Source organism: Lepidochelys olivacea, assembly GCF_965140295.1.
Source record: "Lepidochelys olivacea isolate rLepOli2 genome assembly, chromosome: 14".
In the NCBI taxonomy this organism is placed as follows: Eukaryota; Metazoa; Chordata; order Testudines; family Cheloniidae; genus Lepidochelys; species Lepidochelys olivacea.
In genome coordinates, this window is record NC_140424.1 from 38,608,661 (window position 1) to 38,679,116 (window position 70,456).

Consider the following 70,456-nt stretch of genomic DNA (forward strand, 5'->3'; position numbering starts at 1 on the left):
AAGTAGAGTGAACCAAGGGGCGGGGGGTTTCATCAAGGAGAAACAAACAGAACTTTCACACCGTAGCCTGGCCAGTCATGAAACTGGTTTTCAAAGCTTCTCTGATGCGTACCGCGCCCTCCTGTGCTCTTCTAACTGCCCTGGTGTCTGGCTGCGCGTAACCAGCAGCTAGGTGATTTGCCTCAACCTCCCACCCCGCCATAAACGTCTCCCCCTTACTCTCACAGATATTGTGGAGCACACAGCAAGCAGTAATAACAGTGGGAATATTATTATTATTCATATATTCATTATTCCCACATATGTTTTAGCCCCATCAGGCATTGAGATCTCAACCCAGAATTCCAATGGGCAGCGGAGACTGCGGGAACTGTGGGATAGCTACCCACAGTGCAACACTCCGGAAGTCGACTCTAGCCTCGGTACTGTGGAAGCGCTCCGCCGAGTTAATGCACTTAATGCACTTAGAGCATTTTCTGTGGGGACACACACACTCGAATATATAAAACCGATTTCTAAAAAACCGACTTCTATAAATTCGACCTAATTTCGTAGTGTAGACATAGCCTAAGAACCCTGCTATTGGAATATTCCAGGAGCATTGAGATGGGATTGTGATGTTCAGCAATGAGAATCTCAGAGACAGGAACAAACAAAAAACTCGACATCACGGCACTGATATTTAGCTCGTGTAACCTGGCCGAGTTCCATAGCACTCTGCCAATTTACATTGGCTGAGGAACTGGTCTAATTGACTTCAGTGGGGCTGGGGCTGATTTACACAACAGCTGTTTGGGGATCTGGACCCTTTGAGTCCAAGGCAGCTAGAGGTGATTTACAGAAACTGGGGCACTGACCCATTCACTCCAGTGGAGCTACCCTGATTTGAACTTGCTGAGGATCGGAACCATTGATTCCAATAGGTCTCGGGCTGATTTCTACTCTCTGGCTCTTTGCATTTCATCAGTTTCTCTGACATGAATGTCTCGTGTAAATTACACATTTTTAAACATTGCATCTGCAGCCAAAGGAGCCTTTTATTTTAACGTTGTCTGCCGGAAGGAAAACAATGTTACAACTGAGAAAGAAAGAAAGAAAGAAAGAAAGAAAGAAAGAAAGAAAGAAAGAAAGAAAGAAAGAAAGAAAGAAAGAAAGAAAGAAAGACCTGGGCTATTCATCCCAATAAAAGTTGAAGATCAGATGCAGAAAATCTCCACAACACTGTCCCCAGTTCTGTCCCAAGTGGGAATGAATCGCTCTGTCACCCTTACAAGTTATACTTGTAATTCATCCCAGTGAACAAAGAGCTAGGAAAGAGGAGACTGGTTACGAATGTTTGACTCTTCTTTGGTTCAGTTTCACAGGCAAAGGATATGGGTTGGAAACTGCGTCATGGGCCAGATCCCCAGCTGGTGTAAATGGATGTAGCTCCCTGGAAGTCAATGAGTCAGATCCCCAAGTGGTGTAAATAGCCCTCACTACTCTGAAGTCAATGGAAGTGTATCAATTTACACCAGCTCAGGACCTGGTCCTTAGTTTTTAGTGTTTGTCTCTTAGTGAGGAACTTGAAGCAGCCAGGGCAGCCTGAGCTGTGGGTTCCTCTGGTGGCTGCATCCCAAGAGCTGCTGGTGCAATGCAGGAGAAAAACATCTCTGCTCCCCTAGAGGTGACTATGTGGAGTTAATGAAGGAACAGGCTATTCCAGGCCAATGAGACTCTGGTGCCAAGAGGCTCTTAGCTATTGTAGAGCCCATGTCTGTGCTACAAATATCTGTTTTATTTTGCCATCCTGTGGGGACCCCTTTGTGATCCAGCCCTGCCTTGTTTTTTAGCTAAAGGTCCTTCAAGAGATGCTGTCATCATGTGAGATGCAGGGCAGGTGCTGTTCCCCCTCTGGGGGGTTAGGATCAACTAGGGCAGGTTGTCAGGATGGTTTGCTCCTGAGGTGAGAGCAGAGCTGGGCTCACAGCCCTGGAGACCAGATTCAGCTATTTAGCCCCAGAGCAGGGATATCTTGGGCTCTGACCTTGTTTGAAGCCGGCACAAACCAGGATCAGCTCGAGAGCTGGGACTGTCTTTCAGTCCCTGATCCCATTTAGTCCATCACCTTTCACCCAAGCCTGCCCTAGGAGGGAAGCAGGGAGCGCCCATCTGTGCTAGGAACTGCAGAGAGACCCCTGCAACTCAGGACATCCAGCAAAGGGATGCGACAACAGCTGGTGGATACTACAGTGATGGGGGCATGAGAGAGAGAGAGAGAGAGAACCAAAGAATCCTGGCAGCGGGTGAATAGATAGATAGATAGATAGATAGATAGATAGATAATGACCAATGATTCCTAACACAGTCGGATCAAATGCATCACAAATTGGAATAAAGACCAACAAGGTAAGTTTTCTATTACAATTAAATATGTTAGAGTATTCGTATATGGGGCAAATTTAATATCAGAAATATGAAGTGCAATTAGAACTCTTTAAGACATTTACTATCAAATTATGCAGATATATAGAGATGATCAGATTTTTTTTTCCACCAGAAAAAATTGACTTTTCATTGAGGTTGTGAGAACCAAACAGTTTCAGCCGAAAACTGTTGGAACCTGAAAATTTTTAGGCATAATCAAAAAAAGTTTTCATTTTTATGGATATCAGAAACTTTCGAAGAAAATATATTCACTGAAAACTGAATTTTCCTTTGAAATAAAGTAGAAATTGTCTGATTACTCCTACCTGGAAACTTAGCTTTTTGCCAGAGTGGGGAACATGAATATTGTCCAATAACACCATAATTTCCAACCCCATTCCCTCTATTGCAACCGTGTTTGTCTGTTTCAAAGGGATAGCTGCAGGATGGTAAAACTGAGTAGGTAGCAAAGTTGGTCGCCCAGAGAATGTGTTTTAAACATACTAACCTCTCTAAACTAAAGCCCTGAGAGTCGAAGCTCCCAGACAAAGGCTGTCTCTCTTTATCCTACCCAAGGACAGGCAGGAGGTTGATGGAACTAGAACCCAGATTTCCACTTCTACCATCATAGCCTCTGTCCCACACTGCTGCCTGCTAAACAAAAATACTGTCAACATGTGCACAGAACATGCACACAGGAAGACACAATCCATCCCCAAAAGAGTTCACATTCAAAGTACACGAGACAGACAAAGGGAAGGGGAGGAAAGAGAGGCAGCGGTGACTGCTCCATGGTCACAAAGTGACAGAGGCAAGACTAGAACCGAAGTCTCCTGACTCACACAGCACAGAAATAAAGTCACAGAGGGGAACCACACAACCCAGCAGCAACTGAGCGATGCGACCAGCCCACCATCACCCAGCAATGGGAGTGCAGCTGGGATCTGGTGCCATAAATCAACGTGTAAGTAGGCATCAGGCGGTATGTGGGATGTTGGGGTGGAATCATCACAGAAAAGCTGCCATGCGGGAAGCTGAGTGATTCTGTGCTGTGTTTCTCAGTTAAGTGGGAATCAGACTGTGCTGGCATTTTAGTATTTTAGTTGGCCAAGTTGTGAGCCTGCTGTCTATAGCAATAGGGGCATAATTTTGGCTCAGATTGTTGGATTTGGGTTGTACTTTGTTCCATCTTTCATCCTGCATTTGATCAAGCCACATCTTGGGCCAGATCCTCAAATGGTGTAAACTGACCCAGCTCCAGTGACTTTAAGGGAGCAATGCCAATTTACACTCCTGTCATAACGCACCAGAGTAGTGCCCTGGTTGTGAGCGGTGAGGAGCCCTCACTACTCCAGACAATGGAAGTGACAAGTGCTATGCACCTTTGACATTCACATCATGAGATATCATGGAGAGGGGAATCAGAGTCATTCCCTCTCTCGCTATAACCCTGATCATTGCTCTTGTCCTTCCCTCCACAGCCATCACACGATGAACTAAGAAAGAAAATGTCCAACCAAACTACCGTGACCGAGTTCCTTCTCCTGGGATTCTCTGATGTTCGAGAGCTGCAGATTTTGCACTTCATTGTGTTTCTAGTGCTTTACCTGGCAGCCCTGACAGGAAATCTTCTCATCATCATAGCCATAGCTCTTGACTACCACCTTCACACCCCCATGTACTTCTTCCTGATGAGTCTGTCCATCCTAGACCTCGGCTCCATCTCTGTCACCATCCCCAAATCTATGGCCAATTCCCTTATGAACACCAGGTCCATTTCCTATTCTGGATGTGTCACCCAAGTCTTTTTCTTCATCTTCTTTGCTGAAACCGACTTTGTCTTACTCACCATCATGGCATACGATCGATATGTCGCCATCTGCAAACCACTGCACTATGAGACTATAATGAACAGGAGAGCTTGTGTCCAAATGGCAGCCAGTGCCTGGATCAGTGTAATTCTCTATTCTTCATTGTACACCGGGTACACGTTTTCGATAACCTTCTGTGGAGGCAACATGGTGGATCAGTTCTTCTGTGAAATCCCCCAGCTACTGAAGCTCGCCTGCTCTAACTCGTACTTCAGTGAAGTTGGGGTTATTGCATTTGGTGTGTGTTTAACCCTAAGTTGTTTTGTTTTTATAATTGTGACATATGTTCAGATCTTGACCACGGTATTGAGAATCCCCTCTGAGCAGGGCCGACATAAAACCTTCTCCACATGCCTTCCTCACCTCATTGTAATTTCCATGTTTCTTTCCACTGCTGTCTTTGCTCACATGAAACCCATCTCCAGCTCTCCGTCAGCTCTGGATCTCGTGGTGGCTGTTCTCTATTCCGTGCTGCCGCCAGTGATGAATCCAATCATCTACAGCATGAGGAACAAGGAAATCAAAGCTTCCCTGAGGAAACTGACTGGGTGGAGGTTATTCAACAAAAATAAAATGTCTGCATTTCTCTGATGAACATGGTTTTATCTGTTTTTTTTACAAATACAATCAACTGATGACATTATTGTCCCCATAAGAATATGGTGTGTGATTTTTTTTTTGCAAAATGCTGTATGTATAGTGGTAAATCCACACTAACTCCTCTAAGTCAGTGGAGTTCTTCTAGGTTTATAGCAGTATAAGTAAGATGAAAATCTATCTATCTCATGCTTTTATACTGCCACCCCTCACCATGTTATCTGAATACCTTCCACATAAAATCAGTAGCCATTAGAAAGTACCCATTGGACTTCATGGACTCTCTGGTTCTTCTCCTTTTTGGGGGTCAAAACTTTGCTTGGGGTATGATGGCTTTTAGGTTTCTGTTTGCTGATGTGACAGAGTGGGATATGGCAGCATCAGATCATGAACTCTGTGTTTTGCTATCTGGGTAAATATTGACATGGTGACTGCAGAATTCTGGGCTTGCTCAATAGCCGTCTATCGCTCTTTGTTCATGGCAGCTCTCCTCCTACCTGAGAAAGGTGCCTGTTACTTTGCTGAAGGACTATCACTCAGACAAATCAAGACTGAAGTCTGGGGCCTTTGATTTTTGTTGCCTTTCACCTACAGGCCCTGCTGCATGGAACAAGTCTTTTGCTGTATAGGGAGTCTGCAAGTGATGGGGGGGGGAGGGGGGGAGCATGGCTGGTGGGTCTGGAAGTCTTAATTTTAGCACATGACAAAGAGACAGGGGACCTATTTAAGTGCAGAGTCCTACCCTGTGTCAGGTGCCAGCCATAATCCCATGTAAGAAGGACTTGCAGGAGTTCATTCTATCTAATCTAATCTAATCTATCTATCGTAGGATTCCACACTGTCACCCATCACCATGCTATCTGAGCACCTTCCACATAAAATCAGGAGCCATAGCAAAGTCCCTAGTAGACCGTGAGGAGCCAGAGACTCCATTCCTTTTTTTGTTCTTCCCCTCAGGGTAAAAAATATGATTGTGGTATCAGTGCAGTTGTTTGGTTCTTGCTTCTTTCTCAGATTTTTTAAATTTTATTTTAGGGGTTTTTTTGTTTTTTTTTTACTGGTGGATTGATTTGTTTCTTTATGAGGTGGGAGTGCCTGGGGACAGGAGCACTGGAAGCTCCCTAGAAGTGGGGGGGCCACCGACACCTGAACCAAGGCCCCACCCCCATACGGCCTCTTCCCCCGAGGCCCCACCCTCATGCCGCCTCTTCCCCCCAAGGCCCTTCCCCACGCTTGCTCCTCTCTGCCCCCTCCCCACCATCGCTCACCCTTAAGGCCAGTAAAAAGTGGGAGAACATAGCCCTCCCACTTTTAAAAGTGATGGGGCCATGGCCCCCTGCCCCTCCACCCCCATCTCCATTCTGGTTCCTCTGCCTGGGGAGAGGCTGAGTGTTTGGGTAGACAGTGTTGTCAGTGTTTTCTCATTTATTGGGCGTGCCCGTATGTCATCTCCTTGATGGGGTTTTCCAAGCAACGGGTGAAGTAACATCTGTACTGGCCCAATTTCTGTTGTTGGGAGAGACAAATTTCCAAGCTTACACAGAGCTCTTCTTCGGGTCTGGGGAAGGTGTTCAGAATGTCACAGCTAAATACAAGTTTCAGAGCGGTAGCCATGTTAGTCTGTATCAGCACGTTTTAAATTTTCATCCAGATTTGGGATAAAAATCAATTTCAAACTATTGGAATTTCCTCTACAATGAAAATTCCAACCAGCTCCAGTTATGGCTGGGACTTCCAAAGATGCCAAAGGGACATAGGTGCAAAAATTCTATTAAAATTCTCTCAGGTTCCTTTGTTAAACCCAGCCTACGTCTTTACCTCTTTTGAAATCCCCAGCCTTAATAAGTAAAACACTTTCCAAAAGGTAGGGGGATACAAAGGTAAAAGTTAAAGTTTATTTACACTCTGATGATAAGACTGGTCTAGATACAAATATACAAAAATACAAATAAGTCAGGCATCAAGGGCAAGATATGTAAAGGTATTTAGGAACCTAGTGGGATTCTCAAAAGCATCTAGGCGTCTATCACCCATTAAAATGAACAGTTCCTATCAACAGTTATGTTTTGAGAACTAACAGTTAGCCAGTTTTTAATCAATTTACTATTGTTTTTGTGTAGTGTTATTTTTAAATAGTGTGATGTTACCCTGAATCAAACCTTTAGAAAAATGCAAGTCTATCACGTCAACACCATTGCCTTTAACAATCAGAAATGTCACAGTCAAATCAAGTTCATTTGATAAAAAACATTCTGTGAAAACATATTGATCACCATTAATTGAACTTCTTTCTCCCTTGTAATTCCTTTTTGTTGAAAAATGACCATTTTCAAAAATTAAAATTTTTGTAAAGAACTGTTGACTTAGTGATTTTTTGACCACATTTAAACGGAAAACTTTATAAAAAAACTTGATTGAATTGTTTCCATTTACCAACATGTAGGACCCCCAAACTTAGAACCCTTAAAAAGGGAAATAAATTTGATTTTTTGAAATTCTTCACTAATAAAAAAAAAATCCACCATCGTTGTTCATCATTCTTTATTTCCTGCATGTTGTTCTTTAGTCTGCTGTTTAATAATTTTTCAGCTATTGAACCAAGGAACAGACACAATGTCGTGTGAGTTGGCCAACCAGTCATACATCACAGATAATGAAAATTCTGGAGTTGCTACAAATTTAAACTTAGGACAAACTTCTGAGTGTAGATTCAGTGTCACTAAAGTCTTGATCTTGCACACGCTTTATGCACAAGCTTTCTTTCCTAGTGTGAGTAGTCCCATTAGAGTCAAGTGGACGACTCAAAATAATATAATTCAGCACTTGAGTAAGGATCTAAGGATGGGGGCCTAAATGTGAATTGCTAAAAGTAATGTCTACATAGGGCCTGATCGAAAGGCCATTTAATTCAGTTGAAAGATGTTCATTCATGCCAATGGGACCTCTCGAGAGATTTTAAGGGACAGATTTTCAAAAGTATTTGTAGCTACCACTGAAATCAATGGGATTTTGGTGCCTCATCTGCTGAAGTGCTTTGGAAAAGCCCACTAAACAACTATCTGCATCTTTAGACACCAAAATATCTTTGAAAATATGCCCCTTAGGAGCTCACGTCCAGTAGATTTTCAATAAAAATTAGGCTCCTAGAAACCACATCTTTCATGGTGTTTAGGGGCCTATCTGAATCTTTAGGTGCCTAAATTCCTTTGCAAATCTGGCCCTTAGGCACTTCTGAACATTTTACCCAAATACAAAAGTTGTAAATGTAAAACTGGAACCAGGATTAAAAGAACAACAACAAGGACGGTTACTACCAAAAGGAACATGAGCATAGGCTGAGAATCAGACCCAGTAACATCTAAGCCATTCAAAAACAACTTCATGTCCCACTGAATACCTTCCATAAAGTCTCCTTCACCTCTTTGTTTCTCAGACTGTCAATGAAGAGGTTGAACAGCGGAGTTACAATAGTATTCAAAGTGTTGACAGTCTTGTTCATGTCCAAGGCATTCTGTCTGGAAGGCCTGACATACAGGAAGATGGTGGAGCTGTACCATATAATCACAAGAGTGAGAGGGGAAGAGCAAGTGGAAAAGGCCTTTTGCTGGCCTTGGGCTGACGGGATTCTCAGTATGGTGGAGAGGGTGTAAATGTAGGAGACCAGAGTTATTGAACATAATCCCAGGATGACGATGATCGAGATGATAAAAGCTGCCATCTCAATCACATATGTGTCTGGGCAGGAGAGAATGATGAAGGAATCTATGCTGCAGAAGAAACGAGTAATGACGTTAGTGCCACAGAAGGACAATCTAACTCTCAGGGATTCTGGGATAGAAATAGCCAGGAAACTACACACCCAGGAGCCAAGGGCCAGCTGAGCAGAGAAGGTGCTGTTCATGATGGTGCTATAGTGCAATGGGTAGCAAATAGCCAGATAGCAGTCATAGGCCATGGCGGACAAGAGGAAATATTCTGTGCAGCCCAGGGAGAAAATGAAGTATATCTACAGGATGCAGCTACTAAAGGGGATGGTTCTGTTTTTCCCCAGGAAAATTGCAATGGTCTTGGGAACACAGGCTGTGGGGTATCATATCTCCAGCAAGGAGAGGTAGCAAAGGAAGAAGTACATGGGGGTGCGGAGTTGATGGCTGGCCCTCACTAGGACTAGGATGGCAACATTTCCTGCAACTGTCAGGACATACATCATGGTAAACACCACAGACAGAGAGATCTGCAAATATTGACTACGGGGGAAGCCCAGAAGGATAAATTCCTATATCCTGGAGTAGATTTCCTTCTCTATTCCAGTCACAGGCTCCATCTGTCAAGATACAAAAGATCATAATTCAGGAGAAGCTTTGTTACATGGATTGTTAGACATCACAGGTGCAATTTTCAAGGGTGCCTGTCAAGATTCCTTTCCCACTCTGAACTCTAGGGTACAGATGTGGGGACCTGCATGAAAGATCCCCTAAGCTTATTCTTACCTGCTGAGGTTAAAAAAATTCCACAAGGTACAAATTTTGCCTTGTCCTTGAACCCTATGCTGCCACCACCAAGCGTGTTACACAAACTACAGGGAAAGAGCCCACTTGGAGACTTCTTCCCCCAAAGTATCCCCCCAAGCCCTACACCCCCTTTCCTGGGAAAGGCTTGATCAAATCCTCACCAATTTGTACAGGTGAACACAGACCCAAACCCTTGGAACTTAAGAACAATGAAAAAGCAATCAGGTTCTTAAAAGAAGAATTTTAATGAAAGAAAAGGTAAAAGAATCACCTCTGTAAAATCAGGATGGTAAATACCTTACAGGGTAATCAGATTCAAAACATAGAGCATCCCTCTAGGCAAAACCTTAAGTTACAAAAAGACACAAAAACAGGAATATACATTCCATTCAGCACAGTCTATTTTACCAGCCATTAAACAAAAGGAAATCTAATGCATTTCTAGCTAGAGTACTGACTAACTTTTTACAGGAGTTCTGAGTTGTATTCCTGATCTGTTCCCAGCAAAAGCATCACACAGACAGACAGACAGACCCTTTGTTCCTCCCCCTCCAGCTTTGAAAGTATCTTGTCTCCTCATTGGTCATTTTGGTCAGGTGCCAGCGAGGTTATCTTAACTTCTTAGCCCTTTAAAGGTGAAAGGGTTTTGCCTCTGTCCAAGAGGGATTTTATAGCACTGTATGCAGAAAGGTGGTTACCCTTCCCTTTATATTTATGACAGTGCTTAAATGATATAGAAGCCTAAATCCCATTACAAAATCATGTAAGTTGCTTAGGAGCCTAAGAGCTAGAGTTTCAAAAGTGTTTAGATGTCAACGGTGCAGACTGACAAAAATGCTTAAGCAGGTTAGGCACCTAATGTGGTTAGGTGTTTTTGAAAATCCCGCTGAGCATCTATCTGAAGCTTTAGACATCTTCATACTTTCGAAAATCTGGCTCTGAAAGATTAAAGCTCTTTTGAAAATTGGATTTAGGCTCTCTTGTCACCCAGGGCCAGATTTTAAATGGTATTTAGGCATGAAGTGGGATTTTCAAAACACCAAGGCACCTAAAGTCATTGATTTCATTGATTCATAGATTCCAAAGCCAGAAGGGACCATTGTGATCATCTAGTCTGACCTTCTGTATAACACAGGACATAGACCTTCTCCAAAATAATTTATAGAGCAGATCTTTTAGAAAAAACATCCAATCTTGATTGAAAAATTCTCAGTGATGGAGAATCCACCGTGACCGTTAGTAAATTGCTCCAAAAGTTAATTACTCTCACTGTACGCCATATTTCCAGTCTGATTTTGCCTAGCTTAAAGTTCTAGCCATTGTATGGTGTTATCCCTTTCTATGCTAGACTGAAGAGACCATGAAGGAATTTATTAACCTTCTTTTCGTTAAGCTAAATAGATTGAGCTCCTTGGGTCTGTCACTATAAGGCGTGCTTCCTAAACTTTTAATCATTCTCATGGCTCTTCTCTGAACCCTCTCCAATTGATCAACGTCCTTTTTGAACTGTTGACACAAGAACTGGACGTAGTCTTTTTCCTGTTTATGCATCCAAGAGTTGCATTAGTCCTTTTGGCACAGCATCACACTGGGAGCTCATGTTCAGCTGATTATCCACCATGACCGCCAAATCTTTTTCAGAATCACTGTTACCCACAATAGAGTTCCACATCCTGCAAGTATGTCCTACATGCTTTGTTCCTAGATGTAGACATTCACATTTAGCCATAGTAAAATCACATTGTTTGCTTGCGCCCAGCTTACCAAGCGATCCAGATCCCTCTGTAACCCTGTCCTCTTCATTATTAACTACTTCCTCATTTTTGTGTCATTTGCAAACTTTATCAGTGATGAGTTTATGTCATCTTCCATATCATTAAAAAATGTTAAATAGAGTTAGGATATGAACAGAACCCTCTTGGACCCCACTGGAAACATACCTGTTCCAAGACAATTCCCTTTAACAATTACATTTTGAGACCTAACCGTGAGCCAGCTTTTAGTCCATGTATTGTGTGCCATGTTATTTTTGTATCCTTCTAGTGGTTTAGTCAAAATCATAGAATCATAGAATCATAGAATATCAGGGTTGGAAGGGACCCCAGAAGGTCATCTAGTCCAACCCCCTGCTCGAAGCAGGACCAATTCCCAGTTAAATCATCCCAGCCAGGGCTTTGTCAAACCTGACCTTAAAAACTTCTAAGGAAGGGGATTCCACCACCTCCCTAGGTAACCCATTCCAGTGTTTCGCCACCCTCCTAGTGAAAAAGTTTTTCCTAATATCCAACCTAAACCTCCCCCACTGCAACTTGAGACCATTACTCCTCGTTCTGTCATCTGCTACCATTGAGAACAGTCTAGAGCCATCCTCTTTGGAACCCCCTTTCAGGTAGTTGAAAGCAGCTATCAAATCCCCCCTCATTCTTCTCTTCTGCAGGCTAAACAATCCCAGCTCCCTCAGCCTCTCCTCATAAGTCATGTGTTCCAGACCCCTCATCATTTTTGTTGCCCTTCGCTGGACTCTCTCCAATTTATCCACATCCTTCTTGTAGTGTGGGGCCCAAAACTGGACACAGTACTCCAGATGAGGCCTCACCAATGTCGAATAGAGGGGAACGATCACGTCCCTCGTTCTGCTCGCTATGCCCCTACTTATACATCCCAAAATGCCATTGGCCTTCTTGGCAACAAGGGCACACTGCTGACTCATATCCAGCTTCTCGTCCACTGTCACCCCTAGGTCCTTTTCCGCAGAACTGCTGCCTAGCCATTCGGTCCCTAGTCTGTAGCGACGCATTGGATTCTTCAATCCTAAGTGCAGGACCCTGCACTTATCCTTATTGAACCTCATCAGATTTCTTTTGGCCCAATCCTCCAATTTGTCTAGGTCCTTCTGTATCCTATCCCTCCCCTCCAGCATATCTACCACTCCTCCCAGTTTAGTATCATCCGCAAATTTGCTGAGAGTGCAATCCACACCAAAAATCCATCCTGACATCCAAAAATGTCAGGCAGTACTAAGTCAAATGCCATAGAGAAGTCTATTATATCAGCACTATTGCCTTTATCAATCACAATTGTAATGTCATCAAAAATGATACCAAGTTAGTTTGACAGGATCTATTTACCATAAACCCATGTTAAATGACATTAATTATATTACTTTATTTCTTTATTAATTGAGTCCCTTATCAGTGTAACGATGCTGGTTCTGGCGGGACCCAACGGAGAGTGCCCATTCAGATCAAATAGCTTCAAGCAGGGCAGTTACAGCCCAAGGCTGGGGTTTCTGTGCACACCAGGGCAAAGCAAACCAGCCAGACAGAGAAGACTTTGCTTTTACCCCACTGGCTAACCACAAGTCACACAAGCAATTCCCTTAGACATCAATATCTGAAGCAACCACCGAACTTGATCTGAGGTTAGAAAATTATTTTAACTTTGTTAAAAGGGTATTATCTAGACCATCCCTGACAGTGTTTGTCTAACCTGCTCTTAAAAATCTCCAAAGATAGAGATTCCTCAACTTCCCTAGACAATTTATTCCAGTGCTTTACTACCCTGACAATTCAGAAGTTTTTCCTAATGTCCAACCTAAACTGCCCTTGTTGCAATTTAAGCCTGTTACTTCTTGTTCTATCTTCACAGGTTAATGAGAACAATTTACCTCCCTCCTCCTTGTAACAACCTTTCATGTACTTGAAAACTGTTATCACGTCCCCCCTCAGTCTTCTTGTCTCCAGACTAAACAAGCCCTTTCCCTCTCCCCCTCCCCCCCAGTCTTCCCTCATAGGTCATGTTTTCTAGACCTTTCATCATTTTTGTTGTTCTTCTCTGGACTTTCTCCAATTTGTCCACATCTTTCCTGAAATGTGGTGCCCAGAACTGGACACAATACGCCAGTTGAGGCCTAATCAGCGCAGAATAGAGCAGAAGAATGACTTCTTGTGTCTTGCTTACAACACTCCTGTTAATACATCCCAGAATGATATTTGCTCTTTGTTTTGAAACAGTGTTACGCTACTGACTCATGTTTAGCTTGTGACCCACTATGGCCCCAAGATCCCTTTCCACAGTACTCCTCCCTGGGCAGTCATTTCCCATTGTGTATATGTGCAACTGATTGTTTCTTCCTAAGTGAAGTACTTTGCATTTGTCTTCATGGAATTTAATCCTATTTACTTCAGACCATTTCTCCAGTTTGTCCAGATCATTTGAACTTTAATCCTATCCTATCTATCTAATCAATCGTCATCTTAGTGTCCAACTTGGTTCTGAGTGCTTACAGTTCACTGACAAACGAGGTATTTTTTTAAAGGAATTCCATATTTTTAACATAATTTACTGTGAAAGGCATACAGTTCCCTGCAAGCCAATAAGGTCTCGTTGGTACAAGGAAAGTCTTGAAAAGATTAACTCTACCATTCAGCTGAGATGAGTCCTTCTTTTTATGGAGAAAATAGAATATCACGGCTGTTTTCATCATTTTCATCGTGATAAAGGGCAGGCAAGTAGATTTTGTCAATCAGGTGTTTTAACTGTTCCAGAAATTTTGCTAGGTTCAGCTCTTTCCATCAGTGGAGACTGAATACAAAGAGCCAGATCCTCAGTTGGTCTAAATAATCGTAGCTCCATTGAGAGGTCTGCTGAGAGAAATTTGGAGGCCCGGTAAATTATGTTTTCCCCCTCCCCTTTCACCCTATAGTTAGATAGTTTTGCGGGGGCACTGAGCTCAGGACCTCAGTACAATTGTTCCACACCCTTCCCGCTCTCATCAGCCCTGTCTATTGATAATTCACACCAGCTGAAGGTTTGCCCAGTGAGAAGATTTGCTGAATGATGAGTTGCAGTAAGTTCCATTGTTTAAAAATGTTTAAAAATTTTACTTATTTTCCTCACTTTACTCATGTGAGTGGAACCCTTGACTTCAAAGGAATCATTCATGTGAGTAAATTTAGGCATTTTTATTTTATATATGTCTATATATGCAAGTTTATTTATGTATTAACTGTTTGCAGAATCAGGGCATTAGATGTTATTCATAGGATGTTATTCATAACAAAATAAATGGCTTATATTGAAGAGGGAGAAAATATAATTGTTGATTGCCCATGTTGATTAGACTTTGATACAAAATATTTAAGGCTGGGATTTTCAAAGGTGTCTGGGGGAGTTAGGCACCCAACTCCATTACATTTCATAACTCCTTTCGGATCCTTTGCAAATTCAAATCCAAATAGGGAGGGGGACTAAATTTAGGTTATGAAAAATGAAAAATCAGAACACCCAAAACAAGCAATCAAACAAAAATTCAGAACATTCACTGTAAAAGTCATTGATAGATTTCAAGGTAGGGACAACTTTTTCAAAAGTGGCTTCTAATTCTGAATGCCTCAAATTTGAGACCTCAGCATTAATCCATCTGTGAAGGAAACTTTTGGCCAGCAGTGGGAACCTGATATTTTTTTCTGAAGGTGTTTTAGAAACTCGGCATATTACAGTTTTGCTGTATTTGTGGGGCTTGCGGTCTGTTGTGTGGGAGTGAGGATACCTGGATTCTGTGCTGAGCTCTATTAGGGATGCGTAGAATAGCTGTTGTATCAAAGGACCAGGAATCAGTACACTTGGGTTCTATTCCCATTCTTTGAGGGGAGTTAGGATCGTGGTTTGAGCAGAGCAGGGGCTGAGAATCAGGGCTCCTGGGTTCTATTAACGGTTCTGGTCGAGAAGTATGTTCGAATGACTAAACGGGGAGAAGAAGTGCAGACTCCTGGCACAGCTGGTCAAAAATGTTTGAAATTCACAGTTTTGATGAAATTCTTCATCAGTATTTAAAATTCTGATAAAAAAGGGATGCATTTTCTGATTTTTTTTTTTTTTAGGAAAATTGCTTCCTTTTGTTCTTTGGTCCTCTCTGGCCCTGAGCTTTGCTGTAATTGGCACATTGCATGACCTTGCACACCTCAGTCTCAATTGGTCAAAGGAGGTTGCAACTGACTCATTTTCAACCACCCAAAATGAATGCTGGTTTATAGATGTAAATGGTTATTTATGCTCCAAAATTGAGTAGCTGTCCTCTGAACTGCAACTTTGTATAACATCCCCACTCCAACCTGGGACTTCAGCAGGCATAGAACCTGAGACTTTCTGCATAAAAAGAATTAAAGGTCCTCTTGCATTGTAGGAAGGAAATTGACAGGTACAAATCTCATGTGTTCAGTATTGACCTAAGTCTGCTCCCACTGACTCAGTGACAAAAATCCTATTGACTTCCTTCCTCGGGAGCAGAAATAGGCCTATACTGAGAACTTTTGAAAAGCTCACCCTATTTAGCAGGGATTTTCAAAAGAGACGATGGGGTTTTGTTCACTTCTAAAGGAATCACAGATTGTGCTGAATGCCTAACACCCATAGGTCTCATTTGAAAATGATTTGGCTCCTGAATCCTGAAGAATTTACAGGAAAAATGTTGTTTTTTCTGTTGAAATTTTTCAGGGTTTTGTCAAAAGGACAACCCTTGCCCCCCACACACACCCAGAAAACAACTTTGTATTTGAAAATTTTCAATTTAAAACAACAAAAATATCAATTAAAATAAAATCAATCTTGGGCTTTGGATGCTGACCGTGGAAAAAACATGTTTCATTGACAAAAACTAAAAATTGTGTTTTTCAAGGAACACCTGAAAATGGAATTTCTATCCTGAAAGTTTCTTTTTGGTCCAAAAAAAAGCCACTTTCCACTGGAAAAAAAGTTTCCACAGGAAAATTTAGGACAAGCTTAAATTCACCCTGTGAGCAGGAAGGCTCCAGAAATGTAATAGCAATAGGATATTTTCAGCCTTAAACCATTATTTCCTGCCTCTTTTAATTATCTGCTCTTCCTGTGCATCAAAATCATCTGTAACCCACAGAGCCACGGTTGTGTTTAATCAGTTTAATTTCATGTCTTCATTTGTTTTGGCAGGTAAAACAGCTGACCGCACTGGAAAAGGGCTATCACACCAGTGTGAAGGAATTTATTCTCCTGGGATTCCCTGGGACCTAATATTTGCAGATCTCGCTCTTTGTGCTCTTCCTTGTCACAGGAAATGTGGCGATCATAGTCCTAGTGGCAACCAGCCATCACCTTCGCACCCCAATGTACTTCCTTCTCTGCAATTTCTCCTTCCCGGAGGTATGGCAGACCACAGCTTGTATCCCAAAGACGCTTGCCAACCTTGTGTCCCAAAGCAAATCCATCTTCTTCGTCAGCTGTGTCCTACGAATGTATTTTGTTTTCTCCCTAGGATGCACAGAGATTTTCTCTTGGCTGTCATGGCCTACGACTGCTATTTGGCTATATGCTATCCTTTGCTCTACAGCTCCATCCTGAACAGCACCTTGACTGCTCAGCTGGCTGTTGGCTCTTGGTTGTGTGGTTTCCTGGCTATTTCTGTCCCAGCATTTCTGATCACCAGGTTGTCCTTCTGTGCCCTAGTGTCATCCATCACTTTTTTGGGGACATAGCACCGTGGATAGTTCTTTCCTGCACAGATACCTACCTTATTGATCCGGTGGCCTTTATCATCTCCTTCATCTTCATCCTGGGCTCCTGTGTCATAACCCTGCTCTCCTACATTTACATCATTTCCACTGTACTGACAATCCCATCAGATAAGGAATGGAGAAGGGCCTTTTTAATTTGCTCTTCCCATCTCACAGTTGTGATTATCTGGTTCGGTTCGACCATTTTCCTACATGTCAACCCTTCCATGCAGAACTCATTGGAATTGACCAAAATAGTCACCGTCTTGAATACTATTGTCACACCCCTGTTGAACCCTTTCATCTACACACTGAGGAACCCAGAGGTAAAAGAAGCCCTGAGACATGTATTCAGGGAAGCGATGTTTTTCAAAATGTGCTGGAGGTCATTGGCTGTCACAGAAAATGTGGTGAAAGAAAAATGAGTCTGCACATGGAAGATATACCAAAGTTGATAGGGTACTGAAAAAACAACAACAATCCCTGAGGGCCAGAAGTCTAAAGATAATTAGCTGCCCAACTCCAATGGAAATCAGTGTGAGTTAGGTGACTAAATACCTTTAACAATCTGGTCCTTAGTGTCTCACATCCTTGAACATTTACAGCCAGATTGTTAAATGTATTTAGGTGCCTAATGGGATTTTCTATGAGTTTTAAGGGCCTAGATACTTTTTAAAACCCCATTAAGCACCTAAATACCTTTCAAAATCCAGCCCTTATGCATTATTATCCTCTTACTTTGTATTTAATTTAAAATGAAACAAATTGCACATGTGCCAATTATTTATTTCTATTAAGGCCTGGGGAGAGGATAGAGATATCAACAGGCTTGGCAGAATTCAATTTTTATTTTTTATAATTTTGACAGAGAATATCAAGGTTTATTTGTGAGCATTTTTTTAAAAAAATATTGTCTATTTGTATTTTCACACTTGTGGGAAATTACTGTGGCATGTCAGACAACAAGGTGGGTCACAGAATAATTATTTAATGACAACTGGTTTTTTGGACCGTTTTTTGGGGGGCGGGGGGCGGTTGATGTTCTGTGTGGCGAAACTGGCATTTCCTGACATTTACTGATAAAAATTTAACCCTTCCAAACCGAGGTAAGATAAACCCACAGGAACCTCAAATCAAGACCCCAGTGGATTTTGAAGGGGATTCAGAATAAAGTTCCGGTTCCAGTTACAGACTGGGTAAAAACCCAGATGGGTATTTTTGTAGGCTTCTTTTTTTCTTTGTTTTTAGTACACAGGCATTCCAAAATTTTGGAAAGATTGATTTCACACGGATTCTGCCGGTTTGGACTGAAAATATGTGAGAATAGCTTACAAAATTTTGATGATGTGACCCCGAAACGTTTCTGCTCCGTGTCCCCCCCCCCCGATCCAACCTCCCTTCCCGCGCTTCTCCCTGCGTGGGTTTCCCAGGGGCCATCCCCGTGGCGCCGGGCCGGTGTGACGACACAAATCTCAGCTCTCCCCTTTTGCACCGGGGGGCACCGGCCCTGACCTGCTCCCCACAGGCTCCTGGGGTCCGCTGGGTCCCATGAGGGGTCGGAGCTCCCCACCCCCGCCCACCCCGCCCTGCAGCTCCGCCTGCGGTTCCTTCGCACCCCAAGAAGCAGCTGCTGCAGCAGGAGCCGCCGCCTGTGAATCGGCCGAAGTTTCACGCCGACTCCCTTCCGCCGGGCGGGGAATTAGGCATCAGAGTTCAGTGCCGGGAACAACCAACCCGCCCCGTGCCCTGCTGGAGCCCTGCCCTGGCCTCAGCCCTTTCCCAGCCTATGGAGCGCAGCCCAGAGAGGCGGTAAATACCTGCGGGGGGGACGTGGCCTGTCCTGTGGCTGGGAGTTGCAGGCAGATGAATTCAGGCGAGGAGGGAGGCTCACCTGTCGGGGGGGAGGGGGGGGAATTAGCTGCTGGCCCAACTCCCCGGGGGCTTGGGTGGATTCTCCATCCTGGGCCATGTGTGAAGCCGGGCAGGAGGTTTGTCTAGAAATCTGCCTACGTTCCCTCCCCTCCCCCCGGCCCCCCAGGTGATCCCAGTCTCCCCGTCCCACCTTCCAGCTGGGAATTCTCCAGGGGGCTGGAGTGGTGGCCAGCAGAAACGAGGCTCGGAGAGTGGGGTTGGGAGCCCCTCTCGCTCACGGCAGCTCTGGCGTTCCTCGCCCCGATCCAACCCTCAGCTCCCCGCTCCTCCGCAGAGACTCCCTGCGCGCCTCAGAGCCAGATTTCTGCTGCGGGAGAAATCAACCGGCTGCCGCCCTCTTACCCCGTCGTAAGGCAGCAAATCCAAGGCCCAGGCTGAACGGCTCGGGGGCGTGGAGCAAGAACGCCGGGAGCCCCTGGGCACGGCCAAGGGCTGCATTTCACCCCCGTTGGGGTGGGGGGGTCTATGGCGACTGCTCCAGTCTGGGGTGAAAGCTGAGTAAATAGCAGGGCCGTGTCCCTGCCAAGAACGGCCAGGAGCTGGAGCCTGCTCCACAAACCTCTGCTTCTCTGCAGGGCGACAGTGGGGAGAAGGGCCTAGCCGGGTTAACAACCCCCCAGTGACCGAGCCGGCTCCCCTGCAACCCCTGTCACTGTTCCAGGGGCCCCCCCCCAGGGGCTGGGGATAAAACCCAGCAGTCCTGGCTCCCAGCCCCCTCGTTCTAACGCACGAGTCCCCCATCCCGCTTCATTCCATCTGTCCGTCTGACCCCTGCACCTCTCCTTCCTTCCATCTGTCCATCCATCCCCATACATCTCCCTATGTTTCTCTCTCCATCCCCCAACTACCAGCTGTACCCCAGTCCCTGCCTGCCCCTCCCTGCGGGGGCTGGCGCAGTTGGGGCAGAGCCATGACTCTGATCTCAGGAGCTTGGGCCTGTGGGACTCCCTGCCACAGGACCTGGCTGAGCAGAGGGGTGGGGCTGGGGTCTCAGAGCCATCACTAAGTGTGTGTGTGTGGGGGGGGGTGTCAGGGCACCCTGTGGCCATCAGTTTCCATGGGAACCCCGTATCTCACCCCCCGACCTTCCCCTCACACAGATCCCCGACCCCAGAGCCGAGATGATGAGTTGCGGCCTCCTGACCAGCTCCAAGGAGCCGGGTGAGTCAGGGCTGCGGGGGACGGTGCTGTGAGGGGGAGGGTGGCCCCATGGCTGACGTGGCTCCTCCCCCCGGTGCCCGTGGGGGGGCCTGTGGCTGACGTCCCCCTCCCCCCAGTGCCCCTGCACCGCAGCTCGGTGTCGGTGTTGATCCGAGGCTTTGTGGCGGACGTGGGCTGCCAGCTGCTCTGCAGGAACGAGGAGCTGGGGCCCGTGGAGGCCGTGTTCAAATTCCCCGTGGACGCCGAGGCGGCTGTCGACGTCTTCCAGGCCCGGCTGCGGGGGCCCTGGATCCAGGCCCAGCTCCAGGAGAAGAGACAGGTGCTGGGGGAGGGGGTCCCGGGGGGGAGAGAGGAGGGGACCGGGCTGGGGGGATCTCGGGGTGACCCCATCTCTCCCAGCAGGTGCATGAGCTGTATAGGGATGTGCTGGTCGGGGGGGCAGGGGATCTTGGGGGACGGGGATCTCGGGGTGACCCTGTCTCTCCCGGCAGGCACAGGAGCTGTACGGGGACGCGGTGGCCGGGGGCAGAGCTCGTTCCTGCTGCAGCAGGAGGTGGCCGGGGGCGACGTGTTCAGCTGCTCCCTGGGGAATTTGCCCCCGGGGAGGAGGCGATGCTGACCCTGAGCTACTCCTGCAAGCTGCCGCTGGAGCATGACGGGGCCGCCCGCTACGTGCTGCCGACTGTGCTACACCCTCGCTACACGCCCCACGGTGAGACCCACAGATCCCCCTGCGCCTCTGCTACGTGCCCCACTGTGAGACCCACAGATCCCCTGTCCCCACTCTGCGCCCTTCAGTGAGACCTACAGATCCCCTACCACCATCACTGTGACACCAACAGACCCCCCCCCCACGCGCCCCATGGTGAGACCCACAGATCCCCCTGTCCCCGCTATGCACCCCATGGTGAGACCCACAGATTCCCCCTCATACTCCCCTGTACCCCAGCTGTGTGCTTCCAGCCATGCTGTACCCCTTTTACATGCCCCATGTTGAGACCAGACCTTTAGGTGCCCTAGATCCCGCACAGCTCCCTGTACCACATAGCCCCCAGAACCCCAGCTACACACCCCACGGTGAGTGACCCCGCAGCCTGTACCCCCTGAAACCTCCATAGCCCCTTCTACGTACCACAGTGAAAGACCCACATAGCCCCCAAAATGCCCCATAGGCCACTACTGTGTTCCCTGCGGTAAGTGCCCCCCTCCAGGGTCTGCAGTCCCCGCCCCAGGGTATATGACCCACCCCAGCCATCCCGAAATCCCCTGATATCCCAGCCCAATACCCCCCCAATAACTCATACCCCCCATCCTCCCCCCACTCTCCCAGCCCCCGGCCCTTACCCCTGTGTCTCTCTCTGCAGGGTGGGATGGGGAGAACATCACCCAGGAGGTCCCATGGGTCCTCCAGGGGGAGCTGCCCTACACCCTGAGCCTGAGTGCCATGCTGCAGTCGCCCCACGGCATCGACCACGTGCTCTCCAACTGACCCCTCACCCCCCTGAGCTATACAGCCGGGAACCTAACCACTGCCCAGGTAAGGGCTCACCCGGACACCTGGGTCCCAGCCATCCCTGCTGGGAGGAGGGTGCTGGGGGTGGGGCAGGGGGAGGGTTCTGGGCTGAGGGGTGGGTTCCAAGGAACGGGGCTGTGGGTGGGGGGAAGGTCCCAGGGGGTGAGAGATGTGGTGTAGGGCGCGGGGTGGGTCCCGAAAGGGGGAGCCTGGGCCAGACTCTTTGGGTGATTGAGGGGGTGGGGGATCGAGCAGTGGGGGTGGGTCTCTGGGGGCAGTCATGGGGCTCTGAGGGGGCAGCTCACCAGGGCTCGACCCCATGCCCACCCCATTTGCAGGCTTGCCCCCATCTCCCCGCAGGCTCCCTGATGGGCGACCCAGCCGTGATGATGACCCTGCTGCCCAGAGTGCCCGAGGCGGTGCCGGCCCAGAGCCAGCCGGGGAGTTCGTCCTCCTGCTGGGCCGCTCCGGCAGCACGGCCTGCCCCATGGACGCAGAGACCTGTCCCGCCAGCGCATCAACAGCACCAAGGGACAGCCAGGCGGGAGGCTGCGCTAGATGGGCCCGTGGGGCCGTGTCGGGGGAGCAGCCCAGGCTGGCTGGGCCCGTGGGGCTGACTCTCCATCCGTCTGTCTGTCCCCAGGAGACCCTGGTCCTGCTGTTGAAGAGTTTGCCCCTGGGCTGTTATTTCAACATCTGTGGCTTTGGGTCTGAGTTCGAGTCGTTCTACCCGTGAGTCCGAAGGGCAGGGAGGGGGCTGTCTGGGTTAGGGGGCAAGGCTGGTTAGCGGACAGAAAGTGTCTCTTGGTTAGGGGGCAGGGCTGGTTAGGGGACAGGGGTGTCGGTGGGTTAGGGGGCAGGGCTGGTTAGGGGGCAAGGGGTGTGGGTGGTTGGGGGTCAGGGCATGTCTGTTTGTTGGGGGCAGGGCTGGTTAGGGGACAGGGGTGTCGGTGGGTGAGGGGGCAGGGCTGGTTAGGGGACAGGGGTTTCGGTGAGTTAGGGGGCAGGGCTGGTTAGGGGACAGGGGTGTCGGTGGGTTTGGGGGCAGGGCTTTTTAGGGGACAGGGGTGTCGGTGGGTGAGGGGGCAGGGTGTGTCTGTTTGTTGGGGGCAGGGCTGGTTAGGGGACAGGGGTGTCCCTGGGTTAGGGGGCAGGGCTGGTTAGGGGACAGGGGTGTCGGTGGGTGAGGGGGCAGGGCTGGTTGGGGGACAGGGTATGTCTGTGGGTGAGGGGGCAGGGTGTGTCTGTTTGTTGGGGGCAGGGCTGGTTAGGGGACAGGGGTGTCCCTGGGTTAGGGGGCAGGGCTGGTTAGGGAACAGGGGTGTCGGTGGGTGAGGGGGCAGGGCTGGTTGGGGGACGGGTTTCGGTGGGTTAGGGGGCAGGGCTGGTTAGGGGACACGGGTGTCGGTGGGTTTGGGGGCAGGGCTGGTTATGGGACACGGGTGTCGGTGGGTTTGGGGGCAGGGCTGGTTAGGGGACACGGGTGTCGGTGGGTTTGGGGGCAGGGCTGGTTGGGGGACAGGGGTGTCGGTGGGTTGGGGACACGGCTGGCTGGGGGCAGGGTGTCCCTGGCTCCGGCTGTCCCAGCCCCAGACCTGTCGGCGCCCCCCGCAGGCAGAGCGTGGAGAATACCCAGCAGACCAAGGCCGAGTCCCTGCAGCGCCTCCAGCTGCTCCAGGCTCACCTGGGGGGCACCGAGATCTTGGAGCCGCTACGAGCCGTTTACCGCAGCCCCTGCCGGGACGGGCACCCACGCCAGGTGCCGGGGCGCTGGGGCCAGCCGGAGGGGCATCCTGGGGCAGGCCTGGAGAGTGATTGTGGGGCCGAGGGGTGATGTGGGGGGTCTCAGAGAGGGATGCGGGCCTGCGGGGACAGACTCACAGACTTTCAGGACAGAAGGGACCATTGTGATCATCTCATCAGGCCCCAGCTCCTCGCCCGCCCCCCCCCGCCCCCCTTGACACTGCTCAGCCCCTCGCTCCCCCCGGGGACAGCCCCACCCCTCAGGCTGAGTCACCGGCACCCCCAAACCCTGAGTTACAGGCGTCAGGTCACAGCGACTCCCCCCAGTTGCTCCGGTTCAAACCAGTGAGTGCCCCAGGCTGCCGAGGGAGACCAACCCCCTCGGGTCTCTGCCAGTCTGAGCCAGGGGAAAATCCCTTCCCCACCCCACCCGTGGGGGTCAGCTTGCCCGGAGGATGGGGGCGAGACCCCCCCCAGCCAGCCCCCTGGGAAGGATTCTCTGCAGTAACTCTGAGCGCCCCCCCACTCCCAGTGCCCCGCTGCCGCCCATGGGGTGTTTGCTCCCAGCTGTCGCTGTGAGCCATACGCCATTACAGGCCCCTCCTTGCCCTCCCTCCCCCCCGTCCCGCTCCCCTCGGAGGCTGTTCAAGGGGGAGATCCTGGGAGAGGGGATCGGAGAGGGGCTGGGGGCCCTGGGGGGAAGCCTGAGCGGGGCCAAGGGGTTGCTCGGAGTGGGCCTGGGGCTCTGGGCCAGATGGGGGGCTGGTGCCTCTGGGGGTGTGAGCAGGGCGTGGTAGGTAGCAACCGTGGGGGTGGGGGTACCTCTGTATAGAGCTGGGAGGGGCAGCGCTTTGTGCTGTGCCCAGCTCTGGGGGGTGCCCTGCAGCCGGGAGGGGCAGGGAGGTCACTGGTGGGGGGGTCAGGAGGGAGCTCCTGGAAAAGTGCCCACAGCAGTCAGTGGGTTCTTGTCTCCAGGGGCCGGTGAACAGGTGATGGGTTGGGGTCATGCCTCGGGGTTGGGGGTCACAGAGATAGGGGAGGTCAGCAGTCCCCGTCTGTCAGCCCCTCAGGGGAGATCTCTGGGAGGGGAGGGATGGGGCTGGGGGTCTCTGGGAGGGTCAGTGGGGCAGACTCTGCATGGGGCTGCTCCCGTTCCCAACAGGGAGGGGGTGTCTCCAAGGGGGTTGGGGTCCCCGGCTCTGACAGCGTCTCTCCCCCGCTCAGCTGTTCGTGTTTACGGACGGGGAGGTAGAGAACACCCAGGACATCATTGCAGAGGTGCAGCATCACCGGGGAACCCACAAGTAACTGGGGGTGCCTAACCCCATTAGCATTGCCATCATGTGGATCCCCACCACCATAGTGCCCAGCATCTGCCCAACACTTTGCCTCACCCTGCCTCCCAGCCCCGCCAGCATGGGGAGCCCCCCAGTCCAGCCAGCCCTACTGGCCCCCCTCCAACTGCCCTGCCCCCACCCAGCACTAGATGGGCCCCACCAGCTCTGCCCCTCCCCCTCCGGTCTCTGCCCCACCCCTCAGGTGCTTCTCCTTCGGCATCGGGGACGGGCCTCCACGGCTCTGGTCAAAGGCTTTGCCCGGGCAGTGGGGGGCAGCGCCGAGTTCATCACCGGCCAGGACCACGTGCAGCCCAAGGTGAGAACCCAGCAATCCTGGCTCCCAGCTCCCCCATTCTAGCCTACTAGACCCCACTCCCCTCCAGAGCTGGGGACAGGACCCAGGAGTCCTGGCCCACCATGTGTGTGCCGGTCCCCCGCCAGGTGCCTCAGTCTCTGAAGTGGGCCCTGCAGCTGGCGGTGACCGGGATCTCACTGAGCTGGGATCTGCCCTCTGGGATCCAGGCGGAGCTGCTGCATTGGGACCCCGAGGTGATCTTTGCTGGGCAGCGGTGCCTTGTCTACGCCCAGCTCCGCGGGCAGCCCCAGGTGGGAGAGCGAGGTCCCCCAAACTGGGGTGCCCCCAGGGCTCAGGGTCAGTGACTGAGGCAGGAGCCCCACAGTCCCCTCCTGGGCGATAACTTTGGCCCCTAACGATGGCCATTGGCTGGAGCTCCCTGTGCTACCCCAGCCCCATTGTTCTGAATGGGGAGAGTTCACTCCGACCCCTAATGATGGCCATTGGGCTGCAGGTCTCTGTGCTACCCTAGCCTCATTGATTTCAGTTGGGATTGTTAACTCTGACCCCTAACGATGACCATTGGGCTAGGGTTCTCTGTGTTACCCCAGCCCAATTGATCTGTGTTGGAATTGATAAATCTGACCCCTAACAATGGCCACTGGGCTGCGGGTTTCTGTACCAGCCTGGCTGCATTGATCTCAGGGCAGGTCTACACTATAAGTTTTCATCGGTGGAGCTGCACCGCTGTAGCACGTCTGGTGAAGACGCTCTAAGCCGACAGGAGAAGCTCTCCTGCCGATGTAGCACTGTCTGCACGGGGGGCTAAGGTCAGTGTAACTATGCTGCTCATGGGTGTGGATTTTTCATGCCCCTGAGCGATGTAATTCTACCAAAGTATGTAGTGTAAACGAGACCTCAGTGGGGATCGATAATTCTGACGTCTAATGATAGCCACTGGGCTGGAAGTCTCTGTGCTACCCCAGCCCCACTGAGCTCAATGGGGATTGTTATCTCTGGACCCTAATGACGGCCATTGGGCTTACTAAGCCAGCCTCCCAACTGGTGTTCATTGGGTGTATTTGCCCCCTTTGTTCTGTAAGCTGGGTCTGAGGGGTCCCAGGGCATCTTCTCCCCCCTTGCATTCCACCTCTGACCACCTTTCTTTCCCCACAGCCCCCAGACATTCCCATGGGGGGCATCACCCTGCAGTACCGCATCCAGGACCAGACCTAGAAGGAGACGCCGCAGTTCTCCCTGCAGCCACAGGATGGAGACAAGTGACAGCAATGCTCCCCTGGCTCCCATCCCCCACCCCAGGCAGCTGGGTCCTGACCCCCCACGTCCTCACCCCAGCAGAACAGAGACAGGATGGGACCAGCCCCCCTTCTGTGACCACTAGACCGCACTCCCTTCCCGGGGCCAGGATAGAACCCAGGAGTCCTGGCACCCACCCACCCCCATCCCGCTAGACCCTGCTCCCCTCTCCGTAGCGGCTGGAACCCAGGCGTCCAGGGCTGACCCCGTGAATCTCTCTCCCTGGCACAGGCTGCCCGTTCACCGGCTGGCCGCCAAGTCGCTGCTGCTGGAGCTGGAGGGGGCCGTGGGCGCGGGGTCGGAGGGGGACGGGCGCCGGGCTCTGGAGGCCAGCCTGAGCTCGGGGGTCGTCTGCTCCCTCACAACCTACGTGGGGGTGGACATGGAGCGGGGGCAGCTGGTGAGGTGGGATGTCCCGCTGGCAGGTAACCCCCAAATGGTCTGGGGTTCCTGGCGCCGGGGGGGACCCAGCATGTGGGGGGAACTCAGGTGAGAGGGGGAACCTGGCACTGGGGGCGGTATGGGGAGGTGGGGGGAACCTGGCGCCAGGGAGGGATCCCAGCACAGGGGGATCCCAGTGTAAGGGGGGGGGCCCAGAAGGGGCATGCGCGGGGCATCATGTTTATGGGGTAATGTCCCTTTGCCCCTCTCCCTGCCCCCCTGACTCCCGGGGGCTGTGCTGCCCCCTCCCTGCTCCAGGGTGACGGCGACCCCAATCCCCATACCTCCGGGGCATGGGGAGAGCAGGGGCACTAGCATGGTGAGACGGGTTTGTAGCACCGCCCCCCACCCCAGCCAGAAGAGAGGGGTCTGTGCCAGACAGACGGACAGAAGTAGACAGGCATGCGGAGACCCAGAGTCAGACAGGGACAGAGACCGAGAATCAGCCGACAGACCCAGACGGGGACAGGACGGAGAGACGCAGAGAGAGAAACAGACCCAGTCAGACAGACAGACCAACCCGGGCAGATGCAGGGACAGGAGGGGCGGGCACATTGCTGTCATGAGCAGACCTGGCTAGTAGGGGCCTCTCGCCCCCCAGCATCCTGCCCTCATCCATGGAGTGCAGCACCCACCCCTGCATCCCCTGGGGCTGGAGGAGGGGTCCTGGCTGAGGGGAGAAGAATGGGGCTGTGGGGACTGGATCTGGGGGTCACAGCCAGGGGGGAAGGGGCAAGAGCTGGAGATCCTGGCTGTGATGGAGCTGCGGGGAGAGGAGGATGGGGCTGGGTGTGGGGGGGTCCCAGCTCGGGGAAAGGGGCTGGGGGGTATGGAGGAGGGGTCCCAGCGGTGCGTTGGCTCTAAGTGTCTGGAGGGGGGGCGGAATTCTCTTCCCTCCCTTTGCTTCTCTGGGTCTGTTTGCGTGTCCGTCTGTCTCTGTGTCTGTCCATCTGCTCCCTAAATTTCGATTTCATCATGGACTATACGGAAATGATAGACTGGGTCTCGATAGACCCCATCTGCGAGCGGCCGGCGAGCGGAGTGCGCCTGGACGAACCGAACCAGCGCAGCGTCTTCGGGCGCTTGTCCCGTGACTTGGCTGCGGCACGTGAGTACCTCTGCCCCGCATGCCTGCAGCTCCCAAAGTCCAGCGCCGGCCATCTCCTCCCTCGCAAGCGCCTGTCCTGGCTCCGTGGCCTCCCAAAGCTCAGCCGGGGGGCCCAACACAAGGGCAGACCGTCCTGCAATCAGGGGGCCCCACCGGAGACGGCACCCCAGAACGGTGAAGGGGGCTGGGAGTCAGGACTCCGGGGGTGGGCCAATGCCATGGTGACGCTTCATCGGGTTAGAGACCCATGTGCCCTGAAGGTCACGGAGCTGTGCCAGTCTTTAAAAACGACATAGAAAACGAAGGAAATTCCTGGGTGAAAAACCTTTGTGTCGCTGAGGAAGGGGGAATTCTTGGCTGTTTTTTTTAGTGTCATAAAGCAAATTATCTCGAAAGAAAATGACTAAAAAAATAAGGAAACCCCCAGGCAAAAAACTCTGTGAAGGTGGAATTTGGGGTGTGAGTTTGTGTCAGTGAGCTAAGGGGGTGTGTGTGGGGCGGGGATCAGTAGTTTCTCGTAACAGGAATGTCCCTGAGCAGTTTTCTCTGAAATAAAGCCAGAGGGAAATTCCCAGGCAAAAAAACCTTGTGAAGCTGGGTCTGAGCTTGGAGGTTTGTACAGGCGAGTTCAGGGGCAAAAGTTTTTCTTGGCACCTTCTGGTTTATAAACAAAGAAACCCACGAAAGGCAGAAATTTTAAAGTGAAGGTTACCTTAAAAGGTACCTTTAAAGTGAAGGTTACCTGCATTTGGAGAGTCTGGAAATACAAAGTGACTGTAGCCCAGATAACTTTAACTCTGCCCCGTAACCCTGGCCCATGCATGGCTATAATACGATATAGACTCTGACATCCCATCCCCCGCTAGCCCTTTAGACTCTTGTGTCTCTCTGCGGATGTAGGTCTGTATCTCAGGTTGTAGTGGGGGATAGTCCCGGGGACCGACTGTGTTTGAGAAACACCGTGAGGTTGTGGAATTAATGCCTGGGCAGGAACAGTCACAGGGAGTTGGGTGCCCATCTCCGATTGAAAGTTAATTGTCATCCCATGGGTGCAAGAAGGGGCAGAGTTAAGGATGTCTGTAGTGGGGTAAAGTGTGCAGAGGAGCAGGTTAAGGACACCCATGGAGGGACAGAGTTAAGGCCACACAGAGGGTGACAGTTAAGGTTGTTGGCTGTCCCCCAGCCTGGACAGGCCATGTCGCTGTTCTGTACCCACAACCCTGTGCCAGCCCCATCTTCCTGTGTCTCTCCCCAGAGCAGGCACCGGAGGAGTCTCCCTTGCTGAGGCTGGTGTCTCTGCAAAATGCCGACGTCTCGTGGAACCTGGACCCCTGGCTGGCTGCTGTGCTGGGGGTGAGTGAGACCGACGCCAGGGGGAGGATACCCAGTGAGGTGAGCGGGGGTGCAGAGGAGAGGGGAGAGATCAGGGACAGGTGCCATGGGTTGGGCCTGTTCTCTGCTCCCAGATGAGATTGGGGGTGACCCAGTCGGGGGCGGGGGGTAGTCTGAGGGTGACTGGATTCTAGGACTCCTGAACCTGGAGCCCAGTGGGCGAGACTGGCCCAGATCGGGGGGCTGGGAACACCCTAACGGGATCGGAGCATTGGATCGAGGGGGCCCAGGGCCAGATGGAGGCGCCCAAGTTGGGCCCTGTCTCAGGCCATCTCTCTACTCCCTGGACATGGCACTGGGCATCTGGGTAGAGGGTCCACTGTGCTGGAGCGGCGGTGATAGGAACCCTCTGAGTCGGGGTGGGGGGATGGAGTGGGGGGGTCCCAAGGGAAGGGGGAGGGATGGGTGAGGGATGGAGGTCAGGGGAGTGGGCCAGGCTGGGCGCTGACTCAGGCTGTCTCTATCCTGCCCCCCAAAGGACGTGACCCCCAGCATCTGGGCTACGGTGCTGGCCATGGTCTGGCTGCACGGCCAGGCCGTGGGGCAGTGCGACGAGTCGAGCTGCTGGAGGCCAAGGCTGTGGGCTGGGTGCGGGACTGAGCAGGTGAGAGGGGGCCTAGGGGGTGGGGGGCAGGGACAGGATCCAGGGTCTCGACCCTGAGAGCCCCTGCCCCATGGGGCCCCTAAGCCTGGGCCCAAGGAACCTCCATCCTCACGCCCCTGTCCCCACGGCCCAGAGCCTTGAGCCTGCCCCCCATGCCCCATAGCCCAGCCCCCTTCAGGGCCCTGAGAGCCTGTGCCCCATGGGTCCCAGGGCCCCCATTCCTGAGATTCCTGCCCCCGGGGGCCCCACAGCCCAGCCCTCGAGAGCCCCCATCCCCAGCCTCTCCCCATCCCAATCCCAGCACCCTTTTGGGGTTTCCGTGCCCCGCCCTTTACTTCCCAGGTTCCCAACCCCCACGCCAGTCCCCCACATACTGTGAGCTCTGTTCCCTTTGCCCCCAGGCCCTCCCCTTGTTCCCCGGGCTGGTGTCTCTCCAGTGCCCCCCTCTCATTTCAGGGGCCCAGCTGAGCGAGTCCCTGGAAGCTGCCAACGCCCTGCTGGGCTGCATCGTTGGCCCTGCCATCTTCGGGCTCTGAGCCCCCTCCCCAAACTACCCTGGGCGTCCAACTGGGAGCCCGAGGGCCAGCAGGGGACACTGGGTGCAGACCCACTTGGCTGGCCTGTGCCCAGCCCGGAGCAAACCCCCAGCCGGGATCCCACCACTGCCACCAATTCGGATGCATCTGCCTCCCGCTGGCTGAAGAGGAGCGATGGCTGCCCCCCAGCTTCACCCCACTCCGACCCACTCTTGTGTAACCCCCACGATGCTCACAGCCGCCGCCTCCTCTCTGCATTGTGGGGAGTCTTCGGGATCGCCTGCATCAATGTTGCACATCTCTTGGCTTTTTACAAATGACTGAGGGGTCCCTCTGTAAACAGCCCCTGGCCCCCACCCCAGAGGTGGCTGCACTGACCTCACCCTGCCTGAGCCATCCAGTGTCAACCTAGTCCCATCTGCACGGAGTTCAGCTACTGGACAGCCAGCCAGACCAACCGGATCTTTGCTTGTCCAAACACGACCTCCTTTTGTCGTAATGGCAGTTTTCTCTTCGCTGGACAATCCTGAACGCAAACACGAGCACAGTGATTGGCTTAATTCTTCATTTCCTCTTTGCCTAGGTCCAGACTAGAGCTGGTCAGTCATTTTCCAGCTGAACAGTGCTGTGTTGGCAAGTGCAATTCTGTGGTGAAGGCTGAAAGGTGGAATCAGGCAGCAGATGGAGGAAGCTTGCCCCGTGCTGCGTGTTGTGAATCCCTCCCCGTTCACCAGCTGCTGAATTCTCTACCACAGGAAGAAATGCTTCAAAACCTGACCGTCCATCTCGACGGTTAATGCTCACGCTGTGTCCATCCTGGGCAGCACCGGGCCCTTCTCAGGACATCCTGGGACTCAAGCAAAAGATGAAAGACCTCAGCTGGTTAATTCCCTGGAAAGAAAGTGCTATTTTTATCAAGAAACTGCAGGAACATAAGGAAGAAGCAAACAGTTTTCGCACTTCATGTTAGCCAGCACTGACCTCCTTTGAACAGCTTTCAGCATATGACTCTGTGCTGGGTGGTGTCCCTATTTCAGCCTTTCCGTGTCTGAGAAGGCAACTCAATAAATTCAATTTACAGCCACATTGTGCAGCGACTCCAGGGAAGGATTAAGATACCAGGTAATGGATTAATTGCCTTAAGGCCTGAAGGAATGCTGCCCTGGGACTGAGATTTCCCCAAAGGCCAGATGGAATTCAGAGATCTTAATTCTCACTTCCCGCTGTGAATAGTGGAACTTCAATACCAGCAGTGACACCCTGGTCCATTGAAATCAAAGGCGGTTTTGTCTTCGACTCCAACGGGCACAGTATTTCAGCCCATATTACGAGGCTTTTGCAAATTAAACCCTGTGGCTGGGATTTTGGAAGAAGTGGTTGAGGCACCCAGTTCCAGGGGATTTGTCCTCTTTGAAAATCCCAACCTATTATCCTGTTCCAAACCCAATGAAGTCAGAGGAAAGGTTCTTTTCAATGGGAGCTGGTTCCCCAGCTCTCTCTGAAACTCCAGCCGGAGTAAGTCTTTCCAGTGGTCTTTAGATAAACTCCGTTGGTAGCAGCTGATTGCCTAGCTCCCTTCGGCGCCTTTGGATATCCCAGCTTCTAGCTGACTCCAGTGGACTTTGAAGCAGAGCCAGTCTGTATACCTGAGCCTTTAGATAGATAGAAAATCCACACACAGAATAACAAAATAAAAGCATACGACCATCTGTACTCACACATATGTGACCATAAACAGCCTCACGTACTGTAGCACACCCATTAATGTATGAACCCTCCAGCCTGTAATGCCCCATCCGTTCCTGTCTGGTCCTGGGTCCGAGGTCCTCTCCTTGGCTCTGGCTGGGCTTGGCATGCTAGCGACGAGAGCAGGGGACTGGCCCATGGCGTTCCCGGGTTCTGTTTTGGTTCCTGGAGGCAAATGTGGCCTAGTGGGTTGAGTAGGGGGGACTGGGACTCAGGACTTCTGGCTTCTACTGTGGTAAAAGCATCACAGAGAAACCATAATAAAGACAAGAAACCGATGTAAACACACTGAGTATAGCAGGAGTCACCCGTCAGTCTTATGGGGCCCCAGCAGGTCAGAGTCTTTCCAATGCTTCCACCAGCCCACAAGGTCCTGTCCGAAGATGGGTCCGAGTCAGTTCAAGCTCATCCTTTCAGAGCAAAAGTCCTTTCTTTGTTTCCTCATTTCTGGAAAAGCCAGCTTGACCCAATGTGTGCGAACCCCCCTGAGGGCGTGGAACTTCTGTTGAGCGGATCAGTCTGCGGTGGGGTGTCTACACTGCATTGTAAACCCAGGCTTGTGGACTCGGTGTTTCCAAGCCCGTGCTTGAGTGTCCACGCTTCATTGGAAGCCTGGGTTTACAGTGCTGGACCTGGGTCTTGGTTAGCTGTGCTAACATGTCCATACTGCACTGTGCAGACTTGGGTCTGCGGCTTGACCCGCGTCCACACTGCACAATGACAGGGCTTGGACCCGAGTCTCAGTGGGAGTCAGGCTCTGACCCATCCCCCGAGCAGCATCCTAGGACCCTGGCCCTGAGTGCTTCCTGCGCTGAGTCAGACTGACCTGTGTGCACGCAGAAGGGGGCCTTGGGCTCAGACATGAGTCAGAGCCCGGGCATAGGGTGCAGTGTAGACATAGATGGTGAGTTGCTTTGCTTTACTCACCCCTCCCCTGGTATTTTTGGTTCCTGGAGGAGCTGGCATAGCCCTCCCCCATGGAGTTATGTACAATTCCTGGCCCACAATGATACATAAACTTAATACAGTGTGGTCACCAAAATATTGATGGGGTGCGCTATCTAAGACTGGCCTGCAGAGAGTATCCCAGTGATGCACCGGATTGGGGAACATAGGGATGAGAATTGAACTCAGCACCCATCACCTAATTATAGCGTGACCTTGGGTAAGTCACTTCATTGCTTTGTGCCTCAGTTTCCCCTTTGAAAAATAGGGATGAGGATGATATTCCCACTTACAGCTGTGCTATGAGATAACTTGAAAAATACTTGGGAGTCAGATACGACAGTGCTGGGTGAGGTATAATGCCTAGGGTAGATACATGAAGGGTAACATCTTGGTCAGTTACTGAAGCAGAAATCGTTCTGAGCAAGAAACTTCACTTATCAAATGTATATTTCACACCTCCTCTTGGAATAAATCCTTTAATCTTTGCGTCAGCGAGAGTAAACTTAGACCATCCCTGACAGGTGTTTGTCCAACCTGGTTTTAAAAACCTCCAGTGACGGGGATTCCACAACCTCCCTTGGAAACCTGTTCCAGAGCTCGATTACCCTGAGAGAGAGAGAGAGAGTTTTTCCTAATATCCAACCTGAATCTCTGTTGCTGCTTCTCCTCCCTTCAGTGGCAATGGAGAAAAATGGATCACCGTCCTCTTCAGAACAGCCCTTCACTTATTGGAAGCCTGTTGTCGGGTCCCCCTCAGTCTTCTGGTCTCAAGGCGAAACATGCCCAGTATTTTAACCTTTCCTCACAGGTCAGGTTTTCTAACTCTTTGGTCATTTTTGTTGCTCTCCTCTGGACTCTCTCCACTGTGTCCACATCTTTCCTTCAGTGTGGTGCCAAGAACCGGACACAGTACTCCAGCTGCGGCCTCTCCAGGGCCGAGTAGAGCAGGACAGTTACCTCCCACGTCTTACATACGACCCTCCTGTTAATACAGCGCAGAATGCGACCAGTGCTAGGGCCTGTGTTACACACGAGGGAAGATGAGATGGTCCCATAGTTTCCAAGGCCAGAAGAGACCAGGGAGTCATCCCCTCCCATCCAGTCCCTATAATGCTGCTTCCCTCTCATTCCTTATCCTTTGCTGCCCTCTGGCGACCGCATGAAGCAGCCAGAATTTCATGGAGATCTGCTGTATTCTCCATCTTTTCTCTTTACCGGTTCGCTTCCAAATGCTTCCCATTTGTCAGTCAAAACTCCTAAGCAGCAAGGGCTGGTTGGGGCGCTTGGACTGTGGATGGGATCGCAGCGCCCCAGGCACCCGCCGAGATTTGCCTTTGTATTGAGTCACCAGCAGGGAACGCACGTAGGCCCCAATCCTGGTGAGACGGCCAATGGGAGGTTGGCCTTTGATCTCAGTGGGGACAGGTTTTGCGCCCACTGTCTATCTAGGTAGCTAAATGCCTCTGAGCACTGTCGTGTCTGAGCACACGCAGGGAGGAGATGAGTCCAGTGGAGCTACGGCCGGGTCACACCACCTGGGGATCTGCCCAGCGACTCCAATGGAGCGACGACTGATTGTGGGCCAGATCCTCAGCTGGAGCCAGAGTTTAAGGTTGATATTTTCCAATCCTGACAAGGTGATTTGGATACACAATTCCCATCACATTTAGTTTGAAAACATCAACCTACGCGATGCGCTCAGTGCCACACAGGGCGTCTGGGGCAAAGCCAGGAACTGAGCTGGGAGTTCCGAGGGCCAGTCCAATGCCTCCAACACACGCTCAGCCATCACCGCCACGCTGGGGTCCGTGGGTGAGGGTCTCAGGCCTGTGCTATGCCCAGAACAGACTATATCCCAGGGGTCCCTTCCGGCCTTGGAACAGCTGGGAATCTATGAGTCTCCTAGCGAAACTGTGATCCGTTGTTGTTCAAAACAATCGTTTAGCATTAAGCGTCCTGCTCCTCAATGAAATTGCAACCTCTGCTTTTCCCAAATGAACAGCTTTAGGAAGATGGATTTGTGGCCAACATTTTCAAATTGTGGGACCTAAAATTAATAATAATTAGGCACCTAAATCCTACTGAATTTCAATGGGATTTGGACATCTAGCTTCTATAAAGCTGCTTTCAAAGTGCCAAAGTTAGTTCTCATCTGGCACAACTGTAGACCTCAGCCCCAGCCCCATCTGGCGAAACTGAGGCACAGAGAGGAGATGGGTCACACTGTCAAAAGCATCTAATCCTACTATCCAGAGGGACAGGTTTTTAAAGGTATTTAGGTGCTTTGTGGAATTTTCACAAGTGCTTAAAGAAGTTAGATGCCTAACTCCCCTAGAGATGAAGAGAAATTGGGCATCCAGATCCCTTCGGCAGTTTGAAAATCTTAGCCTTAACGTCTCTGTTTTAGTCTGGGTGTGTTTTTCAGGATTGCTGGGCAGCCCTGGCTCCCAGACAGGTCACTGAGAAATGCAGGTGCCCAACACACCTACAAGTCTGGCCACTTTGATTAGTAGGGATTTTTGCTGGCTAACTTTAGGCACCTGAGTTTGAAAACTTTTGCCTAAGTGATTTGGCTGAGGTCGCAAAGAAAGTCCAGGCCCTCTGATATTAAAGCTATGGTCTCTGGATCCCCATCACGTGCTCCAAACTATTCTTATGAATTCTTCTTCTTCTCCAAACTTACACCAGTGAGACCAAGGTTAGAAACTGACCTCTAGAGACAAATCAGGGTGTCAGGTGCCCAAATGCATTAGCTCCACTTAAGTCACGGAAGGTGAATTCTGATTCACACTATGAAGACCCAGGTCTATAACAGAAGTTTAACATTTTTGGTGATATATTGCTCTGTGTGCATGTGTATATGTGAGGAAGGGGGAATTTTTGGTAATATTTTTATGACCTCACTATATGCCTCGGTTTCCCCTCTATGGCACGTGGTTACCCAGTGCGGGGAAAAGGACTCCGTGTGTTTTCAGGAAAGGCTAAAAGACAGAGGAGTGTGCCTGTCAGCTCCCTGTCTGGGTGGCAGGAAGAGTCATTAAGAAACTGTTTGAAACTGACCCAGATGAACAAGGGGGCCAGTGAGACAATGCCAGCGCTGCCTGGATTTCCCCCCTTCTCACAGGGAAGCTGAGCAAAGACACACACCTGCCAGCTGGAGAACAGAGGACTGGGAAGGGGTGAGCTCGGGGGTGAGAGGTGACTTCTGAACGCTCTCTCTCCTGGGAACTGACTACAGAGGTTAGACAGACACACAGACACAGCCTGGACATGGGGTTCACTCCGGCTGGGCGGGGCCCCGGGCTGACCAGAACGGACGATGTTTTCACCTTCATTTCTCTGTGCTAACCTAAGAGCTTCCAAGGCTGTGACCACGTGACTAATAAACCCAGCTGTTTTGCACAAGCTGCCCGAGTGTCACTGCGAATCCTGGGGGAGGCGCCTGGGTCCCTGCACATCTCTCTCAGAGGGTCAGTCCAGGAGGTGGTGATGCCACAGGGCTTCTCCTGAAGGGAGAGTGAGACCCTTTGGGGGTCTGGCCCATTGAAGGGGATCCACCAAGGGACTGTTCCAAAGCTGGGGGCGCAGCACCGATCCTGTGGATCTGGGACAGTATGTGTGTGAGGGTGTTCCCCCTGCCGGAGGCTGTGGGATCTCCTGTGTATTTGTGTGTGTGTGTTTTGTTGTTGTCCCCTGCTGGAGGGAATGAGACCTGCTCAGTGTGTGGGTGCGGGTGCATGCATCCCTGCTGACCTCTTCTCTCGCTCGGGTGTGGGAGGCGGGATGCGTATTTCCCTTCTGCGCCCTCTCGGAAGGAAGGACACTTGTTCTGTGAGAGTGGGTGGGTGAGGGGGGAGAAGTGCAAGCTGCTTTGTGAGGCATGGAGACAGCTCAGTTCTGGCCTGGGCCTGGCCTGGCAGGGGCTGCCGGAGCTCAGAACTCCACAGAAATACCAGAGCTCTGAGGACGCAGGGCCTGGGCCAGGCTCCTTCGCCTGCGTGCTGCAGACAGGGCAGGAGCAGTGCAGGAGGAGAGCTGCCGGTCACAACTGTGGTGCATTGACAGAGCTCTGGTGGGGGGTGGACTTGGATCGCAGAGGGTCAGGACGGATGGGAACTGTCAGCGCTGTGTGTTTGGGGCAGGGCAGCAATGACAGCTCCTTGCTGTGATGTATGGGCAGCGTTAGGACGGGCACAACAGGGGTATTGTCAGTCAGGGCTGAGATCCCTCAGCAGAGCTGTCAGGGAGTCAGGGCTGGGACCGCAGGGGGCTGCGGGTCGGGATGGAGGGGCAGCAGCACAGCTGTGTGTGTGTGAGCCCAGAGATGGAACGGGGTGGGGAAAAAGGGGGCTGTGGGTTAGGACTGAGGACATCAGCAGAGGTAGGGGTTGCGGGCAGGACAGCAATGCCCGTCAGTCACTGAGGCCTAGAAACCCGGAATTGCCATTTGCTCAGTGCCCCTGGGCCGTGACGCCTTTGCTAACCTCGTGGGAAACTGAGGTTTGTTTACATGTCTGTTTCACTGCAGTCCCCCCCACCCCACAGCAAGCCCCTCACATTCCCTTACTACCTGAGGGTCTGATGGAATTTACGAAGGGGGGGATCACCTGTCACAGGCACTGGGAATGAACGGCTTGACTGCTTTGGCTTTACCCATCCGGGCTATCTGCATAGGAACAGACCCGTCCCTTCCTTTGTCTAACTTTAATCAATGCCTCTGACTTTCTGTTCTAATCAGCCCCCACGAGACTGCCACCGAGACTGGCATTTCCCAGCAGTGTTGCCATTCTGATGGCCCGCGGCGGGACCCATTAAAGCAACGAGTAACTTTGTTTGTGCTGCTGGCCCGTAATTCCTCGAGAGAGTTGTCAGCTCTCCAGGCTGGGCCCAGCCCTGTGTTGGGCTGAGCCCTTCTCTGAGTGCTCATTAAGACATGCGAAGTTGTAATGAACAGTGTGTCCTCCTGTCAGTCTCGATACACTTACAGACACTGCAAGGCTCATTGGAGAGAGTTCTTTTTAGAAGGAGCTTTGCTAACAGGAATGGTTTTAATGAGCACAGAATGAAGCAGCCTTTTGGGTTGGTTTGTTTTTCTGTTTGTTTTTTTAAATATTTTTGTCCTAAGCAGAGCGTCAGTGAAATTAATGTGTTTCAAATGAAATGGATCCAGGCTGTACAGCAGGTCACCATCGCCTCCTGCAGCACCCCTTGCAGCTGAGAGGGGCTCTGCTGGATGCTGCTTCTGTCTTCCCCCCGGAGATCACGTTAACTTTAAGGCTAGTAGGGACCATCATGATCATCTGGTCTGCCCTCCTGCACATCGCAGGCCACAGAACCTCACCCCACCCACTCCTGGAATAGACCCCCAACCTCTGGCTGAGTTACTGAAGTCCTCAAATCTTGATTTAAAGACCTCAAGTGACAGACAATCCACCATTTACACTAGTTCAAGCCAGCAAGTGACCCCTGCCCTGCACTGCAGAGGAAGGCGAAAACCCCCCAGGCTCTGCCAGTCTGACCTTGGGGAAACCCCCCCAAAAACCTCCATGTTCCCACGTCAACTTTTGAATTAATCACACATGTATCTCTGTTAGTTAACGCTCCATTCACCTTAGTTCATAGCACTGTCAGGGTGCTCACGGCAAGAGAATCTCTCCTGTCTCATGTCAAGGAGAATAAACACATGCAAAAAACAAACAAACAAACAAACCCAAACATTGACATAATAGCCCCTCTCTTAGGGTTGGATTTTCAAAGGGCTTTGAGAGGGATATAGAGGCCCAGCTCCCCTGGAATTTCAGCTGGCCCCCGTGAGGCCCTTTGACAATCCTGGGCTCTATCATTTTCTTCACTAACTTGGTGTTTATATCCTGGGAGGCAGTGGCTGGGGAGCTGGGAGCCTGCTGTCTATTTCCATGCCTACCACTGACCAGCTGGGTGACCCTGAGCAAATCACATGACTCCTCCGTGCCTCAGTTTCCCCATCTGCAAAAGGGGGTTAGCCATGCTTCTCTTTCTTGTAAGGACTTTGAGCTCAAGAAAATTGCACTGGGTATGTGGGTGTGATGGGGTGCCCACCCCACACAAGCCCTGAGTGGGTTAATGTGGGCTGGGAGGGGCCAATTAACCTTCCATGCTGCACCTGGAGGGAAACCAGGGCTTGATAGGGCCTAATGGCAGGTGAAGCCCAGCTGTGGGAGGAGCTGGGCCAGCATTATCAAGCCAGGAAGCCTATGCAGGAATGAGCTGCTGGGAGGCAGGATGTCTGCAGTTGTTCCTTGGAGAGAAAGGGAGTTGGCCTGGGACAAGGAGGAGATCCAGGGGGATAAAGAAGCCCTGGAGTTGTGCCCTGATCCAGGGAGTCTGACAAGAGATCTAGAGGAGTGAAGTAGCAAAGGGGCATGGAGGAAGCTCCAGGGGTGAACCCAGGGGAAGGCAAGGAGATAGAGCGCTGGGCTGCAGCAACCGGGTCTGAGACTGAGCAGGCCTAGCTTGCAAGTCAGAGGGTGCCTGGGTCCCCCCACCGGCAAAGTGGCTCAGGACCTGGCGTTGGGACAGAAGCTGCCTGAGAAGGCAGATGGACAGCTTGTCGGCTGGGACTGTGTTACCCTAGGGTGCCACATAGTGACCTGGCCGGAGGGCTGAGTCACAAGAAGGGAGCACCCTGAGTTATAGGGAGGGGTAGCAATGTGAGCAACTCATGGAAGAGGGCACCAGATGGGGAGAGAACTGATTCCCAGACCAGCTAGGAGGAGGTGTGCCTGTGTTGAGTCACTCCCTTCCCAGGGAGATCAGGCTGAGATTTCAAAAGTGCTGAGGGGATTTGGATGTCCACAACCAGCTGAATGGCAGTGAAAGTCTGTGTGTGTCTGTACTAAGGTCAGGGCTAGCTCATGTGCATTTATAGAGATGTCCTGGTCACTCCAATTTATGGTCCCCACACAGCTCTGCAGTATTTTTTTGGCCCTGCCTGCCTGCCTATGGGGGTCTGACCCCTTCTTCTAGCCTCCTCCTACCTGAATCATTTTCAGGTGGAGCTAGCCTTTCTGTGGGCCAGGATCTGGGGAGCCCTTGCCCCTCTGGATGGGGGAGCTGAGAACAGGCAGGCTTGGGGCATGCACCGAGGACACACTGCTGAGAAGGGGGGTGCTTGACACATCAGAAACCCTCCAGCCCAGGGGTGGGGGGGGGGCGGAACCCCCTCTGAAGTAAACGGGGGCAGTTCACATGCCTCAGAGCTGTGCTTTCAGGCCGTATTGAGCCCTCCTGGGTGTTCTCTTTCAGCTGAGAACCTCTCAGGGAGATGAGTGGGCCACTTCCCACCTCTCTGAGCCCAATCTGCTGCAGATAGATGGGTGGATCCCCTCCCACTCATTCTCCCCCTGCTTCATACAGTAATGGAGAGCCAAGGCAGCTCTGCCCTAGCCAAGGCTGGGAAGCCCTTCTTGTTAAGTGGATGACTCCAAGTGCTCTAAAATTCACATGCTTATGCAGATTGTGTTAAAACTTGCCATGGCAGTCCTGGTAGCAACTGCAAACATTGCGAGGCACTGCTATTGCACTAAACCAGTGGTTTTCAGCCTGTGGTCCACAGACCCCTTGGGGGTCCGTAGTCTGCGTAAGATTTCCAGAGGGGTGCATACCTTCCTTGGAAATTTTTTAGGAGTCTGCAATGAATAAAGGTTGAAAGCCACTTCACTATAACCAAAGTATGGGGAGGAACACTGCGGAATCACAGAGCAACCGTGTGGCTGAGGGGAAAGCTCGTGCCCTTCCATACCATTGCATTCAGCAAAACTCAAACTTTGGGTAAGGTAAAAGCCCGTGTCACCTTAACTCTGCCCTCAGTGCATGCTGCCCCTCCCCCATGACCACAATACACATGCTACCTCTCTGCCTTGTCACGGCAATGGACGGGTATATCTACAGCTGCCTGGCCCTCAGTGCTGAGCCAGGCCCTGTAAAATGTAACCAGACTTTTACAACTATGATGCTTCTCGGGGTGCCCAGGGCTGGGAGTCACCTTGTTACCCCCTGCCTCCAGCACGAGGGAGTCCTGCCTGTGCTGGCTGAGTGAGAGCTCCGGACACAACTGTCCGCTCAGACGCTCTCCTTTGGTCTCCACCAGCCCTGCAGCCTCACAGTCGATGCACCCCAGCTCCTGAGTCCCTTCAAAGTGTCCCCTTCTGGCATCCACCCCGATCGCTGGGTTCCTTAGTTTCACCTTACCGCCCCCGCCCCCGGTCCTCTGTCACACAGCATTTGAGTTCAGTCACAGTAAAACAAAAGGGAATTTATTTGAGAAAGAACAGAGATTCACACAGAAACAAGAGTGAGTGACAGAAGCAAATGGCTACATACAAAACAAAATCATAAAGCACAAACTAGGGCCTAAGCTTACTCATGGTCACCTTTCCTATCTAATAAAGTAGATTCTCACCCCAAAGTTCAGTCTGTCACAGGGATTGCAGGCCCCATGGAGCTAGGACCTGGTCTTTCATAAAGCACCCCTGCTCGGCCAGGTACCTCCTCAGTGAACGAGTGCAGCCTCTTTCTCCTATCATATATGGAATCAGTCTTTTGTCTTTATTCCCAGACAGGGCCGTCCCCTCCCTGTCATTTTGTCTTTTTTGCTTCCATGGGGTTTTGATGTTTATAGTGTCTTTGGCTTTCCGTTGATTGTTCTGGGTTGGTAAACAACTGAGCGATACATTACATAATAAATGAGCCAGGGAGGGATGACAACTCCCTCCCAGTTAAATGGGCCATCACCAAGACACGATTCCTTGCTGACTAACTCTTACTCCAAGACCATAAGGGCAAAACTTTTAGTACAGCTACATTATTCCCTATATGTACACCTCGCAATAATTGAGTATCGGTACATTACAAGCTTTCAGTAGACACCTTGGATGCTACCCTTTATGGATAAACACGTTGAAAAAGCTGTATTAGTTGTAGTGAGTTTGTCAGGTCTGAGACAGGAGTTGCTTGTAAACAGCAAACTCTTTGCCAGTTGGCACCAAGGGGCCCCTGTGTCACAACAATCCCTTCGCTGTTGCATGCATGATACCAACTAACCCTATACTTTCTCTACCCGTCATTAAAGCCGCAGACCACTCTCACATCCTATCTCACTGCTGTCAGTACCCGTTCCAATACAGAATCATTTAGGTCAGTGGTTTTTCAAGGTTTTTTTCATTTGCGGACCTCTAAAAAATTTTGAATGGAGGTGCAAACCCCTTTGGAAACCTTAGACATAGTGTGCGGATCCCAGGTTAAAAACTACTGATTTAGGTTGTGTCAATAGCAGGGCACTGAGGACACCTTGCCCCGGGCAGTGAGGACCTCTCAAGGTTCCTTCCCACCCTGCATTTCTGTGATTCACACAGGAACTTAGAGTGGAGCAACTCCTAGCTTGTCAGCGGCAAGGACATCCTTGGGGTTCACAATGCCTGAGATAGGTACTCAGGCTCCCTGGACAATGAATGGGGAGCAACAGGGCTAAGACTGGGAGTCACAAAAGCCAGTGTGCTCTGCAGGCAGGTGCCTAAGGTAGCCCCTGGGAGATGCTAAGCACAGGAGTGTGTCCCAAACCCGCCCCCTCAAAAAGTTCAGCACCTAAATCCTGGCTGGAGGGAGGTGCATCCTTCTGACTGGGGCTGTCAGCCCCTCTCTTTGAATCAGACACAGCTGCCCCATAACTCTGAGCCTCAGGGGGTCAGCACTCCCCAATGACATGGGAGACCCTGGATCCAGTCCCCCTGCTCTACAGGTGTGTTCATTATTTATAATCAACCAATTATGACCCTACTTGGAGCGTAGCTTTTAGAAGGAGACTCCAGCCTTTCTGTAAAGTCTCCAGATGATGGCAACTCCACCACATCCCTTGGTAAATGGTTCAGAGTTGCTCCAAGACAGGGGTAGGCAACGTGTCCATAGTAAAAATTGTGATGTCCATGGCAATTTGAATCTGGGTTGAATGACTGAAAGACATAACCCTTTCTGCAATGTCTGTCACTAAGTCCAGTAATTTTGTCAAGTGTCCGTCGCACAACATGGTGGTGCTGACCTGTGCTCCAAGAACGATTTGGGGATCTGGAAAAGCAACCTTACAGTGAAAGACTCAAGAACCTCAAACTATGTAACTTAACAGGGAGATGGAGAGCAAAGCTTCCACAAAGAGTTGACTTGAAGTACCTACAGGGAGGGTGTTGATGGTTGCCAGGGACTCTTTAGTCTCCTAGACAAAGGCGAAATGAGAGCCAATGGCTGGCAGCAGAAGGGAGACAAATTTGGGCGAGAAAGAAGGGGCACATTTTTAACAGAGAGGGCAATTGGCCATTGGAACAGTTTGTCCAGGGCTGTGGTGGATTCTGGGTCATTTGCAGTCTTTAAATCAGGGCTGGATGCCTCCTTCTAAAAGATCCTCTCTAGCTCCGGGACAAGCCAGGGGTGTTGCCAGGGGTGGGCTCGGGCTAGAGGGGGTTCACCCCCTGCCAGATCTGAGCGAGCCTCCCGCTTGGTGAGAGCCCGTTGGCTGCCCAGCAGGGGGACGTGCAGGGAGAGTCCCCATGGCCCGGTGTGGTGCTTCGGGCAGAGTCCATCCTGAGCGTGCCCACTGTGCCAGGCCTGTCCCCGATGTGGGGAGTAAGATGGAGGGAGGGGAGGGGAGGGGAGGGGGAAGGGGCTGCGGGGGAGGGAGGGAGACAGACACAGCCAGCTGCTGCCATCGGCACTGCCACACGGCTGCCTGTGCTCCCAGCCCCCCACCGCCCTTCCCTTTCCCCTCCAAACCCCCATCATTGACCCCCCAATTAATCCCTTCCCACAGTGCCCCTCAACCCTCTCCCATAGCCCCCCAACCAACCCTCTGCCATAGACCCCCCAATACCCTCCTGCAGTTCCCAGCCAACACCCCCACCACAGACCCCCATATAACCCCCAACCCTCCCCACAGCTCCTGTTTAAACCCATCCAACCCCTTTTACCCCATCCCCAAATAAACACATCCACCCACCCCCGGAGAAACCCAAACCCCACAAAACCTCCTTCTGCCACATCCCCCACCCACCACACTACACCAACCCCCTTCTCCCCACATATATCCACCTCATGGCACACCCCTCCAACTACACACCCCCAGAAAACATCACCCTGACAGCACCCCCTAACCCCACCCAGACCTCCCCCCGCCGCTGCTCGTCATCCCCCCAGCCCCATTGCCTAATAAACCCACCTCTGAAAACCGTCCCTACGCCCCCATCCCCCACCATCCTCAAACCACTTCCCTCCCCACACCTCCCCCTGTCTTCACCCCAGCCCCTCCTGCCACTGCTCCAGCACCCCGACTCCCCCCAGGGCCCTTTTGTGGCCCCCAACACCCCGGTCCATCTACCCTACCCATCAGCCCGAATGCCCCCAGCTCCTGGCTACACCAACCCCCTTCTCCCTTCTTCAGTCGCTCCGGTCCCCTGGGGCTCACCCCGGAACCCCCCACAGGGCCCCTCACCCCTTTACCCTGGCACCAGCATCCTACCTTCACCGTATGTGGGGCTGGGGACCTTTTTCCCCCTCCTTAGCCCTCCCCTTCCTTGTCCCCTTGGGGTGGTCAGAGGTCTGAGCCCCACTCATTGGAATGAGCCGCCCAGGAAATCTGAGAGTGGGGAGAGCCAACAGGCCAGAGCAGGGAGCCGGGCCCAGCCCCACAGCACGCTGCTGTGGGGTGAGCGTGGGGCAGGCTGGCTCTCCAACCTCCCTCCCCTCCTTGCTGGGGCCTCATCTCCGCACCAGGCTGGGATAGAGACAGCCACCCCGACACCGGAGAGTGGGGCCTGACCATTTCCCTGAGCTCCCCCAAAGGGTATCTTCACCAGCCCCCTAGGGCGATGGGCCTGAGGGGGGAATTGCTGGCTGGAAAGCTCCAGCCTCTGCTGTGCGGGAGATGTGACTACAATGATCAGAATGGATTTTTTTCACCTTAAAATCTATGTATCTAGGAGCTCCTCTCCCCCCTCCTCTCCCCCTCTCTTTCCTCAGCTGAGTAGAAAGGAGCACAGTGCAAACCACCTCCAAAGATTTTGACAGAAAACGGAAAACAACAGAACATTTTTTTGAGAGAGAGAGAGAGAGAGAGAGAGAAGGTGGGTGAGGTGTTATCTTTGATTGGTCCAACTTCTGTTGGTGGGAGAGACAAGCTTTCATGCTTACACAGAACTCTTCTTCAGTCTGGGAAATGTACTCGGTATCACAGCTAAGTACAAGGTGGAACAGATAGTCTATCATAGCTCACACACATTTCAGGGGACCATTCAAGTTGAAATGTCCCATTTAGTCGGGGATCGGTCCTGCGTTGAGCAGGAGGGGTTGGACGAGATGACCTCCTGAGCTCCCTTCCAACCCTGAGAGTCTATGATTGGGGACAAAACTGTGTGAGCGAACACACTGCAATGTCACTCCAAGCGACAAAAGTCTCCTGTTTTTGCAGCAAAATAAAACCGCCTCAACGAGAGGCGTAGAGCTTTTTGTGGCAACGTTTTGGCAATAAACTGTCAGTGTGGACACCACGCTCAATGATCTTTCCCAGTGTTGTTCCTCGCTGTGAGCAGACTGTCTCCAGGGCAAGAAGCTTCACAGCTTCCACCTTCCTGGGTCTGACCTCGGATCATTCAGCATCCCCTTCCTCACCGTGTGCCTCCCGCAGTGAGTCCGCACAGGCGGGGCTCCCGCAGAAGCCAGAGGGCCCTGCACCCCAACTCTGCTGTCAAATGTAACTCTCAGCCAGCCAGTAAAACAGACGGTTTATTAGACGACAGGAACACGGTCTAAAAGAGAGTTTGTTGGTACAGAGAATAGGACCCCTCAGTCAGGTCCATCTTGGGGGGCAGGGAAGCCAGACCATGTCTGTGCCTCCCTCCGTTTCCCCAGCCAGCTCCAAACTGAAACTCTCCAGCCCCTCCTCTGGCCTTTGTCTCTTTCCCGGGCCAGGAGGACACCTGGTCTCTTTGTTCTCTGACACCTTCAGTTGGCACCTTGAGGGGAGGGGCCCAGGCCATCAGTGGCCAGGAGACAGGGAATTAGCCAGTGTCTATGCTGAAGGTATGACACTGGCCCTCTGGGGCTCTGCAACTATCATATCCCCTTATCCCCCCACCAAGATACTTAAGAAATGCATAGGGGAAACTGAGGCACCCACAGAGGAGTCAGAGAAAACATAAAGAACAGTCTCACTTCGTCACAGTGCGACATAAAAAAAACCCTTAATAATAATAACAACTTTTTTTGTTCTACACATAAAAGCACACAACTCATATTTTAATATCCATAGTCTTAAACTTTCTGATGCGATGGATGTGCCCTCTCTCCACCACCGCAGCAGCCCCCAAGCTGGGCTTGGGAAGAAGTGGGGTTCTCTCCCCCACCACAGTAGCCCCTGAATTCGAGCTGGAAAGGACGGGGGGTGGGGCGGGGGGCTCTCCCTTGCCAAAGCAGCCACAGAGCTGCAGCTGGGAAGGAAGGGATACTTTCAAATCTGGGGGCGGTGGAGAGGCTTTGTTTGTGTTTGTGTGTGTGCGTGTGTGTGTGTGTGTTCTCTTGGGAAGCAGAGAAGCATCAGGTCAGAAAACCCCTCCTCCATTATAGTCTCCAAAAAAAGTCTCTCATATTACAAAAATTGTAAGTAAAAGCCAGGCAAGGCATGTTAGATTATCTTTTGTTTTCGCTTGTGCATTTTTCCTTGGCTGGAGGGAGGTTTATTTCTGTTTTTTGTAATTTTGAAACTAAGCCTAGAGGAAGTTCTGGTGGGTTTTTGAATCTTTTGTTACCCTGTAAAGTTATCTTCCATCCTGATTTTACAGAGGTAATTTTTACCTTTTTGTTTTTAAATAAAATCCTTCTTTTAAGAACCTGACTGATTTTTCCCTTGTCCTAAAACCCAGGGGTTTGGGTCTGTACTCACTTTGTAACCAATTGGTTAGGATATTGTTCTCAAGCCTCCCCAGGAAAGGATATTTTGGGGGGAATAGGAACTCCAAATGGTCCTTTCCCTGATTCTTTGTTAAATCACTTGGTGGTGGGAGCATACCGTCCCAGGGCAAAGAATTTGTGCCTGGGGGAAGTTTTAACCTAAGCTGGTAGAAATAAGCTTAGAGGGCTTTCATGCGGGTCCCCACATCTGTACCCCAGAGTTCAGAGTGGTGAAGGAACCTTAACGGGGGGTGGGGGGTGCAGGCTCTGGGGTGGGACAGGGAAGGGGATGAGGAGTTTGGGGTGCAGACAGGGTGCCCCGGGGCAAGGGCCAGAGAGAAGGATTCCCCCAGCCCTCTCCATGCAGGCAGCAAAGAGCTCCGGCGGTGGGCCCCCTACATTCCCCCCACATCCCACTCCCGCACCACACTCACCTCACACCACTGTCACTGCACTTGCTCCTAGGGCCCCTCTCAGGTACAGGAAGCCCACTCGTCTCCCCCGTGGTGGGTGTCACCGAGGGGGGAAAGCCTCAGTGGGGGTGGGGCTGCCCTTGTCCAGCGTGGAGCAGGAGTGGTGACTGCAGGCGGGGGGACCCCCTGTGCTGGTGGAGGGTCCTGCCAGAAAATGAAAGGGTCTGAGGGGGAAGGGCAAGCTCGGGGTCAGTCTGCCCTGGCAGTGGTAATTGGGGGGCACTAGGGCCCTGCGATGGCAGGTGATGCAGGAAGGCAGCATGGAGCTGCATGGGAGAGACAGGGATGCTCTGGGCTGGGGGGGGGAGGTGCACAGGAGCAGCAAGTGGGGGCCAGGGGACACTCGGGGGAGGCACATGGGGGCAGCAGGCGGGGCCGAGGGAGAGACTCGGCCCCGAACCCAGGTGGATCCGGGAGCCCAGGCCCTCAAGATTACTGGAGCCCAGGCACCATGGGTCCATACAACTTGCCGCCCCTGTCCCCATGGCCATGGCGGTAGCGGGTTGCTGGGGCGGCAGCATGCTCTCCAGGACCCCTCCAGCCTTCCCTATCAGCTCCGCAGCAGCAGAGCCCGGACTGGAGCAAGGGAAACGCAGAATCCTTCCCTCAGGGCTGTCCAGGGTGACCAGATGCCCCGTTTTTATCGGGACAGTCCCATTTCAGGGGACTTTTTCTTATATAGGCGCCAATTACCCCCCACCCCCTGCCCCGTTTTTTCACAGTTGCTGTATCTGGTCACCCCAGGGCTGGCGCATTGAGAGCAGAAGTCCCTCTGGCAGTTAATGTTGCTCTAAACAAAGCGGGTGAGGGGTGTGCAGCTTCTTGACACACCATGTAAAGTGATCAGTTTGTAGGGAGGCATAAAGCCCTACACTCATTGCTCTGAGAGGATTCCCCCGAGCAATTGGGGAAGGCAGGACTTTATTCCTTACCTCTTGTGACAGGGCAACAAAGGGTTAAGGAGCTGCTCTGGCCTCAGCCAGCCCCACTCCAACACACCTGCAGAGCAAGCACAGACTGGGGGGAGGATTTAAAAGGGAGCAGGAAAGCTCCCTTGTGGGTAGACTTGGCAAGAGGTGGAGGGAGAGAGGCTGTCTGGGTCTTTGGAAGCACTGGGATCTGGAGAGAGGTCTCTGGATCCTCAGGATGTGCAGGTTAGGAGACATGTGGTTCCTGCCTAGGCCAGATAGGGGCACCGTTTAGGGGGGAGCAGGGGAGGGCTCTTGCCCCCATGTTTTGGCCCAGAGGCCTGCTCACAGGGCATGCCCTAGGCCCAGATGAAGCTCCTAGCTTCAGCACAGCTTGAGTGTGATAAGTTCTGTGCTGCTCCCAGCTTCCCCCTTTGAGCCTGGGAGTTTGTTGATAAACAGAGGCAGGGTGATTAAGATCACAAAAGGCTTGTCATTCAATTCAATTAAGGATCATTGGATGATCCTGAAAGCATTGCCAGGTAGGCCAGTTAAAAGATAGGAAACAAAGGTTAGGAATAAATAATCTGTTGTCAGACTGGAGAGAGGTAAATAGTGGCATCTCCCAAAGGCCTGGCCAGGGACCAGTGCTGTTCAGCATATTCCTCCATGATCTGGAAAAAGGGATAAAGAGTGAGGTGGCAATATTTGTGGATGATATGAAATTACACAAGATAGTGAAGTCCAAGACTGACTGCAAAGAGTTACAAAGGAATCTCCCGTAACTGGGCAACACGATGGCAAATGAAATTCAGTGTTGATAAATGTGAAGTAATCCAAATGGCAAAATATAATCCCAATTATACATACAAAATGACAGGATCTAAATTAGCTGTTAGCTGGCAAGAAAGGGATCTTGGAGTCCTCGTGGCTAGGTTCTGTGAAAACATCAGCTTAACATGCACCGCTAATAAAAAAAGCGAACAACATGTTGGGAATTATTATTGGGGCTCTGCCTCAGCCTACAGCGCCCTTGCTGGGCTTGGTAACCCTCTCTGGGTGCATGCATGCCCCCTTCTTTGGGGCCAGTAGAGGAACCCTCTCCCACCTTGACACAGGTAGCAGCCCAGGCCTCTGTACTCAACAGCTAGGTCTGCTCTTTTCTCTTTGCTGCAGGTTTCCCTGGGCACATCCTACCTCTCTTCTCAAGTTCCCTTCTCGGCTTTCCTTGCAGCTTTCAACTTCCTACCTAGTTCTCATTCCAGTTCATAGCCCAGCTGAGCTTTATCACTGCTGAACTCTGGTTCTTTTGGGACCAATACATGGTCCCTCTGAGATAGGACTCATTCTGTAATCAGTTGAGCTAAGCCCCAGGCTCTGCAGCCCAGGGGAAAGCACTCTCCTTTCCCTGTTACACACCTGCTCTGCCCAGCCCTGCTCTTATTGGGTTGAGGAGGTGAGTCTTGCCCACATACTCAGTGTTTAGCTGATGGCCATATTTGGGCTGGGGAAGAAATTTTCCTCCAGGGCAGGTTGGCAGAGTCCCTGGGGGGTTTTCACCTTCCTCTGCAGTATAGGGCACTGTTCACTTGCTGGAGGCTTCTCTGCACCTTAAAGTCTTTAAACCATTATTTGAGGACTTCAATAGTTCAGACACAGGTTAGGGGTTTATTACAAGCGTGGATGGGTGAGATTCTGAGGCCTGGATTGTGCGGGAGGTCAGACTAGATGATCATAATGGTCCCTTCTGACCTTAAAATCTATGAGTCCATAAGTTCAGACCTCTCCACTTCAGACCTGGTACCAGATGAGCTAAGTTCACAAAGGCTCGACTGGGTGCAGTTGGAATTTTCTTGGTTCTGGTGATTCTGACATTCAGGCCCTTCATCATTCAGAGACTGACAGGTTTGTTGAGAGGATAATGAAACCCCATCGCTGATCAGAAGGAGGTCAGAGTCCATTCTCTAGGAGCTGAAGGTTCATTTGTCCTGCTGCGGGAAGTGGAGCTGGAGAGCGGAGATGTTATGTGAATGAGACTGCATGATGGAGTTGGAGACTGAGGGATGGGAGCCTCCTCCCAGAAATGCTCCCACGAGATCAGGTTTGAGGACATCTCTGGGGAGGCTCTTGCGAGGAAAAAAACAAGGGTGGCTCATTGATGGAGATTTTTCTGTCCCAGGGATGGGGGAAGCTCCCACCCAGGCTATGCAGCAGGGATCCCATTTCTCCCCCAAGAAACCCATATGCCCAAAGAAGTCAATGGCTCTTACCTCCATGAGGGAGCGGGCTCTTCCCTCTCAGCCTCTTTGAGAACTACCACTGCTTGGTTTCATAGGAAAAGGTGAAGTGTCCCCACTGCTCCCTGAGGTGGTTCAGCTTCTGACTGCACCCATCTGGGAGGCTGTCACACACCCCGGGGCCTAGAAGACATGGGGGGAGGAAGCTCCTCTTCATGTCAGACTCTGAGAGCCCAGAGAAGGGCCAAAGGAAGAATAAAGGGCAGGAGATGAAGCTAGCCCAGAGCCTCTGTCCCATCCTCACCTCCTCAAATGTGGAGCTTCCTGAGCTTCAGTTGGGCAGACAGTCTGTCGCCCTGACCCAAAGTTCCTTCTGCGCCATATGGGGCAGGAAGATCTCTGCCTGGGAGCACGGGGAATGGGATGGGGGTGAGATCAAGGAAAGAGGGGAGGGATTTGGGTGTGAAGGAAAGAGCTCCTGCCTCAGATGAAGGAATTTGGGGGGCCGAGGGAAGGACCAAGGTCCACAGAGAGGGGAGAGAGTTTCTGTGAGTGCCAGGGTCCTCCATTTCCACTTCCACTAGCCCCCCATTTACAGTGAGACAGAGCAGTACCTGCAGCAGGGAGCGGGACTTGCTGAACAGGGAGGGGAACCTTGAAGAGCATCAGATGAGCCACAGCCCTTGCAGCGCCTTGGGCATCTGGTGCAACTGCCGGATGACGTGAAGCTGGCCCATGATCTTGGCTGTGACATCCTCGTGATGCAAGGGAACGAGACCATGTCAGAGACTGAGACACTCCCCAGGAATGAGGGAGGATTAAGGGCACATGGAACCAGCACCTGGTCCCTGAGCTCCCACTTCACGCCGCTCCTTGCCTCCAAAACCCTGCCCCCCCCACCCCAGCTCCATTCTCTCCCCACTCATCCAGTCGCTCACACTTATGGCTAGTAAAAAGTGGTGGGCCCTGGTCCCCCCTGTTCCGGCACCCCTGGAGGAGAGTGGGAGAGGATGAAGAACTCCTTTCAAATATAACTCCCCCCCACCTCCCCCCGACCTCAAAAAAGCACAATTTGCCAGCAACTGCAAAACACGGACCTAACCTATCCGGGCCAGTCAGGTTGTATTGTGTGTGACATTCCCGTCCTGGGGCTGTTTATGTCTTTGAGAATGTGAACCCTGCAGGCCTGGGTGTTTCTCTACGTAATGTGACTTCAGTGCTCCTGATAAGAGCCATTGTTTGTAAATGTTTCAGTAGCAGACATATTTATCATTCATGTACGTACAGACATTTATTCATAATTAGAACTGGTGAAAAATAGCAATGGTGGAGAGGTTCATGAAAATTGAAGAAGAAACCACTCCCCCCCGCCCCCGCCATATTCTTCAAACTTATTTGCAAATGTTTTTAATGATCAAATTTTTGTTTAGTTTTGGTGGGAAAAACTCCACCTTCTCTCTCAAGTGGGCAGAGAAATCCAAAATGTTTTTTTTTTAAAAAGGGAACTTTGTTCAAATGAACAATGTAATCCAAAGTGGCATTTTTCGTTAAAAGGTTGCATTGTCAGTGTAAAACCCTTTTGAACCAGCTCTATTACTGTATAACAGGATGAGTTTATTTTTCATGATGCATTGTTTGGGCCAAGTTCCAAGTGGTATTTCAGTCTTTGCACAGCTCTTCTCTTCTTGCGTCTGCACCTCTCATAAACTGTGGCCTTAATCTCGGCTTAACACTTACATGCAGGTTTAACTTTAATTAGTGCTGTGAATAATTCCATTTCAATGGGACAACTCTGAGGTCGGGTTTACGCTACAGCCCTATATCGGTGTACTACGTCATTTATTTAATTTTCTTTCTTTTATATATGAAAGTTCTTGAGAGTTTAAAGCAGGTAAAATATATGAACAGGTTGGGACAGTCCAAGTTTGTCCATGCAAAGTGACAGCAGAGATGTGGGATCTGCTAGTTTTCCATAAGTCTCTCAGGGTTACCCAGGATAACTTTGGGGATCTCTGTCTTGCATCGGGAATGTTCCCTGAAAGTGTCCAAACAGCTCAGAGATACAGAACCATTCCCTGGACCATTCTTATAGCTGTCTTCCCCGGAAAAGAGTCTGGCAAGTGTTCCTGTCAGCTCATTGCTAAGTTATCTGCCAAAACACTAAAGTTTTCAGGTGCCTAACTAGCCCCTGGAATCAGGGTGAAATTATCCTCCTTGCCACCACCAAAATTGGAAATGGTGCCCCGGAGTGCACGGTACCCTACCGTGCTTCCCACATGGGAGCTGCATTAACAGGCAACTCTGCAAGTTATCTGCATGCCTCTGCACGTGACCCCCACGCCTCTCCATTTCCTTGGCCACATGTATCCTGTCCCCATGCTGGCGGCTAATCCAGAAAAAGAGGGAAAGAGCTCACCACTGCGACCACCTGAGGGATGTGTTGGGTTGAGATCAGCTGGTCAAAGCAGGCAATAGGGACAGAATCTGAGATTGAAGCTCCTCGAGGGACCTCTGACCTTTCCAGACCTGCCCTTCAATCACACACAGCGATTGTAAAGTTGAATGTGATAGTAACTAGACCCATTTTAAACCCTTCACCACACAAGAAAAAGCCCTTAGGATTCATCATGAACTATTTATTTCTCCTCCCCTGGCTCCCTGCAGCCACCAGCCACCTTGGCCACTTTCCCTCGTCTCTCCCAGGCTGGGCTCACTTGATTGCAGGAGCTCAGCGGATAGTCCAGCTTTGCTCTTTCGCTTCCATTCTTCACGTCTTTGGACGGCTGCATTTGCAACTGAGCAGCCGGATGGAAACACTGAGTCCTCTGTCTCGGCAGGCAGGCCCAGCCGCCAAAGCCAAAGACTCCCTGAGAACAGGGGGAGGTTCGCCTGAACTCTCAGGAGTGGAGGCTGGGCCAATAGGGTAGGGTTACCATATTTGAACTTTCAAAAAAGAGGACACTCCAATGAGGGGGGGGGAAGTGGTAGCCCTGCCCCCAATCTCCTCCCTACCACTTCCTGCCCCCTACAGAACTGCCAACCCATCCAACCCCCCCTGCTCCTTGTCCCCTGATCGCCCCCTCCCAGGACTCTGCCCTCTATCTAAGCCTTCCTTCTCCCTGTCTCCAACTGCCCCCTCCTTAGACCCCTCCACCCTAACTGCCCCCCCAGAAGTCCACCCCCTACCTGTCCCCTTACTGCCCCGCCCCCTATCCGCACCCCCGCCCCCTGACAGACCCCCAGGTCTCCCACATCTATCCAACCACTCCCTGATTCCTGACTGCCCCCGCAGAACGCCCGACCCATCTAACCCTCCCTGCTCCCTGCCCCTGACTTCCTCCCCAAACCTCCGCCTCATCCAACCCCCCCTGCTCCCTGTCCCTTGAATCCCCCGAACCCTCTCCCTATGCCCACCCCCTGACAGGCTCCCCCTAGAACCCCTGACCCATCCAACCCCTTGTGCTCCCTGTCCCCTGACTGTCCCTTGGGACCCCATGCCCCTTCTCCAGCCCTCTGGCCCCCTTAGCCTGCTGCTCAGAGCACTGTGTCTGGGGTGCGGAGCCAGACACAGTGCCGCGCTCCCCTGCAGAGCACGCAGCTCCCCGCCCCCGGCCTCCAGAGTGCTGCATTGGGAGGGAAATCCTGGACCTTTGGAGAGTTTGACAAATTCCTCCCTGAGGGCGATTGAAAACCCAAAAAGCTGGACATGTCCGGGAAAATCTGGACGCATGGTAACCCGACCAGAGGAACTCCAGGATCTGCAGCTGTTGCACCTGTATGGTGAATCCTCCGACTCATCACCAAACAGCTCTTCCACCCGGCCCCACGGTCTGACCGTGCAGAAGAACAGAAACCATTTGGGACAGCAGAAGAGTCTCCTCAATGCCGCACTCTTTGTTTGGCTTCCCGCGGTCACCGTGAAACACGACTACCCTGCTCCCAGGAGTCTCTCAAGGAGCTGCCGGCGCAGTCACTGGGCACCCACTCCTAATGGTCTCGGGCAGTGGCATTGCAGAGGGAGCTGAGCAGACCGTCCCTTCTGTGACTTCCTGAATTGCTGCCAGGACGGATTCTCCTCTGCGCTAGGGAGAGTCCCCGAGGAAAAGAAGCTGTGGTGTGGGAGGGGGCAAGACAAGCACTCCCCCTGAGCCCTTGACTAGCAGGCAAGCAGGACTCTGGGAGCCAAGGGATCGGTGTGTCTTGCTGGGAGAGCAGAGCTGGAGAGCAGAGAAGGGCATTGAAGGAATTGAAGAAAAGTCAGTGTCATGGCTGGGTAATGGGCAGCCAGACCAAGTGGTCAGAAGCAAAAGACCAAATTGTGTTCAGAATCTCAAGTCAGATGAGTCACCCCGAGTCCAGATGCCAGGAAATCAAGCCTGGGGAGTGGGAGCAGGAACAGCCAACAAACGGTCCAGAGCCGGGGAGGAGCACGGCTGTTCAGACAGCTTCTGGTTCCTGCTGCTGGTTTAAGGAGGTCCCAGGGGGCCGATAAGCTGCTCTGGGACTCTGCCAATAGGAGCCTCAAACTGGGTCTGGACTTCGTAAGTCTGAGGTAAGCAGTTTTTCGTAGGCTTCCAGGTGGCGTGCTGGAGGGTGGCTGCTCCCAGGAACCCTGCAGACCCGGTGGACCCATGGGTCATGACAGTGAGTGATCTCTCCCCGCTCAAACCTCCTGCACGAAACAGTCTCCAGGGTCCCGGATGCATCCTCTGAGAAGAAAAAAACACAGTCATGAGGACAAATAGGCTATGGAACAGGAGCCCCCTCTTTGTTGCAACAGCCCCAAGTGTCCAGAAGAGTGGACGGTTCTTACCTCCAGGAGATGCCTGGGATCTTCCATCTAAGCCTCAAGTGGACCCCTGTTGCTTGGTCTGACAGGAGGAGATCATCTGTCCCCACTGCTCCCTGCACTGGGCTGGCTGCAGCACACATCTGTGTAAGAGGCTGGGCCAGAGAGATGTTACAATCAGGGTCCAGGAACCCCAGAAGGAGAACAGAGGGTCTGAAACCAGAAGACGAAGCAATCAAATCAGCGGATTCGACAGAAGTTTTCTACCCTACAGGGACATCAAAGAAGGTCTGTTAGGAAAGCTGAGATGTTAGTCTGGAAACTGCTAAGACAAACATTGTGACTTATTAAGATTCAGTTTTAGTCACTACAAAGTGTGTTGTGTTTTGTTTCTCTCTTTGAAATGTGTCTCTTTCTCTTGCTTAGTATCACTTAAATCTCTTCTTTGTTACTATGCTTCCCAAACCACCTCAGTGTTGTGTGTTCCAGTGAAGTGTGAGTCTCCAGCCTACCCAACAGGCTGAGCTGTGCCCTGTCTCTCTGAAGGTAGCGAATAATTTCTGAGCGCTGCTGGGCCCAGAGTCCAAGGGCAGTTCACCAGACATCTCGTGGGAAGCCCAAAGAGACCAAAGGAGCAGGAGAGATTCCGGCCCCACTGACCCATGGGAACTTGCCACAGAAGAGCCTACACAGGGCTCCAGACACAGCCACTTTGGGTGTGTACCAGAGTTCACTCACCGCTAGATGCTGGCCAGGCCTCGTGTCACCGCTTTCTTGCTGGGCTAGCAACCCCGTTGATACTCACTCTTGCAGTTTGTTGGCTGGGAACTCAGCCCTCCAACCAGGTGACTGTCCTTTACTCCACTCCTTCCTGGGTCGTGCTCCTTGCAAACAAAGTCCAAAAATGTCTTGAACAGAAACAAGGCCTTCCACCCTCGTGGGGAGTTCTTCCTCAGCCTGATTTTGCTTCGGCCTGCTCTTCTTGGGTTTCTAGGGTCTTCTATGTCCCCTTCCTTAGGGACGGTGAGAGAAGCCAGTCCTACCCTGGACTCCAGGGTTTGGCCCAAGGCCGTCTACTGAACAGCTCGCTTTGCTTCTGTACTTCTGCTGCTGTTTTCCCTTGTTTCCTCTCAGGTGGGGCTCACTTGTGGTCATCAATTTGGCCTAGCCCCAGGCTAGGCAGCCATAGGCCAAGCTACCCTGTTAGATACCCTCCTCCTTCAAATCCGGTCCAGCCCAGCTGACAGATTGGCTGAGGGGATGGTGAAACCCCATTACTGATCAGAAGGAGGTCAGAGTCTGTTCTCTAGGAGCTGAAGTTCCGTTTGTCCTGCTGCAGAAAGTGGAGCTGGAGAGCAGAGATGTTAGTGAAAGAGACTGCATGATGGAGTTGGAGACTGAAGGATGGGAGCCTCCTCCCAGAAACGCTCCCAGGAGAACAGGTTTGAGGAGGAGTTCTCTGGGAGCCTCTTGCTAGGAAAAAAACAAGGGTGGCTCATTGATGGAGATTTTTCTGTCCCAGGGATGGGGGAAGCTCCCACCCAGGCTATGCAGCAGGGATCCCATTTCTCCCCCAAGAAACCCATATGCCCAAAGAAGTCAATGGCTCTTACCTCCATGAGGGAGTGGGCTCTTCCCTCTCAGCCTCTTTGAGAACTACCACTGCTTGGCTTCCTAGGACAAGGGACCTGTCCCCACTGCTCCCTGAGGTGGCTCAGCTTCTGACTGCACCCATCTGGGAGGCTGTCACACACCCCGGGGCCTAGAAGACATGGGGGGAGGAAGCTCCTCTTCATGTCAGACTCTGAGAGCCCAGAGAAGGGCCAAAGGAAGAATAAAGGGCAGGAGATGAAGCTATCCCAGAGCCTCTGTCCCATCCTCACCTCCTCAAATGTGGAGCTTCCTGAGCTTCAGTTGGGCAGACAGTCTGTCGCCCTGACCCAAAGTTCCTTCTGCGCCATATGGGGCAGGAAGATCTCTGCCTGGGAGCACGGGGAATGGGATGGGGGTGAGATCAAGGAAAGAGGGGAGGGATGTGGGTGTGAGGGAAAGAGCTCCTGCCCCAGATGAAGGTATCTGGGGGGCCGAGGGAAGGACCCAGCTCCACAGAGAGGGGAAAGAGTTTCTGTGAGTGCCGGGGCCTCCATTTCCGCTTCCACTAGCCCCCCATTTACAGTGAGACAGAGCAGTACCTGCAGCAGGGAGCGGGACTTGATGAACAGGGAGGGGAACCTTGAAGAGCATCAGATGAGCCACAGCCCTTGCAGCGCCTCGGGCATCTGGTGCAAGTGCCGGATGATGTGAAGCTGGCCCATGACCTTGGCTGTGACATCCTCATGCTGCAGGGGAACAAGAACATGTCAGAGACTGAGACACTCCCCAGGAATCAGGGAGGATGAAGGGCACCTGGAACCAGCACCATCATTTTCACCCAGCAGCTGCTCATGTCTGAGTGGTGGATTCACCCTCCTGACCCCCAGGATGGAGGCTTGCTGTCCTCTCTAGTGACCTCCAGTGCCAACCCCCCTCCTTGTCGGGTGAGCTCCTGCCACCTCCCCACCAGTGCCCCTGACAGCTGTTCCACCTCCAACCCACCTGGGGACACAGCTCAAATTCGGAGTACCCTCTCCTCCACCCCCACCTCCATCCCCACCCAGGTAGGGCAGGGAGAGGGCTCTAGAAGGGTGGCGGGAGGGATTCTGGCAGCAGTGAAGTGGGATGGGGAGAGCTTGAGACCTTTCCCCAAGTCACCCCAGTGACAAAAGCTGATGGCAGCCCTGGGAATGGGGCAGGTCAGCAGCCCCTGCTGACTGAATCCTCCCAATCTCTTGAGAGTGGGTCCAGCCCTACCAGCAGCAAGACCAGCTTCCCACGCCCATGTGCCTCAGCCCTTCCTGCTCAGTCGCCATCACCAGTCAGTCCTTGGCCTCCCAGGCTGCCAGGGAAGGGAGCAACTCTCGATGGTGGCTCGGGTGACATGGACACTAGGCCATGGGGAAATGGGTGCAGCTCTGTGGGGCAGGAAAGGTTCCCAGAGGGCACTTAGGGGACTCTCCTGTCCTTCCCAGGAGTGATAGCAGAGCACCACATCCTAAGAACAGAAGTCCATGAAGTCCAGAAGTCCGCACTAGGCTCCTTGCTACCAGACCAGCGAATGCCGATAGGATGGGAATGGGGCCCTGGGCCCCACCCCAAGCTCCTCAGTCTATTGCAGCTGCTTACTGTGTCCCCCATCAGTTGCTGGGCTTCTCCCAGGAGGGAGTAGACAAGCACCAGCCCAGCCTGGCTGATACGCAGCAGGGGGTCGTGGATGGCCAGCACTGCTGTCTGCAGGAAGGATCTTCTCTGCTCGACGGAGAAAAATTTTCCAAAGACCTAAAACCAAGAGGACACGAGGATCAAGCACATTGCCCAGAGCCAGCCTCCAAGTCCTGGCAGTACAATGGTGTCTAGTGCCCCAAAGGGTGGGGAAGAGAGCTGCTGTGGCCAAGGCACTTCATTCCCCAGGAGGCTTTCAGGGTCCCAGGGCTCAGAGAAGCCCCTTTATTAAAAGGTGGCAGATGCTGAGGGACCAAAGCCTCCAGTGGCTCTTTCGGGAAGGCAATTTATGGCAGGGGCCAGGATGGGCTGGAAATGGATCTCTAATGTGTGTGAGCAGGCCCACTCTGCTGTGCAGGGCACAGAGACGACAGGGGACCCTGTCTTGCTTCCAGCAGAGAGATCTCCTGCACCTCAGCGGCTAGAGGAGTTTGTGTGTGCTGTCGTGGGGGGGAGGGGGTTGGAGCTGACAGACCAGAGGTCTCTTCCCCGAGCTAAGTAATTTCTCTAGTTGCTGGCTATGGCCTCTGCAGCTCCCTGGTTTCTTCAAGGGGAATCCAACCTGCAGCCTGACAAGGACAAGGAGACTCATGGCCCAGTCCCCGTCCCAGACGCTCCTCGGAGACTTTTCTTCCGCTGCAGCAATTCAGCTTGTGGGAGGCGGGACAAGCTCACACAGTCTCTCTCACGGGGCGTCTGTGGAGGAGCATTCTGTAGATGCTCTTGTCCATCCAGGAGCCATTCCAAGGCCTCCTCTGTGATGTTGTGGAAATCACCCATTTCACCTTTGACTCCAGTCTGGGGGCACTGTGTTACAGTGTGTTCGAAGGTTTGGATATTCTCACCACAGTTGTGAGACGGGGGTGGGGGGGTGTCTTTGATTTTCTACTTGTGCAGCAAGTAGCCGCAACTTGTCTCAGTGACAATGTGCTTCTTTGGAACAGTGGCTGAGGTCCAGATACTCTGCCATTCCCTGGCCAGGGCTGGAGACATGAGGGGGGCCCATGTGGTCCATATTGGCTCTGGAGCTCACTATGTCCCCTACCCAGTTCCCAGGTTGGGGCATTCTGCTTCCTGACTGGCAATGGAATTGGGCAAAGCCCACCTCCTTTCTCTGCTTCTACAGGGTGCAGGAAATTCAACAAGGGTCTGATCAAGCAATCGTGACTGGCTGAGCCAGTGCTCTCCTCTCAGACACTTGGGGATCAGCCAGGGGGACAAGGAGCAGAGAGACACCCAGAGCCATAATCCTATCTTAACTCACCCACGGGGGATTCTCCTCAAATCACGGCAACTAGCGAGGTTCCAATGTGGGACCTTTAGCACCAGCCTGTCCCACTGGTTGCTGGATGAGGAACTCTGAGCTGGAAATAAGGAGTGGGCTCTTTTCCTGTCTCCAGGAGGCATCCACTACAGGGAACCCAGCCAGCCCCACTCCCTGAGCTGTGTCATGCCCTGGCACAGTGCCCTTACCTCCCCCACTCTGGCTGTGTTCTTGTAGCCCAAGAGCCGGCTGTCCTGGTGCCAGTCATAGCACCAGAGATCTTCCGCCTCATGTATGGTCAGGCCTGGAAGAGAGAGAGAGAGAGAGAGAGAGACTTTTCTCCTCATTCTGGTTGCAGTTTCTGTGTCCTTCCAAGCCCATTGGTGGCTGCACAGTGGAGTGGAGAAGAACAGAGGCAGAGAGAGACTTGTCCTCCGGCTGGGGTCAGTCTGAGAGAAATGGTCTGGGGTCCCATTATCCACCTGTGGTCACTCTTAGTCCCCTATTGGGTTCCGTGTCCCAGCTGGGTTCCTTACCCCTCTGTTGGAGCAGCAGTTGGTAGAGCCGGTAAGTCCCCTCCCTGGCCTGCCGGCTGATGTCCTTGTCTGGATCGCTGACAAACAGAGCCAGCTGGGCCACATGGTTACCCATCCGAGGGAACTCGGCTGAGATCTAATGGAAGGGAGAGCAGAGGGGACTCCATCAGCATTTTCCTCTCAGCTCCCTGTCCTCCCTGGGCCACAGGGCTCCTTCCTCTTAGCCCCTCTGCAGGAGATGCTGGGGGAGAGGAGCTTGAGATCGACCCTTCATTTGCTCTGCTGCCAAGGGAGCCCGCACCTGCTTTGGGATGCCAAGGAGGGGCTGGAGCATGGTCCCCTTAAAGGCCCAGGGACAACACTGAACCAGGACAAGAAGAACTTGACTCAAGTCTAGCTCAGTCCTGCTCTGACTCTGCCTCCCCATGAAGAACCCTCCTAAGCCACAGCCCCGGCAGCAGCAGCAGCAGATCCTGCAGCCCACTGGAGCCAGCCCACCTCCCCCTGGAGCCAGCAAGCTGGGCTCGGAGCTCACTTACGTCAAACTCAGGGAGGGTGACTGTGTATCTCAGCAGGGCTGTGCTGCTCCTGATAGCCCTGGCTCGCTCCTGGGACACCCTGGACACGACCCAGAGGTTGACATGCTGTGGGGAAAGGAGGCAGGTCAGACTCAGTGGCCAGCTGCTCCTGCTTTGCAAATGAGCCCCATGCCCCCAGCCCCAGGGGCCTGAGACATTCTGCGCGTGGGGGAATAGCTGAGTCCTTGATGGCAGAGCTTTAGAAGGGGATTCTTTCCCCCAGGACGCAGCTTGTACCCTTCAGGTCACAACTTCTCAGCGTCTCTCTAGATTGGGACAATGTTCGGGGTCAGGGCTGGTCCCATCCTCCCAGAACTCCTGATTCCTGAACAGTTCACCAGAAAGGAGACTGAACCTTTGGCCCTTCCCTGCTACGCAAATCCTTGGGGGGATGTAGGGAGTGACTGAGAGCACAATCCCCCCAGGAATTTCAGAGCAGATCAGAGGGAAGGGCTGATTCCCTGGGCTCCTCCTGTTTCTCTAGGAAGGAGCATGTGCCTCTGCTCTGAGAACCATCTCCTGAATCTCATGGGCTCTGTGTGTTGGAGGGGTGGGGGAAGGGTGGGTTTTCAGACTCTCACTCCCCAAGACAGCCAGGAGCCCGGTGCTTAGTGCTCAGCAGAACCAGGCAGAGCTCTGGCTTGAAGTCCCAGCTCTTTCCTCTGTCCCTCAAGAAGGAAGGACCTGACACTACATTGCACTGACCTCCCCAACCAAGGACGGCCAACTGGGGACCCAGCTAGGAAGACAGAGTAGAAAATGCATCTTCCAGTCTCTCCTTACCAGTCCCCCAAAGAGTTACAGTAAAATGGGGCTCACCTCCAAGATGAAGTGGAGCCTATCTGTGTCTGGGGACTCTGCCAGCAGGTTCCCCAGCATGGCATCCAGGACCTCTGGGATGACTTTGTGCAGAGCCTGCAAAGCATGGGTCAGAGTTAGGGAACCTGGGCCTACACCTGCCACAGGATGGGAAGAGGGGTCTCTGGGAAGCACTGGGGAGACTCCCAAAAACATCTCCCGGGCTCTCTCCTTCACATCGCACTGCAGGCAATTTGCAAGAATTGATGACCTCTGGACCTTTGATCCATGAGCTTAGCAGATCTCTGCAGAGGGCCTTGTAGGCAGAAGAGTATGAAACAGCCAAGTTGCTATGGATGGAAGCTGGGCTTCTGGGCAAAACACGGCAAAGAAAGAAAGAAAGAAAGAAAGAAAGAAATCCCTCCCTCCCTCCCTCCCTCAGGGAGGGGTAATCTCTTCCCTGCTGGAGGGAAGGATCCAACCCTGCAGCTTGTTCCATCTCCGCTTCCCCATCCCTAAAGCTGGAGCTCCAGCGAATCAAGGGAGCAGGAACCAAGGACTGCTCTGGAAGAGGAGGAGGATGGAGGAGGAGGAGGTACCTGGATGCCGGTGGCGTCCTTTTCCGTGCCCAGGGTGAAGACGGAGTGAAGGGCAGCTCGCAAGAGGTGGGTCTCTAGGCCTGGCTCCAGGGCAGGTTTCATGGTGCTGGCAAGAGAGAGGAGCTGGTATTAGACTGTGCAGTACAGGGGTGGGACTGTCGCCAACACAGACACCAAGCCACAGGGATAGAGGCACAGGCTGGCGAGAATGGAAACTGAGGCACTTAGCTAGGGAATGACAAGGCCAAGGCGTCCCAGACAGACAGTGGCAGGACAGGAATAGCTCCTGTTCTCTGGAGCCTGCTGCCCCTCCTGTATCTGAGCCCAGGAGTGAGCCCCTCCCCAAGGTCCCTGTCATGGAGAGAGTGAACCTTCCCACCCCACCATCTCTGCCAGAGGCGCCACTCTGGGGAGGTGACCTGGGAGGGACAGTGACGGTGACTCCCAGCCTTGGGCCTGAGCAGCAGTGGGGTTAGGGGAGTCGGCGGGGTGGGGGGGTGGGGCTGTCTCGGTACCAGAGGTAGCCCACTGCAGCCAGGGAGTGAGCGAGAACGGCGCTGGGTGACGAGTCATCGGGAAGCTCCTCGATGAGCTCCTGTGAGAGGCGAAGGAGACAAAGGAGCATGTGAGATTAAGGCCCGACTGACACCTCCCAGTGAGGAGATGACACAGCCAGTGCCCCACATGGCCAGCAGGATCCCCCACCACCTCCCGCTCCTCCAATTCCTTCCTGCCCATCCGACTTGTCCCCCTTCCCGGATTCCTGCCCAGCTCACTCCCAATCCCCTTCTCTCCTCCTCCCTGTCAAAACTGCCCCCATTCAGCCCCATCCTGACGACCGAGCTGGGACCATGTGATTCCTTGGCCCCCACTGTCAGCTGCCCTCCAGCCCCACAATTCCCCCCCTGCCCACTACTGACCAATCTCACAATTTCTCCCTTCTCTTCTCCCAAGTCTTCAGCCCCAGCAATCCTTGTCCTCTGCTGCCCCCTCCAACACCACCCGGCCCCCACCCATTAGCCCGGCCATACCCCTGCCAATCCCATGTCTCCCTCCTCCCTCCAGCTGCCGTATGGCGTGTCTCACTCACCACGATCCTCTTCACCACAGCCGCCTTGCAGCAGCGTGGCTCCAGCGTGTCCTCCCCTCTCTCCCGTGCAGCCAGACATGCGGGGTAGACGGCCTGAAGGAACAGGAGCTGCTGCCCCTCGTCCTGGACCCACCAGGAGTGGGGTATAGTGAGAGAGAACCTGTTAGCTCGGGACCTTCCTGCCCCACCCACACCAGCTTCAGGGCTCAGGCTTCAATGGGGGATTGTGGGGACCCGCCTATTGTCCAAATCCCCCCCCACTCCTACACAAGCAGGATCAGGAACTGGGACAGTGCCTGTGGGGGGAGAGGACCTGGGCTGTTGTGGGACAAACACCCCCATCTTGGGGGTCCCACATCATGGATGTAAAAGGGCCCCATTAGGGGTGGTGGATCAGGAGGGACAAGACCCTCGGCAGGGGGTGGGGATGCTGGGAAGGGACAGGGCAATCTTGGTTCCAGCCCAGGTGGGGAACATTTGTACCTTATCTCTGCACTGGAGCTGCTCTCGGATGAGCTTGAGAGCAGCTTCATCTTTGGCCACGTCCACCCCTTCCTCCTGCTCCGAATCCAGGGGGGTCCCTGCACCAGGGAGGGAAGGACAGGGGCGTGGTGGGCAGAGCAGGATTCAAGACCCCCCTTCCCACCTCAGGCACCCAGGGCAGATGGGGCCCCAAACCTCCCTCTCAGGGATGCCTTCAGCCCCCAACAGCGGCCAAAGCCCAGAGCAGAGCCCCCCTCCCCTGCCCAGGACTCCAGGGGAGGTGCCGATTCCCCCCACCCGGAGCAGCAAGGACCAAAGTGGCAGCAGCTCTTCACACCCCCACCCCCAGGTCCCCGTGCGGAAGGGGCAGCTGTGTGACGGCTGCTGCTCTCAGTGGGGTTCGCGGGGCTCAGGCCAGACACCTGGGCTGGGGACCCCCCCCATATCCCTGGGAGAGCGTCTGGGCCCAGGGTGTTCACATCCCGTCCTCACCCCTCCCGGAGCCCAGCCTGGCTCCTCACCTGGAACAAAGCAGTGGCCTCCATCGGCCTGGCTGCTGCCAGAGGCCCAGGTGCTGCCGCTGTCCCAGGCTGAGCTGCCGGTGCTGGGACAGGGACCTTCCACCTCCTGGCCGGCGGGGGCTGGAAGGTCCTCAGAGACCGGGCAGGGCGATACCTCCTGATGGGAACGAGGGCTGGGCTCCTGGGGCCGCTGCTGCCCACACAACAAGCCCCAGAGCCACCCTGCCCGGCGCCCCTCCTGGGCTGGGTCCTGTCTGCAAAACCGCAGCCTGGGCCAGCTCCACTGGGGCCTGGTCGGGGCCTCTCCCAGCTCGGCGCCTGCGCCGGGAGCCGGGGTCCTTTTCCAGAAGGCCGGGCACTTCCGCCGTCTGGCCTGGACGGGACCTGCTTCCCCGCCAGCGGGGACGCAGGGCTTGCTCTGCCCCTTGGGAAGATGGCAGCTGCTTCCCTCAGGCTCTGGGGCCACCTGCAGAGCCTTCCTCCTGAACATCCGCAGGAGCCTGGCCATCCTGGAACCGAGCGGGAAGCAGGGGTGAGTCTGGGCTCAAGGCAGCCTTTCACTCATGGGCCTTTTCTGTCCCTCCTCCTCCCTGCTCCAACCACAGCCGCCCCCTCTGCCCCCACAGGAGTGCAGGGAGTGCCATCTACACAGGCAAGCAGGAGTTCATTGCATGATCTGCTCCCAACGTTACCCCTCCTAATCCCTGCTGCTGCAATATCCAGGAACTCTCATCCTTTTCGAGCAGTGGGGTCAGTCCCAAACACCACCGGTTCCTCTGGACAAGCAGCCCCCTCCTGTTGTCCCAGGCCACTCTCCCACCCAGGCTAGAGAAGGAAGAGAACCCAGGAGTCTGGACTTCTCCTGGGAAACCATTCACCACGTCAAAGTCACAAAGAGCCTAGGCACAGGAAGACCAGGGCCCTCCTCGTTCCCCATTGATTTCCAGGCTCAGCAGCTCACAGGGAGACTCTCAGCCTGGGGAACAGTGTCCCACAAGGGAAGGGCTGGGAGCCCCCTTGCTGGAACCTTTCCAAACACACTGGAGACGGCTCTGGAGAAGCCCCTGCCTGGCCTAAGAGTGAGGGGCTCTTGGGGGCTGTTTGCAAAGGAAATCCCCCTTTGGAGATAGTCTCTCCCCGTTTCTGCCTCTCCCCAGACAGAGAGGGGAAGCTACCGAGGAACCCGAATGCCACTCACTTGCTCTCAGTGATGGGATAATGGATGGCAGATGTTCAGGGTCAGCAGACGTCCCTCGCCCTCCTCCTCACTCTCCAAGCCCAAGGCAGGCTGGAGAGGATGGTGACCTCAGGAGTTACCCTGCCCAGCCAGCAGGCAGGGTGATGACACGAGGGCGATCGACTGGCTGTGAAAACAAGAGTCTGTCTGATTGCCAAGGGACGGAGAAACTCAGCCAGCAGCAGGGGGGTGCAGAACACGGCCCTAGGGCGGAGGTGACAGCGCTTCCAGGATCCTGACATCCCAGCACTTTACACACCTTCCTGGAGCCTCCCAAACCCACTGGGCTGTAGCGATGGGACCCCAACCCTACTGATGGCAAACGGGCCTCAGCTACCATCTCAGGGTCACACTGAGTGTCAGAGCCATGGATGGACCCCTTCACTAACCACTGCCACACACTCCCTCCCACAGCTGGCAATTGCAACCAGGCCCTAACGTCTGGTCCCCCTGCCTTTGAGAGGGAGTGTCACTCCTGCTTCCATTGCTGCCTATTGATCTGTGGGACTTTGGGCAAGTTGCTCCCCCTCTCTATGGCTCTCTGGGACTCACATCCCTGAATGGGCTTTAAAAAAGACAATGGTTAAAGTTTGGCCCCAACTAGTTCTTGTTTCTCGAGACTAGCCATTTTAGCAAAGTTTAGAATTCTTGACATTCATCACCTGGAAACATCCCTTTCTCCTTCGCAGACGGCCTTAACATCCCTTATCTCACCCAGGCTCCCTGCTGCCTGGAGTTAGAGAATTGACCCTGTTCCCATTGGACCTACCCAAGGTGTCACACGGCAAAGCGGTGACAGAGCCAGAAAGAGAAGACAACAGTCCTGACTCCTGTTCGAACTAACAGACAACAACCCCCCGGAGGCAGGGATAAAGCCCAGGAAATCAGGTGTGAACATTTTCATGGAAACCGTTTTCTGTCAGAAAATCCATTCAGACGAAACCACTTTGTTTCTTGAAATCATAAGAAGTAGGATGAAATTTCGTTGCAAAAATATTTGTTTGCAAAACAAGAGCATCTCCTGTTTGTCACAGTGCATTAAACTGTCTCGTTGTACACAAAGGGGACACACTATGATCTAGCAAAAAGAAAAAGGAGAACTTGTGGCACCTTAGAGACTAACGAATTTATTTGAGCATAAGCTTTCGTGAGCTCCAGCTCACTTCATCGGTTGCATCTGTAGCTCACGACAGCTGTAGCTCACGAAAGCTCATGCTCAAATAAATGGGTTAGTCTCTAACCTGCCACAAGTCCTCCTGTTCTTTTTGCGAATACAGACTAACACGGCTGCTACTCTGAAACCAACTATGATCTAGAAAATTAGATGAGATGCTTCCGTCTGAGCTAAGTAGTTGCTGCTCTTCACAATTTCAAAAGAATAAAATACAAAACCAATAGAATATTAGGTCATAATCGGATATGGCTCAGTGTGATAGGACACCCCTAGTCTGCACTGCTCCGAGTGACACTCTTCAGTGGATCCCCAGCATCCACCCATGGCGAGGTAGGTGGGAGAGGATTGTTATTCGTTCTTGACAGAAGGAGAAACGAAGGCTGAGAAAGGAGCAGGGACTTGTCTTAGCTGATGCAGCCAGTCAGTAGCAGAGTTGCTCTCAAATGAGCTACAGACCAACAATGGTTCATAGTAATTATTCAGCAAGTATTTGAGAAGCATTGGAATGTTGGAGAGGATCACGAACTGCTCCGAGACAATGAATGGAGGGCAGCATCCACATTGGTCAAACATTTAACTGGTTGTGACTTATTTGCTTGGTCATAAAAGAGAACAACAAAGACTAGAGTTTCCTCCCTGTCAATAGCCCCCTCCTCAGCCAATCAAGTTTGAGACTTTGAGGGGTGGGAGGCTAAGGGTTCTCAACAAATAGCCCAAAGAATGGCCCTGGTTACCACCGAGGGGATCACTCTCGGAGCACTATTCCAGTCTCACCTCTCTGTGTGGGCCTCCCACACCCGCCGCCCCCCACCCCCCCGGTCCGGCCCCTGCTCCACACACAGAGCTCCTGGTGGTGGGAGGAGAGCAGAGGAAAAGGAAAAAGGAAGCAAGAAGAGAAAAGTAGGAGGGACAGAGAAAAAGGGAAAACAAAAAGGAGAAACCCCAATGTCCCCAGTGATTCTAAGGGACAAAGTCCTAGGTCGGAAATAAAATACTGCCCCCGCAATCTAATGTTTTCCTTTCCCAAAAATCAGCCGGCACCTGATGGATCAGACTGAACAGGTTCCAAACCTCTCCGAGGCTCTTACCTTCTATATAGGGACGTCTGCTTTCGAGTAAAACCACTACAAGAAAAGGAGAAAACTCCGAAGAGGGTCCTCCTTGCTCTCACGAATGTGAAAGTGAATGCTCTCTCAGTCCTCCAGGAGAGACCTCGAGAAGGAGACGTGCTGAAGCAAAGCCACAGGGATCTCCGAGGTTGCCCCTGTCCTGCACCGCTGTCCTGCCTGGCTGATGTCAAGATCTCTCTGTGAGGTCATCGCCTCCCCACCACCTTTGTCCAATAGGCTGAGGTCCTGCCAAAGGCCCTTGTGATGTCAATGCCACACCCACCCCTCCCTTGCAGTGCTGATGTCCTGCCCCTGTCCAGCCACACTGGATGTTTGAGCTGCTTCCCCTGGATCATCCCACTCAATGACTCTTCCTTGTGAGGTGACACCGACTACACAGTCGAACACAGAGGTTCTTCCCCAGGCCGCAATTAGGTTTTCACAAGTTAGTTGACTTTATGGCCAGAAGGAACCGTTAGAGCATTTAATCTGATCCCCTGCGTATCCTAAGGCCTCCTGTATGTCAGAAGAGCTGGGCTTTTCTTTTACTCAGCGTTTTCCAGAAAGGCATCTAGTCTTTATTCAAAGTGATCAAGAGATGGAGAAGCCATCATTTCTCTTGGTTCTTTGTGCCAATGACGAACCACCCTCTTACAAATCTGGGTCTTATTGTCATTATACTTTTTCTGATTTCTGCTTCCATCCATGGGGTCTTGTCATGCCTCTGCTACATAAAAAGAGCCATTTACACTCAACATTTTCTCTCCATGAAGTCAAGCAACTCACCTCTCCTTCTTCTTTTGTATATACTAAACAGATTGAGCTTTTTCAATGTCTCATTAGAAGGCATCATCCCCATCACTCACTTACAAATCTTTTCTGTACCCTCTCCAATTGTTTTAACATAATATTCAAAATGTGGACACAAGAACTGGATTCAACATTCCAACATCAGTCTCACCAATGCTCTTTCACTTCCCTTTCCATCCTCACTACTCTATCCAGCCAAGAATGGCTTTAACCTTTTTTAACACAGTTTCACACTGACAGATCATGTTGAGTAGCTCGTCCACTATGGCCCCAAAATCCTTTTCAGGGTCAATGCTTTCCAGCGGATTGTCCCCCATTCTGTAGGGTGCCACCTGACTCCTTTGTTACTGGAGCTATGGGGTTGCATTTGGCTTTATTAAAACCTAATTCTTTAGTAAGTGTTTTAGAAGAACTAGCCCATTAGAGAGAGAATCGTGAATTACTCAAAGACAATGAATGGAGAAAAGCGGAAAGAGCAATCAAATACATGTTTGGTGACAGCCTATTTCCTTGGTCTTAAAAGAGGGTAACAAAGACCTGAGCCTTCTCCCTCACAATAGCCCCAAGCTCCCCCAATCAGCATTGAGACTCTGAGAAGCAGAAAGCTGAGAGTTTTCACCAGATGTCCCGGGTCACCACCGGAGGGAGTCACTCTTAGAGCACCATTCCAGCCACATGTCTTTGGGAGGGCCTCCCGCAATGAGAGTTGGAATGCAACCCCCCCCCCGCCCCCCCTCCATCCCCAACTCCACATGCACAGACAGGTCCTGGTGGTGAAAGGAAAGCAGGGGAAAGGGACAAAGATGCAAGAGAAGACGAGAAAAGAGGGAGAGACAGGAAAAGGGAAAACAAAAAGGAGAAACCCCAACGTCCCCAGTAATTCTAAGGGACAAAGTCCTAGGTCGGAAATAAAATACTGCCCCCACAATCTAATGTTTTCCTTTCCTAAAAATCAGCCGGCACGTGATAGATCAGACTGAACAGGTTCCAAACCTCTCCGAGGCTCTTACCTTTTCTATAGGGACGTCTGTTTTCAAGCAAAACCACTACAAGAAAAGGAGAAAACTCCGAAGAGGGTCCTCCTTGCGCTCACGAACGTGCAAGTGAATGCTCTCTCAGTCCTCCAGGAGAGACCTCGAGAAGGAGACGTGCTGAAGCAAAGCCACAGGGATCTCCAAGGCGGCCCCTGTCCTGCACCCCTGTCCTGCCTGGCTGATGTCAAGATCTCTCTGTGAGATCATCGCCTCCCCGCCACCTTTGTCCAATAGGCTGAGGTCCTGCCAAAGGCCCTTGTGATGTCACTGCCACACCCACCCCTCCCTTGCAGTGCTGATGTCCTGCTCCTGTCCAGCCACATTGGATGTTTGAGCTGCTTCCCCTGGATCACCCCACGCAATGAGCATTCATTGTGGGCTCAAGCCCAACACAGTAAAACATCAGAGGCTTCTCCCCATGCTACGCTCAGTTTTTCATAAATGAGCAGACTTTATGGACAGAAGAGACAATTAGAGCATGTCATCTCACCCCCTGCATATCACATGCTTTCTGGAGAGCATAGTAGCTAGTTTTTGACTACACACATT

At 52.5% G+C, this 70,456-nt stretch overlaps 1 protein-coding gene and 3 pseudogenes across 4 annotated transcripts; 3 read left to right on the top strand and 1 right to left on the bottom strand.

The window, feature by feature from the left end:
* Window positions 1-3,914: 3,914 nt before the first annotated feature.
* Window positions 3,915-4,868, top strand: LOC311530909 (olfactory receptor 14A16-like; the record flags this gene model as incomplete). The annotated part of the gene is made up of 1 exon (XM_084647941.1): window positions 3,915-4,868. The coding sequence occupies one exon, from the start codon at window positions 3,915-3,917 to the stop codon at window positions 4,866-4,868; it is 954 nt and encodes a 317-aa protein (XP_084504067.1).
* A 3,385-nt stretch (window positions 4,869-8,253) lies between these two features.
* Window positions 8,254-9,081, bottom strand: LOC311530991 (olfactory receptor 6F1-like; annotated as a pseudogene). Its single transcript has one exon. The product of its transcript is annotated as an olfactory receptor 6F1-like (transcript).
* Window positions 9,082-14,964: 5,883 nt separating this feature from the next.
* LOC311530992 (olfactory receptor 6F1-like) lies at window positions 14,965-17,336 on the top strand (annotated as a pseudogene). The gene is made up of 2 exons: window positions 14,965-15,003; window positions 16,352-17,336. The product of its transcript is annotated as an olfactory receptor 6F1-like (transcript).
* Window positions 17,337-20,008: 2,672 nt separating this feature from the next.
* On the top strand, window positions 20,009-32,009 carry LOC311530993 (von Willebrand factor A domain-containing protein 5A-like; annotated as a pseudogene). Its single transcript, XR_014714578.1, has 14 exons — window positions 20,009-20,406; window positions 20,496-20,716; window positions 21,369-21,467; window positions 21,826-22,249; window positions 23,132-23,276; window positions 24,485-24,564; window positions 24,761-24,913; window positions 25,039-25,203; window positions 26,069-26,172; window positions 26,441-26,634; window positions 27,648-27,758; window positions 29,014-29,150; window positions 29,629-29,754; window positions 30,211-32,009. The product of XR_014714578.1 is annotated as a von Willebrand factor A domain-containing protein 5A-like (transcript).
* Window positions 32,010-70,456: the final 38,447 nt, after the last annotated feature.